This window comes from Lotus japonicus, chromosome 6 (assembly GCF_012489685.1).
Source record: "Lotus japonicus ecotype B-129 chromosome 6, LjGifu_v1.2".
Lineage (NCBI taxonomy): Eukaryota > Viridiplantae > Streptophyta > Magnoliopsida > Fabales > Fabaceae > Lotus > Lotus japonicus.
Window position 1 is genome coordinate 1,391,214 of NC_080046.1, and position 71,397 is coordinate 1,462,610.

Consider the following 71,397-nt stretch of genomic DNA (forward strand, 5'->3'; position numbering starts at 1 on the left):
ATCATCATCATCTTCATATTCTCTCTAGAAAAAGAAGAGGAAGAAAAAGAAGAAACATTATCTTTCAGCAACCCTGGCTAATCCTTGGTGGACTGGTCATCAGGTTGGGTTGCCTGGGGTAGACCCTTCAGGCAACTCACCAAAACTTTCCATCAACGGAAGCGGCAGCCGAAGCATCGGTGGTGATGGCGAAGGGGGAAATAGCAACATCAGGGATGATGAAGATGAAGAGAGAGACGCCGGCGATGAACCGAGAGAAGGTGCAGTTGAGATTGGAAACCGTCGTCAAAGAGGGAGACCGCCAGGATCAAAGAACAAGCCAAAACCGCCCATCTTTGTCACCCGGGACAGCCCGAATTCTCTTCGGAGCCATGTGATGGAGGTGGCCGGAGGAGCTGATGTTGCTGAGAGCGTGGCGCAGTTCGCGAGGCGGCGCCAGCGCGGGGTTTGCGTTCTTAGCGGGAGTGGCGCTGTGGCCAATGTTACCCTACGTCAGCCTGCGGCGCCGGGAGCTGTGGTGGCGCTTCATGGAAGGTTTGAGATCTTGTCCTTAACTGGGGCTTTTCTTCCTGGACCTGCTCCTCCAGGCTCCACAGGACTCACAGTGTACCTTGCTGGAGGACAGGGACAGGTTGTGGGAGGGAGTGTTGTTGGATCTTTAGTTGCTGCTGGACCTGTCATGGTGATTGCTGCTACTTTTGCCAATGCTACTTATGAGAGACTGCCCCTTGAGGAGGATGATGATGATGGTGGTGGTGGTAGCACTGTTCATGGAGGAGGAGGAGGAGGTGTTGGAGGTTCTCCTCCTGGAATTGGAAGCGGTGGTGGTGGGGCCCAGTTGCAGCAGCCTGGAGGACTGCCAGATCCATCTTCTTTGTATAATCTGCCACCAAATTTGCTGTCCAATGGAGGGCATGAACCTTTTCCTTGGTCTCATGGAATTAGGCCACCTTACTAAATGAATATATAACATGTTTGGATCAGCTTCCATCTTTTCTCAGAATAAATTCTGACACTCAGAAGCAACTTACAGAAGCTTCAGCCACTTATCAAAGCTTCTCTCTTGCAGATTTGATTTTGCCTTCAGAGTCCATTATAGAAGGTTTCCGTAATGTAGATCTTGTAGCTGTAGGTTGTGATGATATGTGTTGTCTTTCTGGTTTGGAAGAGAGTATTTGGAAATGAGAAAGGAGCTGCAGGGTTTTTTAGAGTATATAGAGTTGTGAAGGACTCATCATGTGATGATCATGAGAAGAAGAGGAAGCATGTTTAGTATTTGTTTATCTCAGTGTATAGGTATATGAATTAAGTACTTTCTGTGTCTTGTTTCTATTTTGCTTCTGTGCTTATAAATTTGGAATAAAAAAGATGGCGGTGGGCGTTTCTTTAATGGATTTCTGAATTGTTTAACAGTTGTAGTGTCCATGATGATCTAGTATTTTTTTTATCTTTTCAGTTTCTTTAATTTTTTTTTATTAATTATTATACTGATGCTCTTCATGACTATTTAATATGTGATTGGATCATTGATTAGACTTACGAGATGTGAAGAAGCTTGTGTTTTGTTTCTGTTTTTTTTTTTTTCTGGGGAAGAGCTGGGAATGAAATTAATTCTTGTCCTCAAAGATTGCACCTCAAAACACTGGATTTGCTAGCTTGTTCTTAAACATCACCACCTTGTACTTTCATTCTTAACTGTTTTTCTGCTGGGAAGTGAATCACTTCTAGGGTTGGTTTGGGAGACAGTACAGCCTTAAATATATATAGGATAAAGAATAAAGATTCATGTGTTTCATATGTATCATTTTGCGAACTAATTTACTAACAATTAACAACTAACATTGGCCTATAAAAAAAAACCTAGCTCTCTGTACTTAAAAATTCGTTTGTTAAGTCATACCAAACTGATTATTAGGGTTTGTTAATTTAAACTTGATTTGAATATGCACTTTGCTTGAGCCATTGTACATCCAGAAGTGAAAGCAAATACAGCTACCTTTCAGACAACCTTCTTCAAGGATTATCATATTTTTTTGTCCACTTTTAATTTGATGGATTCAGACTCACTTTCTGTTTGGTCTCATTGCATTCTACTATCTATTCCACTTAATCTCATTTTTTCCTAACATATTATTGTAAAATACTTTTTTTTAAAGCCAAATATGTATGAGTATCATTTGTCAATGTTTCAGTAAAAAGAGTAGATAAACATGAATGTTGTAGGTTTTCAGGATGAAAAGGGAGTTCAATGCATTTCTCTAAAGAATTTTTCTTCAAACTGCGACATTTCACTATCGTCACATTTGAAATGAAAATTTGAAAAGAAAATAATGGAAAAAGTTTTAGTGTTATCCTCTCACCTAGTTACCCGCATTATTGAAAAGGGGGAAGCTCTCACCCACGCGAACAAAAAGTGATAAAAACCCTAATGTCGATTCAACCTGATGACATACTTTTTTCTTTGAACAACAGAAATTCATTTATTGAATTGGAAAAATACTAGAAACACTAAGGGCCCGTTTGGTGGTCAGGATAGGATATGATATGTGAACAGGATATCAACAGGATAGGATAAGAGCAGGATAGACTCTTATCATATCCTGTGTTTGAGGTGCACATGATAAGAACATGATATGATAAGGAAAAATGTATCAGATTTATATTTGAATAAAAAATACATTTAAAATTGATCATTCTATTAAATTTAATTTCTTTACATTTTCATGAATAAGTCTATATTTTAAAATAAATAAAATTAATTTAAATTTTATTAATTAGCCTATTTTATTGTTTTGAAGATGCCCTATATGTTAAATAAAATTATGCAGTTAACCGATTGGTTTTCACTTAGTTGTGACACGTGATAATTAACAATAAAAGTTAACTAAATTAAGAATATTATTATTTCAAAAGTACTTTATATTTGAATTATAAATTATTATATAAGTAGATAAGTAGTTTTAAATAATAGGAGATGAAAATAAAAAATTAATCTATTACTATTAAAAAATCAATATTTGTAATCAATGTTTTTCACTTAGTTGTGACACGTGATAAACAATAAAAATTAACTAAATTAAAAATATTATTATTTCAAAAATACTTTATATTTAAATTATTATATAAGTAGATAAATAATTTTTAGATAATAGGATATGAAAATATTAAATTAGTCTATTATTATTAATAAATCAATATTTGTAAGTGAGTAGTATATTTTACTATTTATGAATAATAATTTTATTTATTTTTATTTTAGTTAAATTAATATTTTTATATTTATTAATTAATATTATTATAAATTATAAATTATATAATATTAAAATAAATTAATTTGGAGTTAGGATACTGAAAGAAAATAGGCTTAAATGCATTTTGTGCCCCTGATGTTTTAGGGGCGTGCAAATGACACCCCTCTTCTAATTTTGTCAACGTTTGTACCCTCAATATTTTGAGAAAGTATAGCGAATGCCCCTCCGTCAAATTGACGTTAAAAAACTAACGGAGGGGCTGATGTGGCTTTTTTTATTTTTCTTTTATTTCCTCAAATGACACGTCCTTAAATAAAAATCAGAAACTTGAAAGGGGGTGGGGGAGATTTGAACTCAGGACTTGAAAGTGGCAAAACACACACTTTACCAGTTAAGCTACACAAACAATTAGCAATGTTTATTCATCAAAATGTAATAAACATAAGGCAGTGGCTACGGTGCACAACCGATCAAATGGTGTACACATACACGAGCTAAAATAACCGTTAGATATAATAATTAAATAAATGAACGGCTGTGATGCATTACCGGGTACTAGCCATGTATGTTTCCCTTTAAATTGTTGTTTCCTCCTTCGGAATTAAATAAATTGCAAAAGAAGGCTCCTACATAATTGCTATAGTAGGCTCATGTGAAATTACAAATTTACCCTGTATTGTAACGGAACGGCCCCATCAAACAACCACCATTCTTTCCCTTCTTCGTTATTCGTTATCCCACTTGCAACTTAATTTGGGGGAGGTCGACATCAACCGATTTTGTGCCAAATATGAAAATCAATCAACCTAGATCATGATGCACGCTTGAACTCATGATGCATGAAGGAACCCATATCACCATTTGTGAACCAGCCCGGAATCAAAGACCCCGAGCTTGTTTCCTCTGGTTGGACCTCTCTGAAATGGGGTGAGGGTGAGCTCGAAATCAACCCAGATGGTTTTCCAGACATTCGTTTGAAGTGACGACACCCGATGCATGAGTCAATTTCGTTGGCTAGATCCTCTGGTTGGACCTCGCTGGACCTCGATGAAAATTCGTGAAAAAGGATGCAAGACATGGAAAGAGATGTTTGAAAACTTGACAAGAGGTTCGTATCCCATCTATGGTTGAAAACATGGCATTGCGATTTATGGTTTTTTGTCCTTGCCTAAATTTTCCCTTAACTAAATTTATTTTCCCTTAATTTGTGCATGATGAATGCAATGGAATGTGCCTAAATTTTGCCTTGGTTTGAGCATGATGAATGTAATTGAATGACTAATTGGTAGTATGAATCGCAAGATAAAGTCTTGTATGGGTTGTATGGGGTTGGTGTTGATGCAAGATAAATTTTCCCTTGTTTTCAATGCCTTTTATTGCAGTGTAGTTAAGTCAGTTTGTGAGAATCATGTGGTGCTTGATAGTGCTTGATGTAATGGTAAATTTTGGTCCATAAATCAGTTTTGTCGACCAAATCTGGTATTGAATTGATAATGTTTAGTTCTGATGGTCATATGTTGATGTTGTTGTCCAAATGTGAGAGTTCATGAGCTTAAATGTGAGAGATTGGCTTGCCAAAATTAGACTTCCTACTAATTCAATATTTTGCAAGTAATAAGAGCATGTGATTTGAAACCAAGAACCTCCTTTAATTAAAAGCATTGCAATAGCTAAGTACAGCCCCAATACAACAGCAAAAAGACCCTTTCCTACAAAATAAATGCCCAGATTACATGGATCCAAAAGACTGGGCATTATCTAATCTCATCAGCTCTTAATTGGACTAAATAAGAAAAGGGCCAAGAACACATTGGGCCACTTAGGACATAAAAGACAACACAAAGGCCAAGTACACATTGGGCCAACTAAATAAAAGACATAGACATAAACAAAACATAGGACCAACTACATAAAAGACAATCACATTTTTGTGTTGCAATAGGATTCAGCCTTCATCTGCAATTCTGCTCTGCACTGGTTGTGTAATCCTTGCAACAAGCCAATGCAAATCTTCATGCGAACTGAATCTTCATCAATCTACATCACATAGGCAAAACCAAATATAGTATAGTTTAGGGCAGGGCCATAGTTTAGTGACTATGGAGTATTTAGGAATAGATATTTTGGACTTAGAGAAGAAAGTTTTAATTACCTCTCCACATATGTGTGGATTGAAAAAATCTTCTATATCCATCCAATGAAGGACCCAAACTGCCGAGTTATAACTACAATGTAATTAAATTAAAATGGTCATGTTAATTCCCTCATGAAGAAAACTAATTGCAGGAAGGAAATATTGAAAGTGATATTTACTATCTTCCAGGTCCAGTATTGTTGATCCCATCAACAACTGAAATCTCCCATCCTTCCACTCCAAGAAGTTGAGTTAGGCTGTTTGATGTCATGTATTGAGTGAAAACAATCTGAGATATTGCTCCACACTAGGAAAACCAACAAAAATGTGGTTATGAATATGTAGTGTAAAGTGAAGTTAGTTCTACTCTAGTAGGGCCAACTTGAATAAAACTTCTTACCAATCCCCTGATAGTATTTTTTCTTGTCAAATCATTCATACTCATACAACCTGATTCCCAGAAGTAAACCATTTGGTCTGTGACAGAAATTACTGCCATGTACCAAAGACCACAACAACCCTCAATGGGAATGTAAACCTAATCACATTTATCATGGTTAGTGTTCCCATGTGTAATAAATTTTTGATTAAGCAAAAAAGTACTTTGATTGAGTGACATACATAGTGTAGATTATCAAATGCTGGCATCCAGTCTTTGAGGTATTTCTCAGTGAGTGTGATATGGCTTGTCCCTTTCATAACATCCACCTGGAAGATTACAAAGAAAAAAGGAATATTTAGGCTACTAATGAGTCTTTGAGGTATTTCTCAGTGAGTGTGCTAGGGTTTGCCCCTTTCAATGTTGTTACATTACTTACCACAAATGAGGGTGGAAAAGCCCACACTGTTGGTGTAGGTGTCAAGCTTTGGATCCAATTGATTTTCAAGGCCATGAACAGCACAATCTAAAAAACAATAGTGTTAGGCATCTAGCTCATGCATGCCATTATCTATTTAAGATTTATTCAATAATTATGAAAAAGATTTCTTGCCAATATCATAAGCTCATGGCATGCCTATTGTAGCAAACCCTTAAGTTACCTTTTTCTCCACTATGACACCTGGACACAATCGTTGAAAATCCTTACGTGTACCATAAGTCTCACCCATGAGGAATAGAACTTCGCTGTAAGTGTGAGTATTGTTCCAAAGTTAGAATCATTTTAATGTCCAATGTGAATTGTAATTTGGAAGCTTTTTTACCTTGGATCCAATGTATTTCTGAACACATAATCAGCAAGGTTTTCTTGGTCATTGTTCAAACCCATTTGTGTAGTTGGCATGAACAAATTTGTGAAGTTCTGTGAACAAAACACCATAAACATGGAATGTTAAATAATATCATAAAAATTAGGTGTTAAGTTAAGGTTTAGGTAATTCCAACACTTGTTTAACCTTAGGAGAACATGGTGACACACTTCTTAGTACATCACATGCAGGTTTCTTTCCCCTAGCAACATCCTTGTTTCTGCTACTTCCAGGTAGTTATTGATCAGGTTTTATGTCAGCATCTACAGATGAAGCTGACTCGATCTTAACCTTTTTGTTTCTATTATCAGTTGGTGAATGAGTGAATGACAACCTCCTTGCTTGAAGTGCAGCAGAGTTGACAACATTAACCTGTAGATATTCATTTCATGTCTATTATTTTACCTTCCAACACTGAAATAAAAAATATTCTAAGTCAAAATGAAAGTAACACATACAAGGGTTTGATGGGGCTTTGCACTTTGAACTCTGCGGAAAGCACTACCAACAACCTTCTTGGTTGTGAACTTTTCATGTAGGAAGGTCTTTTTAACATTTGGTAGTGAAATATGCATTCTGGACACATGGTTGTCAGCCAAGTTCACTCCTTCATCATAATGAGAAGCATCATCATCATCAGATGAAATGTCCATTATAACCTTCGTGAGCACAGGCGATGGTGGAATTTCCCTACTTTGTTTTGGGTGTTTAGGTGTTAATGTGGTTTTTTGTTTGATCCTTGAAGGAGGTGTAACATGCACCTCCTTTTTTTTGTTTCCAACCATATCAACTTTTGGGGTCATTTGGAATCTTGAGAATGCGTTGGATGTGTTGGATTCATGTAGAGTCAGAACCTGTTTCAAGTCCTTAGAAATAGCTAGGCATTGATCTTCCATAGCTTCCATACGACGCTCAATTCCCTACACAAAAGTGATATCGTATGGTTTAATAAACACATGGTGATAATTTTGATTGCAAAATAAAGATGTGGTTGCTATTGTAGACACACCCGGATGCATGTATTTTGATCACAGATTGCATTTAAAATCCCTTGGATGCCAAGACTTATTTCATTCCATCTCTTTTCCATTACCTAAAAAAGGGTTAAAAAGGCAAGGATGTTATGGTTGGTGAGATAGAGAAGAAGTGAGGAGTGGAAAATAGACATAGGGAATAGAAACATACCACCATCAAGTGGTCCCTTCGAGCATCGAATTGAATGCAGTCCCCCATTCCTTCTTGAAGATCTTGTCCCCTCTCACCATTCTGATTTGGACTGCTCATGTTAAACCAAACCAACCAAGTAGAGGTTCAGAGATTGAGTTAGTAAGTGAGAATGAGAATGAAGAGGTTAATGGTTAGTTGTGCCATCTACTTATACAAGAACATGTGGCATCCAATGCTTGTGTACTAAACCGTAGACAAGCAAGGATTTCTTGGTATGTTAACTAAGGCCAATGGTGAGTGAATGACAAAAGAAGTAGTATAGGTTAGAAGGCACGATACCATTTGTTTCTACTTTCATGCATGCATTTATTGCATGTAACCATGTATTTGACGTTGGGTTGATGCGTGGCCACCCTATCCCATTTGTACTAGGTAGATTCCAACCTTGTATGTTGTGTGGTTTCATGAATTAAAAAAAGGACCGGTCAATGTGAATTTGTTTGGTTCGACCTAAGACAAATATATAGGCAACAATACACCCTAGACCAAAAACTCAATTGAGTTACATTTAATCTTGTACTTATTTGAGTGACATTTTATAATCAAATCACCATTCACATTTGATTGAACCTTATTTATTTGTTAATGTAATTATGTTGTAGCTTTTTTTTCTAATGAGATTGTCTTTTCCACTAATTGTCTTTATCATGTCAACATGTGCTTAAACTCATTATTTGATTTTGTGTTAATGTTGTTTATAATAGGAGTAAGGGAGTAATGGAAAAATGTTGATTCATGATTACATCATGATGAGAAGGGTGTTCCATGAAGAACATAAGGATCATGCAAGGATCTTGACACCCAAAAATGGAACTAGGTTGACTTCAAGTATGAGTAAGAACAGGCAAAGATCATTCATTAATACTCATTGACAAAGTAGTTTGAGTTGAAGTTGTTAACTTCTTCAATCTTCCATCATTCCTCCGGCAATAAACACCAATGTTGCATTAATCATGAAATTAACTTACGACCAGTTCAATTTATAACTTCCCATTACTTTGACTTTCCATTTTGTCATTTTCTATGGAGGCAAGTTGTGGTTTCGAACGCTTGTTGTACCTTGGCATTTTTTATTACGAAAACCTTTTCAATAGTACAGTAGCAGACCTGAGCAGGTTGTTGATTGTGACAATACAAATTGTGGAAGCATTATGACAACTTTAGGTTCATAGGCATCGTTCCATCGTTCCTCACAAACTTTCACTATAACGGGTTATTTTGACAACCAAGGCAAAAAGCAAGGTTCAGATTATCTTCAAGTATTTTTTCCATTTGGTGATTCTTCTTATTCTCTCCAACACGTGAAGACCTGTATAAGCAAAGTATCTGCTGTAACCAATTGTGGGGTGAACGAAGTAGTTAGTTCCTCAAGTAATTAAGGTGAGGAATGAAGTTAGGGAAGTTAGTTCCTCTAGTTAGTTTGTCCAATTAGACCTTCAGACAAGTACTCCCTTATTAGTTGCATGATTAATGCAGATTAGTAATTAAGCCCCTCAATTAATTAAATAACCCTTTAAATTTGGGTGAGCTCTCACCTCCTCTATTGTCACCTCAACAGACCCAATTGTTCTTCATCTCCTTCTATTTCTTCCCCTCTTTCACTCAATCTCTTCCTCAACCATGAGAAGGCCATGTTCCTCTGGTTCATGTGCTTCTACGGGTACATACTCCATGCCTCCTGGAGGAATATGTGCGTGTGGTGAACTCATTGTGTACCTCACATCCCACACTAATAATAATCCAGGAAGACATTTCTAGAGATGCAGGAATTTCAAGGTAAAAAATTGTACATAATTTCAATTTCAGTCAATTTTAATTTGATTCCATTCATTGAAATCCTTCACTTTTCACAACAAAATACCTTGCACTTTTTTTTCAGACACCAAGGGACTGTGGATTCTTCTTGTGGGATGATGAAGTTGGACTAGGTTCAGCAAGACAAGGAGGTATTGATGCGTTGAAGACAGAATTGGAGGATTCGAAGAAGAAACTGGAAGAATTGAAGACAAAATTTGAGGATACAAATAGGAAACTTGAGGAAAGCAAGAACAAGATTAGCAAGCTTCAAAGGAAGCTTGATTGTGAGATGATGAATACGAATCTGGCCTTTTCCACCATTGTGGTTGTTGTGTTAGCTTGGGTAGTTAGTTTTTTCTTTATTTATGGTAAAATGTAACCAGAGAAGGGAACTTTGTTTCGGTAGGGTTTGGGAATCATGCAATGGCATCATGCAATGACAACTAATTAGAAATTTATAATCAAATTTGTTTGACACAATCTCAATTACTACTTCTTAATATCAAGTGTCTTTAACTTAATCCCAATTATTAATTCTGTCATGTACTTAATCCAATTGACTAACCGTGAGGATGAAGTGTTGTTGATATAAACTCAATGGCTAATTAGGCTTCCGTCATTAAGTAATCTTGAGGATCAAGTGCCTTTGACTTAATCTCCAACATAACCGTGAGGTTCAAGTACCTTTGGCTTAAACACCAACACTAATTAGGCTTCCGTCATTATTAATCTTGAGTTCAAGTACCTTTGACTTAAACACCAACACTAATTAGGCTTCCGTCATTATTAATCTTGAGGTCCAAGTGCCTTTGGCTTAATCTCCAACATAACCGTGAGGTTCAAGTACCTTTGACTTAAACACCAACACTAATTAGGCTTCCGTCATTATTAATCTTGAGTTCAAGTACCTTTGACTTAAACACCAACACTAATTAGGCTTCCGTCATTATTAATCTTGAGGTTCAAGTGCCTTTGGCTTAATCTCCAACACTAACCGTGAGGTTCAAGTACCTTTGACTTAATCTCCAACACTAATTAGGTTTCCGTCATTATTAATCTTGAGGTTCAAGTGCCTTTGACTTAATCTCCAACATAACCGTGAGGTTCAAGTACCTTTGACTTAATCTCCAACACTAACCGTGAGGTTCAAGTACCTTTGACTTAATCTCCAACACTAATTAGGCTTCCGTCATTATTAATCTTGAGGATCAAGTTCCTTTGGCTTAATCTCCAACATAACCGTGAGGTTCAAGTACCTTTGACTTAAACACCAACACTAATTAGGCTTCCGTCATTATTAATCTTGAGGTTCAAGTGCCTTTGACTTAATCTCCAACATAACCGTGAGGTTCAAGTACCTTTGACTTAATCTCCAACACTAACCGTGAGGTTAAAGTACCTTTGACTTAAACACCAACACTAATTAGGCTTCCGTCATTATTAATCTTGAGGTTCAAGTGCCTTTGGCTTAATCTCCAACACTAACCGTGAGGTTCAAGTACCTTTGACTTAATCTCCAACACTAATTAGGTTTCCGTCATTATTAATCTTGAGGTTCAAGTACCTTTGACTTAATCTCCAACACTAACCGTGAGGTTCAAGTACCTTTGACTTAATCTCCAGCACTAATTAGGCTTCCGTCATTATTAATCTTGAGGTTCAAGTGCCTTTGGCTTAATCTCCAACACTAACCGTGAGGTTCAAGTACCTTTGACTTAATCTCCAACACTAATTAGGTTTCCGTCATTATTAATCTTGAGGTTCAAGTGCCTTTGACTTAATCTCCAACATAACCGTGAGGTTCAAGTACCTTTGACTTAATCTCCAACACTAACCGTGAGGTTCAAGTACCTTTGACTTAATCTCCAACACTAATTAGGCTTCCGTCATTATTAATCTTGAGGATCAAGTGCCTTTGGCTTATTCTCCAACATAACCGTGAGGTTCAAGTACCTTTGACTTAAACACCAACACTAATTAGGCTTCCGTCATTATTAATCTTGAGGTTCAAGTGCCTTTGACTTAATCTCCAACATAACCGTGAGGTTCAAGTACCTTTGACTTAATCTCCAACACTAACCGTGAGGTTCAAGTACCTTTGACTTAAACACCAACACTAATTAGGCTTCCGTCATTATTAATCTTGAGGTTCAAGTGCCTTTGGCTTAATCTCCAACACTAACCGTGAGGTTCAAGTACCTTTGACTTAATCTCCAACACTAATTAGGTTTCCGTCATTATTAATCTTGAGGTTCAAGTGCCTTTGACTTAATCTCCAACATAACCGTGAGGTTCAAGTACCTTTGACTTAATCTCCAACACAAACCGTGAGGTTCAAGTACCTTTGACTTAATCTCCAACACTAATTAGGCTTCCGTCATTATTAATCTTGAGGTTCAAGTGCCTTTGGCTTAATCTCCAACACTAACCGTGAGGTTCAAGTACCTTTGACTTAATCTCCAACACTAATTAGGTTTCCGTCATTATTAATCTTGAGGTTCAAGTGCCTTTGACTTAATCTCCAACATAACCGTGAGGTTCAAGTACCTTTGACTTAATCTCTAACACTAACCGTGAGGTTCAAGTACCTTTGACTTAATCTCCAACACTAATTAGGCTTTCGTCATTATTAATCTTGAGGATCAAGTGCCTTTGGCTTAATCTCCAACATAACCGTGAGGTTCAAGTACCTTTGACTTAAACACCAACACTAATTAGGCTTCCGTCATTATTAATCTTGAGGTTCAAGTGCCTTTGACTTAGTCTCCAACATAACCGTGAGGTTCAAGTACCTTTGACTTAATCTCCAACACTAACTGTGAGGTTCAAGTACCTTTGACTTAAACACCAACACTAATTAGGCTTCCGTCATTATTACTCTTGAGGTTCAAGTGCCTTTGGCTTAATCTCCAACACTAACCGTGAGGTTCAAGTACCTTTGACTTAATCTCCAACACTAATTAGGTTTCCGTCATTATTAATCTTGAGGTTCAAGTGCCTTTAACTTAATCTCCAACATAACCATGAGGTTCAAGTACCTTTGACTTAATCTCCAACACTAACTGTGAGGTTCAAGTACCTTTGACTTAAACACCAACACTAATTAGGCTTCCGTCATTATTAATCTTGAGGTTCAAGTGCCTTTGGCTTAATCTCCAACACTAACCGTGAGGTTCAAGTACCTTTGACTTAATCTCCAACACTAATTAGGTTTCCGTCATTATTAATCTTGAGGTTCAAGTGCCTTTGACTTAATCTCCAACATAACCGTGAGGTTCAAGTACCTTTGACTTAATCTCCAACACTAACCGTGAGGTTCAAGTACCTTTGACTTAATCTCCAGCACTAATTAGGCTTCCGTCATTATTAATCTTGAGGTTCAAGTGCCTTTGGCTTAATCTCCAACACTAACCGTGAGGTTCAAGTACCTTTGTCTTAATCTCCAACACTAATTAGGTTTCCGTCATTATTAATCTTGAGGTTCAAGTGTCTTTGACTTAATCTCCAACATAACCGTGAGGTTCAAGTACCTTTGACTTAATCTCCAACACTAACCGTGAGGTTCAAGTACCTTTGACTTAATCTCCAACACTAATTAGGCTTCCGTCATTATTAATCTTGAGGATCAAGTGCCTTTGGCTTAATCTCCAACATAACCGTGAGGTTCAAGTACCTTTGACTTAAACACCAACACTAATTAGGCTTCCGTCATTATTAATCTTGAGGTTCAAGTGCCTTTGACTTAATCTCCAACATAACCGTGAGGTTCAAGTACCTTTGACTTAATCTCCAACACTAACCGTGAGGTTCAAGTACCTTTGACTCAAACACCAACACTAATTAGGCTTCCGTCATTATTAATCTTGAGGTTCAACTGCCTTTGGCTTAATCTCCAACACTAACCGTGAGGTTCAATTACCTTTGACTTAATCTCCAACACTAATTAGGTTTCCGTCATTATTAATCTTGAGGTTCAAGTGCCTTTGACTTAATCTCCAACATAACCGTGAGGTTCAAGTACCTTTGACTTAATCTCCAACACTAACCGTGAGGTTCAAGTACCTTTGACTTAATCTCCAGCACTAATTAGGCTTCCGTCATTATTAATCTTGAGGTTCAAGTGCCTTTGGCTTAATCTCCAACACTAACCGTGAGGTTCAAGTACCTTTGTCTTAATCTCCAACACTAATTAGGTTTCCGTCATTATTAATCTTGAGGTTCAAGTGTCTTTGACTTAATCTCCAACATAACCGTGAGGTTCAAGTACCTTTGACTTAATCTCCAACACTAACCGTGAGGTTCAAGTACCTTTGACTTAATCTCCAACACTAATTAGGCTTCCGTCATTATTAATCTTGAGGATCAAGTGCCTTTGGCTTAATCTCCAACATAACCGTGAGGTTCAAGTACCTTTGACTTAAACACCAACACTAATTAGGCTTCCGTCATTATTAATCTTGAGGTTCAAGTGCCTTTGACTTAATCTCCAACATAACCGTGAGGTTCAAGTACCTTTGACTTAATCTCCAACACTAACCGTGAGGTTCAAGTACCTTTGACTCAAACACCAACACTAATTAGGCTTCCGTCATTATTAATCTTGAGGTTCAACTGCCTTTGGCTTAATCTCCAACACTAACCGTGAGGTTCAAGTACCTTTGACTTAATCTCCAACACTAATTAGGTTTCCGTCATTATTAATCTTGAGGTTCAAGTGCCTTTGACTTAATCTCCAACATAACCGTGAGGTTCAAGTACCTTTGACTTAATCTCCAACACTAACCGTGAGGTTCAAGTACCTTTGACTTAATCTCCAACACTAATTAGGCTTCCGTCATTATTAATCTTGAGGTTCAAGTGCCTTTGGCTTAATCTCCAACACTAACCGTGAGGTTCAAGTACCTTTGACTTAATCTCCAACACTAATTAGGTTTCCGTCATTATTAATCTTGAGGTTCAAGTGCCTTTGACTTAATCTCCAACATAACCGTGAGGTTCAAGTACCTTTGACTTAATCTCCAACACTAACCGTGAGGTTCAAGTACCTTTGACTTAATCTCCAACACTAATTAGGCTTCCGTCATTATTAATCTTGAGGATCAAGTGCCTTTGGCTTAATCTCCAACATAACCGTGAGGTTCAAGTACCTTTGACTTAAACACCAACACTAATTAGGCTTCCGTCATTATTAATCTTGAGGTTCAAGTGCCTTTGACTTAATCTCCAACATAACCGTGAGGTTCAAGTACCTTTGACTTAATCTCCAACACTAACTGTGAGGTTCAAGTACCTTTGACTTAAACACCAACGCTAATTAGGCTTCCGTCATTATTAATCTTGAGGTTCAAGTGTCTTTGGCTTAATCTCCAACACTAACCGTGAGGTTCAAGTACCTTTGACTTAATCTCCAACACTAAATAGGTTTCCGTCATTATAAATCTTGGGGTTCAAGTGCCTTTGACTTAATCTCCAATATAACCGTGAGGTTCAAGTACCTTTGACTTAATCTCCAACACTAACCGTGAGGTTCAAGTACCTTTGACTTAAACACCAACACTAATTAGGCTTCCGTCATTATTAATCTTGAGGTTCAAGTGCCTTTGGCTTAATCTCCAACACTAACCGTGAGGTTCAAGTACCTTTGACTTAATCTCCAACACTAATTAGGTTTCCGTCGTTATTAATCTTGAGGTTCAAGTGCCTTTGACTTAATCTCCAACATAACCGTGAGGTTCAAGTACCTTTGACTTAATCTCCAACACTAACCGTGAGGTTCAAGTACCTTTGACTTAATCTCCAACACTAATTAGGCTTCCGTCATTATTAATCTTGAGGATCAAGTGCCTTTGGCTTAATCTCCAACATAATCGTGAGTTCAAGTACCTTTGACTTAAACACCAACACTAATTAGGCTTCCGTCATTATTAATCTTGAGGTTCAAGTGCCTTTGACTTAATCTCCAACATAACACTGAGGATCAAGTGCCTTTGGCTTAATCTCCAACATAACCGTGAGGTTCAAGTACCTTTGACTTAAACACCAACACTAATTAGGCTTCCGTCATTATTAATCTTGAGGTTCAAGTGCCTTTGACTTAATCTCCAACATAACCGTGAGGTTCAAGTACCTTTGACTTAATCTCCTACACTAACCGTGAGGTTCAAGTACCTTTGACTTAAACACCAACACTAATTAGGCTTCCGTCATTATTAATCTTGAGGATCAAGTGCCTTTGACTTAATCTCCAACATAACCGTGAGGTTCAAGTACCTTTGACTTAATCTCCAACACTAACCGTGAGGTTCAAGTACCTTTGACTTAATCTCCAACACTAATTAGGCTTCCGTCATTATGAATCTTGAGGTTCAAGTGCCTTTGGCTTAATCTCCAACACTAACCGTGAGGTTCAAGTACCTTTGACTTAATCTCCAACACTAATTAGGTTTCCGTCATTATTAATCTTGAGGTTCAAGTGCCTTTGACTTAATCTCCAACATAACCGTGAGGTTCAAGTACCTTTGACTTAATCTCCAACACTAACCGTGAGGTTCAAGTACCTTTGACTTAATCTCCAACACTAATTAGGCTTCCGTCATTATTAATCTTGAGGATCAAGTGCCTTTGGCTTAATCTCCAACATAACCGTGAGATTCAAGTACCTTTGACTTAAACACCAACACTAATTAGGCTTCCGTCATTATTAATCTTGAGGTTCAAGTGCCTTTGACTTAATCTCCAACATAACCGTGAGGTTCAAGTACCTTTGACTTAATCTCCAACACTAACTGTGAGGTTCAAGTACCTTTGACTTAAACACCAACGCTAATTAGGCTTCCGTCATTATTAATCTTGAGGTTCAAGTGTCTTTGGCTTAATCTCCAACACTAACCGTGAGGTTCAAGTACCTTGGACTTAATCTCCAACACTAAATAGGTTTCCGTCATTATTAATCTTGGGGTTCAAGTGCCTTTGACTTAATCTCCAATATAACCGTGAGGTTCAAGTACCTTTGACTTAATCTCCAACACTAACCGTGAGGTTCAAGTACCTTTGACTTAAACACCAACACTAATTAGGCTTCCGTCATTATTAATCTTGAGGTTCAAGTGCCTTTGGCTTAATCTCCAACACTAACCGTGAGGTTCAAGTACCTTTGACTTAATCTCCAACACTAATTAGGTTTCCGTCGTTATTAATCTTGAGGTTCAAGTGCCTTTGACTTAATCTCCAACATAACCGTGAGGTTCAAGTACCTTTGACTTAATCTCCAACACTAACCGTGAGGTTCAAGTACCTTTGACTTAATCTCCAACACTAATTAGGCTTCCGTCATTATTAATCTTGAGGATCAAGTGCCTTTGGCTTAATCTCCAACATAACCGTGAGGTTCAAGTACCTTTGACTTAAACACCAACACTAATTAGGCTTCCGTCATTATTAATCTTGAGGTTCAAGTGCCTTTGACTTAATCTCCAACATAACACTGAGGATCAAGTGCCTTTGGCTTAATCTCCAACATAACCGTGAGGTTCAAGTACCTTTGACTTAAACACCAACACTAATTAGGCTTCCGTCATTATTAATCTTGAGGTTCAAGTGCCTTTGACTTAATCTCCAACATAACCGTGAGGTTCAAGTACCTTTGACTTAATCTCCTACACTAACCGTGAGGTTCAAGTACCTTTGACTTAAACACCAACACTAATTATGCTTCCGTCATTATTAATCTTGAGGATCAAGTGCCTTTGACTTAATCTCCAACATAACCGTGAGGTTCAAGTACCTTTGACTTAATCTCCAACACTAATTAGGCTTCCGTCATTATTAATCTTGAGGTTCAAGTGCCTTTGACTTAATCTCCAACATAACCGTGAGGTTCAAGTACCTTTGACTTAATCTCCAACACTAATTAGGCTTCCGTCATTATTAATCTTGAGGTTCAAGTGCCTTTGGCTTAATCTCCAACACTAACCGTGAGGTTCAAGTACCTTTGACTTAATCTCCAACACTAATTAGGTTTCCGTCATTATTAATCTTGAGGTTCAAGTGCCTTTGACTTAATCTCCAACATAACCGTGAGGTTCAAGTACCTTTGACTTAATCTCCAACACTAACCGTGAGGTTCAAGTACCTTTGACTTAATCTCCAACACTAATTAGGCTTCCGTCATTATTAATCTTGAGGATCAAGTGCCTTTGGCTTAATCTCCAACATAACCGTGAGGTTCAAGTACCTTTGACTTAAACACCAACACTAATTAGGCTTCCGTCATTATTAATCTTGAGGTTCAAGTGCCTTTGACTTAATCTCCAACATAACCGTGAGGTTTAAGTACCTTTGACTTAATCTCCAACACTAACTGTGAGGTTCAAGTACCTTTGACTTAAACACCAACGCTAATTAGGCTTCCGTCATTATTAATCTTGAGGTTCAAGTGTCTTTGGCTTAATCTCCAACACTAACCGTGAGGTTCAAGTACCTTGGACTTAATCTCCAACACTAAATAGGTTTCCGTCATTATTAATCTTGGGGTTCAAGTGCCTTTGACTTAATCTCCAATATAACCGTGAGGTTCAAGTACCTTTGACTTAATCTCCAACACTAACCGTGAGGTTCAAGTACCTTTGACTTAAACACCAACACTAATTAGGCTTCCGTCATTATTAATCTTGAGGTTCAAGTGCCTTTGGCTTAATCTCCAACACTAACCGTGAGGTTCAAGTACCTTTGACTTAATCTCCAACACTAATTAGGTTTCCGTCGTTATTAATCTTGAGGTTCAAGTGCCTTTGACTTAATCTCCAACATAACCGTGAGGTTCAAGTACCTTTGACTTAATCTCCAACACTAACCGTGAGGTTCAAGTACCTTTGACTTAATCTCCAACACTAATTAGGCTTCCGTCATTATTAATCTTGAGGATCAAGTGCCTTTGGCTTAATCTCCAACATAACCGTGAGGTTCAAGTACCTTTGACTTAAACACCAACACTAATTAGGCTTCCGTCATTATTAATCTTGAGGTTCAAGTGCCTTTGACTTAATCTCCAACATAACACTGAGGATCAAGTGCCTTTGGCTTAATCTCCAACATAACCGTGAGGTTCAAGTACCTTTGACTTAAACACCAACACTAATTAGGCTTCCGTCATTATTAATCTTGAGGTTCAAGTGCCTTTGACTTAATCTCCAACATAACCGTGAGGTTCAAGTACCTTTGACTTAATCTCCTACACTAACCGTGAGGTTCAAGTACCTTTGACTTAAACACCAACACTAATTAGGCTTCCGTCATTATTAATCTTGAGGATCAAGTGCCTTTGACTTAATCTCCAACATAACCGTGAGGTTCAAGTACCTTTGACTTAATCTCCAACACTAATTAGGCTTCCGTCATTATTAATCTTGAGGTTCAAGTGCCTTTGACTTAATCTCCAACATAACCGTGAGGTTCAAGTACCTTTGACTTAATCTCCAACACTAACCGTGAGGTTCAAGTACCTTTGACTTAAACACCAACATTAATTAGGCTTCCGTCATTATTAATCTTGAGGTTCAAGTGCCTTTGGCTTAATCTCCAACTCTAACCGTGAGGTTCAAGTACCTTTGACTTAATCTCCAACAATAATTAGGTTTCTGTCATTATTAATCTTGAGGTTCAAGTGCCTTTGACTTAATCTCCAACATAACTGTGAGGTTCAAGTACCTTAGACTTAATCTCCAACACTAACCGTGAGGTTCAAGTACCTTTGACTTAATCTCCAACACTAATTAGGCTTCCGTCATTATTAATCTTGAGGATCAAGTGCCTTTGGCTTAATCTCCAACATAACCGTGAGGTTCAAGTACCTTTGACCTAAACACCAACACTAATTAGGCTTCCGTCATTATTAATCTTGAGGATCTAGTGCCTTCGGCTTAATCTCCAACATAACCGTGAGGTTCAAGACTAATTAGGGTTTGCAAGTCTGAATTTTCCTCTCCCTCCTTGTAATTTACTTTCAACTTTCCTCCAAATGATTTGTGAGAGTACTTTGAACTTATTTACTTTCAAGTTCCCTCCATCTGGATTTTCTATTTCCCTCCTTCCTGGATTTTATATTTCCCTCCATTTAATTTGTTTGACTTCAAATGCCCCACTAAGTTGCCCTCAAAAAACCATAACAAGACAAACACGGTTTCTCTCTTACCTACCCGTCAGTCAACAAATTTATGAGGGGTCCATGCTTTTCAGTATTCAATTGAAGAAGAATAGACAAGCCAATCCCATAAAGGGACTCCCACCATATATCCCCTTAAATCTGGACAAACCTTCTTCACCATGTCCTTCATTTTCTTTGTGTTTTGCAACCATGAAAAAGGCAGTCATCCCCTGTTAGGACTCCCACCACATATCCCCTCAATTTTGAACGATTTTGGAGATGTAGACCCTGGGATGTAAGTTACATTTCAGCAGAAAATTTTTTTTCTTGAAAAAAATAAAGTGCAAAGTCATGCCTAACTCGTTGTTTTGCAGTGTGATTAGTTAGAGCAGGTTCAATTACAAGCAGAAAAAGGCTGTCATCCCCTCTTAGTGTTCTTACTTGTCCTGCTTAATGATGAAAGTTTCCAAATTATTTATGATGTTTTTTTTAAAATTAATTATTTTTTTTGACACTGCAAATCCCTTAGTGTATCTGAATTACTCAAGGTTATTGTGGATTGGTCTAAATGGGTTTTAAGGTCTTAATGAAACCGTTTCATATATGCCTCTATTCCTTTGGGAAATCAATTTATTCATTACATCACCAGGGAATTTCTGAAAGACATTTGATGTGTGGTAACGTCTGGCAGCAACAGGTATGTCAAAGTCCAAATTATGGCACTCATATCAGTTTTTTTTCTTGACATAATTACTTTGAAAAGTCTCAAGGCTTGGTCTAAATCACCGCCCCTCACAGCCAATGTCCACTCACTAAACTGTATACACTGCTCTAATAGAGAATGGGTAGAGAGAGAGAGAGAGAGAGAGACAGAGAGAGAGAGACAGAGAGAGAGAGAGGGAGCAACACGAGGGTGGATGGGTAGAGGTGAGGAGAGCTCGACGGGCTGACCACTCAAAGGTGGTGAGGAACCATGCTACTCACACTGGTGATGGGGTTAGGAAGGGGGAGACGAGTAGACATCAGTTCAATGGGAGGATCACTTCGTTTTTCTTCACGCACTTCCCTGAAAGTTTTGGGGAGAAGGAGATGTGGGGGGTATTTCAAAGGTATGGTAGGGTGTGGGAGGTCTTCATTCCAAAAAAAAGGGATAAAGGGGGACGAAGGTTTGGATTTGTGAGGTTCCTTGATGTGAGGAATGCGGAGGGTCTGGAATGGGATTTAGGAGGCATCTTCATCGGCGCCATGCGAATTCAGGTGAATAGGCCACGCTACCCGGCGCTGCAGACGAATGCCACGAGACCAAGTCAAGAAAGGGTTGTGTCGAGAAAGCCAACGCACGAGGTGGTGAGCCATGTGACTCCTGTGGTTCGAGCAAAGGGTCATGCCAAACAGGCGTATGCACAAGTCCTGGCAAAAGCTTCGGAGTACAGGGAAGCGAGGAAGATTAAGAGGGAGAGACAGGGGTGGAGGGAGGTACGACGTGATGCAGGGCATGCACCCGGGGGGAACACTGTCCCAGAATGGGTGGATCCTGACGGCGAGGAGGGGTCAGATAAGAATACTTGGCTCTGAAAAAGCTTGGTAGGCAAGCTAAGGGACTTCAACTCTCTTCATGATATCCAAGAGGCATTCGTTTTGCATGGATTCAGTAGTATCAAAGCTAAACACATGGGTGACAATTTGATTCTGATGTCTGGAGAAGGTGTTGAGGATTTGGAAGAAACTCTGAGGGGTGATGAGGAGTGGGTATGCGACGTTTTTGAATCAGTACATAGATGGAGCCACACATTTATTCCCAGTCACAGATTGACCTGGGTTCGCTGTTATGGGCTTCCCTTAAATCTTTGTGGGCTGAAATGCTTCAATCATATTGTGCTCCAGGCGGGGGAGGTAGTGGCCATTGACAGAAGGACTGAAGCATTTGAAAAACTTGACTATGCTCGTTTTCAAGTAAGGACATGTGCTCTAGATCCGCTGGCGATTTTCAAGAAGGTAAGAATCAATGGGCTCGAATATGGGGTGCGGTTAGTGGAGGAGATTGGAGTTGAACTTCCAGAAAACATATGGGAACCAGAACCTCCATCATATGATGAAGAGGAGCTCTCAGATGAGCTGGAGGGGTGGTCCGGCGATGAGGAGGTAGTGGCGGCGGAGGATCGGTGGAAGATCGCTGAAAGTCCCATTAATGGCGGCGGCGAACTAGGGGGAGTCGTTTCGTCAAAGGATGTTAATGCGACGTTAATACAAAACGTAAGGGAAAGGAATGTTTTTGAAATCAGTGGAGGCAATCATGGGCAATCATTGGATGGGGCCCAATATTCGAGCCATGTGCGCACGAATGTGGGGAATGCTAGAGACTTAAATTTGGTGCACGTGATGGGTCAACGTTCCGCATGTGATGAGGCTGAACGGGGGGGGGGGGGGTGATAGGGATTTAACAAATATTAATGAACCCAGGTTGAGTGAGCAACATCGGGCTCAAAATGGTGTTGGATCTTTAGGCCCAACTACAAGTGGAATCGCTGGTGGGCCGTTGGGGCTTGGGGTTGCTCTTCAGTTTGATGGAGCAAGCAGAGCGGAGCCCAGTTTAACATTAGTGCAAACACAGAACCAAGCAGCACTAGTTTTACAAAATCAAACAGATAGAGCCTATCCTTATCAGGAAGAGGTGGCTCCACCAACACATGACCCTCGGGGAACCTGAATTAGAAGGCCAAGGTTGCAATCCAATGAATTGGAAAGTTGCGGATGAAGAATCCTCAAATTCAGGTAGCCGAGTTTCATCATCTCAAGCACCTCCCGCTGCTGTGGTTCGACGGAGGGTGCGGCAACAAATTCATTCCCTAAGTAATCCGATCGTGGTCCCTAATGGCGTTGGTATAGACAGCTCCGAATGGGTACAAAAATTACAGGATGAGGCATCATGTATTTGGCAGCTTGGTAAGGCTCTGGGCACGACATTTACAGGACCAGACATAGAGATGATTGAGAGGCTAGTTGAGCTTGAAAAAAGGGACAATAGAGGCTGGAACATTCATGTGAATCCAGCTTCCCATGGGGCAGAAAGCAGTCATCAATGAAGATCATATGCTTCAATGCTAGGGGGATCGCCAGTAGAGTGAAATGGCGAGCGATTAAAGAACTGGTTTGTCAGGAGAAGGCAGATATGTTGTTAGTTCAGGAAACAAAATTGCAAGATGTGGACAACAGGTTGTGTACCTCAATTTGGGGGGATGCTAATTGTGAGTGGAGATTTATTCCAGCTTCCAATAGGGCTGGCGGTATACTCAGTATATGGAGAAGTGGGGCGTTTCATCCTGAGGAGGTTCATGGGGGAGGTGGGTTTCTGGGCTTAGTGGGAGTATGGGAGAATCAGTCAGAGCGGTGTGCTATTGTAAATGTATATTCACCATGTTCTATTGAGGGAAAGCGTGTTTTGTGGAGGGAATTGCTGCCGTGGAAAGCTGGCAGTAATGTTAGAGCTTGGTGTGTCGCCAGGGACTTCAATGTTGTTAGATGTGTGGAGGAAAGGAAAGGCATAGGTCTTGACTCTGCAGGTGGGAGGAGGGAAATGGTGGAATTTAATGAGTTTATTGAGGGAATGGAGGTTGTGGATATTCCCCTAAATGGCCGCAAATATACATGGTATAGGCCGAATGGATCCGCAATGAGTAGATTGGATCGGTTTCTGCTGAGTCATGATTGGGTGGATTTGTGGCCTCACTGTACACAAGTGGCCCTGAATAGAAGTATTTCAGATCATTGCCCTCTGGTTCTGAGAAATACCAATCAAAACTGGGGCCCAAAACCATTTAGGGTCCTTAATTGTTGGATGCAGCATCCAAAGTTTGTGGATTTTGTTACAGGTACATGGAAGGAGCAACACTTTCAGGGAAGGGCAGCATATGTACTGAAGGAAAGACTGAAAGCGTTGAGGGGGAGCTTGAAGAGATGGAACTTGGAAGCGTTTGGCAATGTCAGCGAGAAGAAAAGGAGCTGGTAAATTTGTTCAATGAGCTCGACTTGAGAGCGGAAGATGAGGATCTTTCTGCAGCAGAGGTTAGACAACGGCAGACATTGTTGGCAGAGTTCTGGAAAATCTCTAAGATGAATGAGTCTCTTTTACAGCAAAAATCCAGAACCCGATGGATTAGGGAGGGTGACTCAAACTCAAAGTATTTCCACGCCTTGGTGAACTGGAGGAGGAAAACTAATAGCATTGTTGGCCTCACCATCGACGGTAATTGGTCTGAGGATCCGATTCGGATTAAGAAAGGTGTAAAAGACTTTTTTGAGGCCAGATTTTGAGGCTCACAAGCAGCAAGGTCGCAGCTGGATGGGGTGAACTTTGGGGTGTTGTCAGAGGATGATAATATGATGCTTTGTGACACATTTGACATAGATGAAATAAAAGAAGCAGTATGGGCGTGTGACAGTGATAAGAGTCCGGGGCCAGATGGATTCAATTTCCGATTCATAAAGAAGTTCTGGGATGTTTTGAAGATGGATATTCAGATGATGGTAGATGAATTCCATAAATTTGGGTCATGGCCTAAGGGTTGTAATGCATCTTTCATTACCTTAATTCCAAAGGTAAACACTCCATGTGGGTTGAATGACTTTAGGCCAATCTCCCTGATTGGTTGTGCTTACAAGATTATAACCAAGATGATGGCTAACCGGCTGAAAAGGGTTCTGTCCAAGCTTATTGACTGCAACCAATCTGCGTTTTTGGGGGGTAGAAACATGCTGGACAGCGTTGTGGTGGCAAATGAGGTGATTCACGACGTTAGGCGCAAGAAGAGGGCTACTCTAGTCTTCAAGGTGGATTTTGAAAAGGCATATGACTCAATTGATTGGGGATTTTTGGAATATATGATGAGAAGGATGATGTTCTGTGACCAGTGGATTAAATGGGTTAAGGGGTGTTTGTGCTCTGCTACTGTATCAATTTTGGTGAATGGCAGCCCAAGTGAGGAGTTTATTCCGGAGAAAGGTATTCGTCAGGGTGACCCTCTTGCACCATTCCTATTTTTAATTGTCGCAGAAGGTTTGAACGGCTTGGTAAAGAGGGCTGTGAGTGAGGGCAAGTTTCATGGAGTGAAAGTTGGAGAAAATCAGGAGGTGGACATCTCAATCCTTCAGTTCGCTGACGACACTCTATTGATGGGTGAGGCAACGGTTGGGAATGTGGTCACTCTGAAATGTATACTATGTTGCTTCGAATTAGCTTATGGACTGAAGATCAATTTTAAGAAGAGCAGTTGTGGAGGGATAGCGGTGGACAGCAATTTGTTGGCAAGTTTTGTTAATATGCTGAATTGCAGGCTCATGGACTTTCCGTTTACATATCTAGGTGTCCCAATTGGGGGAAATCCACGCAAAATTGCATTTTGGAATTCTGTTGTTTCTAAGATCAGGAGTAGGCTCGCTTCTTGGAAGTGGAAATCCCTATCATTCGGTGGACGAATCTGTCTGATCAAAAGCGTGTTGTCCGCCCTTCCATTATTCTATCTGTCTTTCTTCAGGATGCCTAAGGGGGTCGCAAGGTGTATCAAAAGAATCATGCGGAACTTTCTCTAGAGCGGCGTTGAGAACGGGTCCAAGGTAGCTTGGGTGGGTTGGGAAAGAATGTGTCTTCCTAAGGAGCTGGGTGGATTGAGGTTGAAGGAGTTGGAGAAATTCAATGTGGCATTGCTTGGGAAGTGGCGGTGGAGGCTGAATCAGGAGGGGGGGGAGCTTATGGTGTAGGCTTATCCGTGCTAAGTATAGCGATAGGTCTCGTGGTGGATCCCTTAGGTGTCCAACAACAGCTTCCGCCCGGTGGAAAGATCTTTGGTCGGTGTGTTTTGACACCCAAGAAACCTGCTGGTTTGATGAAGGAGCGCGGTTGAGGGTTGGGGATGGAGGAGCGTGTTTGTTTTGGAAGGACAGGTGGGTAGGGAATGCATCGTTGAGGCTGCAATTTCCTAAGTTGTTTCAGTTATCAATACAGAAAAACGGTAAAATATGTGACATGGGCCGGTGGCTTAATGGAAGGTGGGGTTGGGAGTTCATGTGGAGAAGAGGATTAAGTAGCAGGGAACAGGACCAGGTTCACGCTTTGCAACAGATGCTGATACCTATTAGTTTGCAGCAGGGTACTGGGGACAAGTGGAGATGGATTCATGAGGCTGATGGGGTTTATACGGTCAGCTCTGCATATGTGTACTTACTGGACCCAATTGCTGATATGGAAGAGTTGGTTTTCAAAAACGCGTGGTCAGGAATTGCTCCATCAAATGTGAGCGCCTTTGTGTGGAGGGTGTTACTTGACAGAGTACAAACCAAGGTCAATCTTCAACGCAGGAATATAATTAGTGGTGAGGAGGCTGTGAGATGTGATCTGTGTCATGATGCAGAGGAAAGTACACGTCATTTGTTTTTCTCTTGTAACCGTGTGGCACCTTTATGGAACTCGTGTTATAGGTGGATTGGCTTGGTGACAGTGTTACCTGAAGATAGACTCACACATATTATGCAGCATGATATTCCATTCCTTTCACAGAAGCAAAATGATTGCTGGAGGGCGGTTTGGAATTCTACAATTTGGTCAATTTGGATTGCTAGGAATGGTGTGTTGTTTCGTGATGAACAGTTTGATGATGCTTCTTTGTTTGAACTGATTCAGGTCAGGGCATGGCAATGGCTATCCTCAAAGGTGAGTGGATTTAGCTTTTCATTTTTTGAATGGTGTTCGAATCCGTTACTATGCTTGAAGGCTATTCATTAGTAGACAGGTGATGGTCTGGTTGGGTTTGCTGGTATCTTCGATGGTTGGAATAATGGGGTAGGGTAGTGTTGTGTTTGATTGGAATGATATAGTGTAAGTGATGCTCCTGGCGGTTCTGTGGGGGATTTGTGTGGGAGAAGAATTGGGTTTATGACATTGTTCATGGTTTTGTCCTTGTAATTTTCACATTACTTGTATATTGGGAAGAAGTACCCCTTGTGCTTCACATCAATATATATATTACATGGCTTATCAAAAAAAAAACTCACTAAACTGTCAATCTACTCCTAACCTATAGCCATAGTCATTCAAAGCGGTTCAACTTCCCATTTTCACCACATTTACTCCTTCTCCCAGGCAAAACCAGTTTTATATAAACCACACCTCAGCCTTGATTCTCCTTCATCATCTCTTCACTCCTCCTCCTCCTTTCACAACCAAAAACACCGTGGTCGAGGTCAAGCAGGAGATCATAGATCTCAGTTCTGATTCCGATGATGACATGAACATACCACCTGGTCCTGGCTTCAATAGAAAGATTACCTCAAGCCAAGCCTCTGGAAGACAAACCTTGGTTTGGTTCCTGCCTTTTGTACTATGATTCTGATGTGAATCTGTTTCTTTGTTTTCGATTTTTGCATTTTCTTTACAATTTTTTCATGTTTCTTTAAGTTATCTCACATGATTTCTCTATGTATGGCCAGCCTCTCAGGGCCTGGTTTGTGAAGAGGTACATGAAGAGGAGCATAGACAAGTGCATGTTGATAGCACCAAACGGGAAACGCTTTGGTTGCACACTGTGTTGGCACGTTGTTAATAAGAATCAATGTGCTGTTGGAAAGGGATGGTATGAAGTCGCCAAAACAATTGGATTACGAAAGGGCAGCGGATCCATTTCATGCCAACCCATGAATTGCATGTTTTCAGCTTCATGATCGCTCCCGTGTGAACTTGTGTTGGTGCCTATGTGTCTCGTCTATGTTGTGTAGTTGTGTTGTTTTTTTTTTGTTCTGTTGCTTCATCAATGTGTCTGTTGTTTGGAATCTGTTAATGAAATGGGCACCATGAATGGAAATGGAATGGAAGTAATCCTACTTTTTGTTAATTATTATTGTCTCCAAGACTTGTTTTTTTACTGTTGGTTCAACAATGTCTCTGTTGTGGCCTCTGTTGTTTCAATTTTCCAATGCTATGTTAATGAAATGGGCACCCATGAATGGAATGGAATGGAAGTAATCATGTGAAATGGCCACCCAAGGCTATTTCTTCAATTCAACTTTCTGAATTGGAATTGGGGTTGATATTTGAGTGAACCTTGTACTTTGATAAATTAACTGCATCTGCTTCATATGTTAGGCACACATATGTTATTGATTTGAAGCAGATGGAATCGAAGTAATCATGCCCTGAACCTCACAAAGAGAAACCTATATAAGTGTGCCCTACCTTCTTTCAAAACTTCATCTCAAACAATGTTAAAAACTACTGCCTTGTATGTTAAGCTACTAAAAGAAATTGTGGTCAGAAATCTTGATCCAAAAGGAACTATGCAATTCATGCATCTTGTGGATCCACAGGAACTAATCATTTCATGCACTTTGTGGTGAGGATTAAGCTACTAAAAGACATTTATCATAAGCATAGGCACCTGAAATAAACTACAACACAACATTCATAAATAAAGAAGTATCTCAGTGATAATTAAGAGTTACAACCCAAATAAAAACAAAAGTCTTCCATTCATTATGAACTCTGAAGTCTCCCATTCCATTCCTTTCATTCCAAGTCTTTTGATACACATTCCAACTCAAGTGGACTGCCACTGAAATCAACAAAAGAATTGAAAATAGGTTAGTCAACAAAGAAAGAAAAGCAAAATCCAGTATGTAAGCAAATTATGTAAATGCCAAAGGGCTTACCAACATTTCAATTACTCATCTTGATCCACAACACTACCCAACATTTGCATATGATTCTTCTTGGGTAGGCACAGTCTCCGCATCAGTATTTTTTGTCATCTGGCATGCTTTAGTTGTAGTCTTGCAAGTAGTTTTATTATGACCATATCGGTGACATTGTTAGCACTTCCTACTCCCTTTCCTCTTGTTGCCTTTGTTTTTGCCAGCTGCACTTGACGAACCTGGACAACCAGTACCTTTAGTCCTAACAACATTAGGATCTTTAAGGCCAATAAAGGAATTACCCAAATCATCAACTTCTTCATCACAGTCCTTGATTGCCCTTGACTTCAATTCTTGCACAGCTTTTGTCGCTCGATCTCTTTCATTACGAAAATCTTCAAACCTACGACAGGCAAATGAGGCTAATTCCCTGTATTGACTCATCAAGGCACCATACCTACTAATCAAGAAGGAATCCAAGTGTTTTGATCCTAACATTGCATTCTTGTCCACATCATCCTTTGCAAACTTTGTCCATCTCTGCAGGACTAGACATTTTGGCAATTCACAGACATCAAGATAAACAAGGACTGCAAGTACATGGTGACAAGGAAGACCCATGGATTCCATCCTTTTGCAAGCACATTGGAAAAAAAATGTTGACGGCTGAAATGAGACATGCCACTCACGTCCGGAACCACGATATTTTGAAACCAAAAATATATACTGGCTGGATGCTTCTTTGTAGCCTACAACAATGGAATCTCCTGACCTATGTAGTGCAGCATGATACATGGAGAATATCTCCCTTGTAAAGACATTGGCACCAGACCTCTCAAGATTTTGGAATTTAGTCTCCAACACAGCCTCACCATAAGATGAATTAAAGTCAGCCTCAATTTCTTTATACCTAATATGATTCATCAACCTGCATAAGTGTTGGATCAGCTCTGTTATATTACACCTTGAATTAACAAACTTCCCAATTTTGGAATGAAGACCCTCACAGCGGGATGTTGTGCGAAATCCAGCAAAAAAGTTGCCACGCATATGCGATGCAGCCCACATCCTCCTTTTTTCATACATTTCCTGAACCCATCCATTATCATGCAACTCAAACTTATCCACCATCTCTGTCCATTTTTTTTTCCATGTCCCTATGTCATAATACCCAGCAAGCATGCAATGGTTGAATGCAGCTGTAAATTCAAGATTATGCAAGTTTGAGGTTGCATTCCGACTCAAATGCCAAGCACAAAGCCTGTGATGGGATTGAGGTAGCACAAGCTTTATTGCTTTCTTCATTGGAATATCTCCATCTGTGATGACTGACGTAGGTGCCTTGTCTTTCATAACTTCCATTAGTCTTTGGAGTAACCAAACATACGCAGGTTCCTTTTCATCCCCAACAATTGCAGAAGCAAACACAATGATTTGTTGATGATGATTAACGCGGCAAAAAAACACCAGAGGACACCTATACTTGTTTTTACCGTACGTGGCATCAAAAGCAACCACATCACCAAATGCCTTGTAATCAATTTGGCTCATTCCATCACTCCAAAACAAGTGCTCCAATTTACCTTCACTATTCTCTTTGTACCGAAAAAAAAAGCTCGGGGTCAGATATTTGTAATTGTTTCAAGTACTTCAATGCGGCCACACCATCAGATTCATGTTCTGCCCTCTGTTTTCCTACTTGATTATAAATGGCTTTCTGTCTAAAACCAACATTCTCATAACCACCTGACTACATTGCAAAGGAACTAAAAATATCATGTGCACCTATACCAGCCATCCTCATGTTATTCATTTGAACAACATCAGACTCATTCATTTTCCTATAAGCAGGCAACATTCCACAAGATAGTCCATCCAAAAGTTCATGATTATGTGCAAATGCAAAAATAGTCACATACCAACGTCGAGTAACAATATGGATGTGGACTCTGAACTTGGCTTCACATCCTAGCCTTGTCTCATTTTTTGCCCGTCGCTTTCGGTCTTCCATGTTTAAGCAGCTGAGTCGACGTTTACCTTCCCTAGAGCACACAAAGGTCTGCTGCAATACTTCATTACTTGTTTTGCTCCGCAGAATACTGCTTCTACGAACTGAGAACCCATTCACCCTTCCATACCAAGTATAGAATAAATAAGCAATATTCAAGCTAATAAAGCTCAGCATCGAGACTTTTTCAGGACATAAATTCTTAAGATCAATCATTAGGATGTCATCTTCATTGTTGATATCTATTGTTGCATCAGTACCATCAACATGGGTTTCCTCTTCATACTCAAAGTCCACACTACACTCTTCTCCATTTTTATCTTCCACATTCAACTCATCCAAATCCTAAGACAAACAAAATTACAAAAGATAAGACAAACATACATGCATATCTATGGCACCCATTTCTATCTATAGCCATATGACACCTGCAATTTTTTCATGGATCAATATGTTAATTACCTCTGACATTTTATCAGCATCTTTCAACGACCCACTTTCTTCACTGTTTCCATTCAAGCATCCCGTGCCACCATAGCTGATCTCGGTTGAGTTTGTCATTCCTAATCAACAAACCTGGAAGCTCGAACGAGATGAGGATCAAAATCAACAATCGATTCAAGTAAATCAAACAAATAAATGGAGAATCCGATAAATGTAGGCAAAATTGAAAATGAAATACGATGAGGATGTACCCTGGAGATAGTGGACGAAGCTCAGATGCCTAGAGATAGAAGATGAAGCTCAGATCGGATGAAATGTGCGTGCCACAGGAAAGAGAAACTACAAGGCACAAGCTGAGGGAAAGCAACTTATGCAATTTTTTAAGTCAACCCTAATGGACCCGGTTTCTTTTAAAAACCCTGTTTTGCCATTTTGCAAATATTACAAATGTATTTTTTTATTAATAAAACTTTTTTTTACCGGTGGTAACCGGTCAACTCGCTCATGCACCCGTACACCACATGTGCCGGTGATGCACTGTAGCCTTTGCCAACATAAACCCAAATAGTTCCCACTATTTCATTCCCTTCATCTATTTGAGTCTCTCCATTTTCCTACGAATCAAACCGAAACAAGAAAGCAAATACAAAAAAACTATGATTAGCTAACTTTTTTTTTTGATAAGCCTATGATTAGCTAACTAGTTGAATGTGAATTCTGAAAGAACTTAACATTGCAAGTTTATCTCTAACTCTGAGTGTAAAATATCAAAATCGAAAGCATGATTGATTCGAACGAATTGAAAACAGAAACCATCAGAGAATTGCAACAAGTTGAAGCGTGATTTGATCTCTGTTCAAGAGAATGAGAGTTGAAATGCGAGGTACCTGTGCGGAGATTCAAACTGCAGAGAAGAAAAGGTTGCTGGTTGCTGGTTGCAGATTCAGAATGTGGAATTTGAAAGCAGCGATGTTTATTGCATATGAAAAATAATAACAATAGTACCAGCCAGTAATTTAACCTGAGTGAAGTCAAATTACAAAACTCAAAAGGGATTGATTTTGAACCAGAATACCCAAGCGGATACAGTGAAGAACCAGGGAACAACCTTCTCTTGAAGTGATCCTCCAAAGCTCCATCAATTTGTGCTTCTCTTCTCAGATCTGGAAACAAAATTCAGAAATCGAACTCAGAAACAAACCCAGAGATCCCATTTTTCTGCAAAATCAAACCTTCTCAAACAGACTTTTCATATATTCATCTCATCTTCATCCAGAACCCACCCCAATACCATCGAACCCACACCCAACCTCACCTCATCCCCGCCGCAACCCAGAACCACCCACACCAGCAAACCACAACTCACCTGAACCCCAAACCCACCACACCCAACCTCACTTCATCCCTACTGCAACCCACAACCGCAAATCGACCCTTGCCCCCATATTGGAAACCCAATCCCTAGCCTCACCGTCGCGCCGCTTTACTCCGCCGCCATTACCCAATCCCCACCACCGACCGTAGGCCACCACCGCATCCCACCCCACCCCCACCCCCACCCCAAAAACCAGAAACCCACTCACCTTCAACCACCACCGCAACCCACCCCACCCCACCCCTTTCCCGGAAACCCAATAAAGATGAAGAGAAGAGAGAGCAAATAATCAAGGTGATGGATCTCTATAAAATTGTCACTGGAGCATTAACCGGTCAAAATTGAGCAAAATGACTTAATTAGATTAAAAAACAAATTTAGGGACCCAATTTGATGCGAAAATTTTACAGGGGTCGTGTTTGATTCCCTTTACAATTTCAAGGACCAAAAGAGTATTTAAGCCAACATTAAATGATGTTTTTCCAAGAAATACCCTTACAAGACTAATAAAATGCATTTTAAAGGGTGAAATAGAAAAACAAATACTCCATCCGTTCCTAAATAACTGACACTTTAAGGTTGTTGCACAAGTATTAAGAAATAGTAATTAATGCTCTTGTTTTATTAAAATTACAGTCTAACTTCCTACTATACCCTTTATCTCTCATATTAATTCTAGCTTTTCAACTTATCTACCACCAATAAATGAAGGATACAATTGATAAAGTATAATTAATTCTCTCTTGAAATTTATAAAGTGGCAGATACTCCCTCCGTTCCAGAAAATTTGTAGTTTAAGGTTGTGGCACAAAGAGTAAGAAAACAATTATTGATAGTATAATTTGACTAGATTGCCCTTATTTAATTTTACTAGTATGATGTACAACTATTAAAGTATACTTTGATAGAGAAGAATGTAATTAATAGAGAAGAGTTGTGGTTGGTTAATATGAAAGGTGATAAGTGAGAGAAAATGTATTAAATGAGGGTATAGGTGGAAAAAATTAGCAAAAAATGCATTGGTTTTCTAAAACAACAAACATTTTTTGATATTGAAAAATAGTGCAAAACAACAAACTTTCTGGAACAGAGGGAGTAATTAGGAACAAAATTTAGCTAGAAATAGTGTCAGTTATTTAGGAACGGAGGGAGTAATACTTTCATGAAAATTAACAAAATTAATTACACTCTTTAATATGTGTTTCTTATCTCTCTAGACAGTTATATAGGAACCGAAGTAATATTATACAATATATATTTGTTTGCTTTAATTCAGTATTTTCACAATCGATGGATGTGATACTAATAATTCATCTTACATGATCAATGAGACTAATTTATGATCATGAGGGTCGACTCAAGGGTAAAACCACTCAAGCAAGGGCTTTAGGCCTCCAAATTTTTTTTTTTTACTAAGTAAAAAAGAACTCTAAATTTTTTTGTACTAAGTAAAAAAGGCCTCTAAAATTAAAGTTTGTTATAGTCCTCATTTAGGTAATAAGGTCTCACTTTAAAGTTTGTTTTAGGCCACATTTAGTATTGGGCCGATCCTGTTTATGATCAATTTTATGTGCCAAGTATCCGCACTAAGGGGTTTTAGATACTAGGTGAGTGCAAAATACTTCATTGTTGATGTTTTTAATTAGTTTGTTGTGGGGTAATAATTGAAGGAAGATGGTCTACAATCATGCAGTGCTGCTATAATTTTGTTATCAAAATTTTGTGACTGCATGGTGTCATTTAATTTGAGTCATTTATAAACTCATCATAACTGCAACTCTTTGAGATTCCAGCAGTACGCCTTGTGTTTTCTGGCAGGGTGTCATTTGAGTCCTTTGTAATTGATAACTATATTTCTTTCTTGTACTCGGGATTCAAGCACCTCTTGTGCTTGTTATTTGATTCCTCTTTGGCTAATAAAAAAAGAGTTTGATCAATGAGTTTTTTTATTCATTAGAGTTTAGAATTGAATGCACAATCACTTACTTAAACTTAAAAAGTAAAGTGCACAACTAATACACCAACCAATATTTAATAGTAGTATTATGATTGCTGCTTTTATCCTTCTTATCTATTTGAGCACATTAAAGGTCATTACTAGATAATAATATCGAGTGTAAACATGGGATGATGGATATAATTTTGGAGTGACATAGAAACCTCAATACAATGAACCCTGTTTTTTCCCATATTAGGCAATTCTGTCAACCTTTAAAGAAATCGAAGTGTCGCATTTTAAAGTAACATATACAGGATTAAGATCTTTTCTAATAGACATGATCCCTCAATCAGCCTAAAATTAAGTTAAAGCAAATAGCAAGAACTGTTCAATCCCGATTAGAAAAAAAAATTCCTATGATTGTCATAATCTAAATTTGGTCCCGAATTTGTAAGTTATCGGTCTGATAGTGTTTATTACTGATCTGGGAGAGATCAAGCTACCCGTTGACAAGGGGTAGGAGAGAGGGGATCTGGACGCGTTGAAGGACTCCAAGTAGGCAAGGTCCCGGGAGGGGCTCCTGCAAGACACTCCGATGCTAAAGTCAGTGAGAGAAGTTGTAAGAATGGTGAGTTTGGAGAGAATACGTTACCTTTTGATAGAAGAAGTGTTCCCTTTATATAGGAGAGGTAGAATTAGGGTTGGAGCCATGCAACGTCATGCATGGCTCGTACCTGGGGGCATGGATCACCGTTGGATTTCCTGCAGAGGAACAGTGATCCAACAGTTTGGGGCCCCTACGGATCTGCACCAGCCAACCTACCCCCTAGGGTAGTTGGCCTAGGTCAACCTCTATATAGTGGGCCCCGAGTTCCTTGTCCTCACCCTTGGTGGTGGGGCCCAGGAGCAGGGGGCTCTTAGACTCCCCCAAATCGTCCCTTGGCTGGGACGTTCCGTGGGGCCCAGCCCCGTCCTGGGTGCCCTGTCCGTCCTCGGTCAGAGTTCCCGGAACAGTAGCCCCCTAGCCCTGGTCGGCTGTTCCAGCGGAGCGAGGGCTAACGTGTCCTGTGCTGGTGGCGTCATGGAGGTCCTCGGGGTCGTTACATAGGGGTCAAAAATTTAAAACTTTATTCATTAATGGTGGGGGGCCGTTTGGCTGTTACATTTAGTGCCCCTAGAAAGGGGGTGTTACTCGCATGGCGTTGTAGCGGAGACGAACGGTTCCTAGGTCCCTGTCGAGACTCCCTCTCGCGGCCAGAAGGGGGGTCAGCTCGGCTTCGATTTCGTCCATCGTTCCCTTCCCTTCGCCCTTGCGTTCCGAGGCGGAAACTTCTAGGCCCCAAATTAGCATGCTAACCTCCAAGCGGCGTCGGTGTAATTCCCACATCTCCTCCGTCAGCTCCAAGAAGGTTAGCAACCCCGCCTTCAGTTGGGGGTCAAGATCCTCTGTCAGAAGCCTGCTGACTAGGGATCTGATCCTACCGGGGGCGGTGGCCTACGTTTGGTAGGAGTAGTATAGGTTGCAGTCTAGAGCCTCGCCCCTGAGTGCCCTTAGGTAAGCCTCCGTGGAGGTCATTCTGGCTTGAGGGGAATGTGGAGCCTGCAAAGGGGGAGTGGTTACCATTTATAATCGAAACATTCTTGGGTGGTAACGCTCATTAGCCTTTTCCCAGGCGTTTCTCTTGGGAAATAAAGGGGGCATTAAATGCAGAGGCCGGTGGTCAACGCGTGCCCTCCCTAGGTTGTATATACAGATTCTACCGACCAGGTAGGATTCCGACCGCGGTGGTTTGGCGTTAGGACGACCGGGTTTCATACCGAGTGGGTCGTTGCATGGTTTGAATCTGAGAAATCAAGAAGACGCGGGAAAAGGGAACGGTGTGGGGATTTGGGCCCACTGCAATTAATGTACCTGACTCTTGAGATGGTACGTGTCGTTTCCGAGTGGGTCGCGTCGCTTCGCGACTCCTCTCCCACGTGCCTCTGGAGGCGTGTGTCGCTTCGCCGTCACTGCCTCCTTTCTGACGTGGCAGGGTCTGATTGGACGATGCCCCTTGGTTTCCCCAAACGTCATGATTAGGGAAACTAGGGCTGTCAAAACGTCACGTCTCCCTCCTCATTTTCTATAAAAGAGAGAGGAGGGGGATTCATTTGCACTTTCGCATCTCTGAATCTTCCCAAAGCTCTCCCCTTTTCTTTCCGTCAGGTACCGGTGTTTCACGGTGGTGTTTTCTTTTGCACGGTGGTCGTCCGGTAGCTTTTCCAGTTTTTTCTCGTAAGTCCTTGCTTCACTTGCTTTTCCTTCTTAAGTCTTTCTTTTATTTTTCCCTTTTCTAGTAGAAAGGGTGGCCTGCTCTTGGGGGAGTTGGGAGCTTCCCCTCCCCTTGTGGCCCCCTCTTGCGGCGGAGGAGATTCTTTCTGAGGGTCTGCGCCGCCGCACGATCGCGCTGTCCTGCCTAGGGCAAAGATGGACCCCGGGTGGGTCCTTCTTTGAGCCGATTCAAACGAACTAGGTGTTGATACGGCGTTCTCCCTTGTGCAGGTGTCGTTATGGGGAAGTCTACCCAGAAGAAGAAAGGCAAGGCTGCAGATGAGGCCCCCGGGGGGGGGGGGGGGGGGGTTTAACCTCTAGGCCCCGGTCAGGGGCGCCCAAGAGTAAGAAGATCGATCGGGAGAAATTTCCTCATCTAAAGGGGGACGAGGCCGTGTATGACAAGTGGTGTCGCACCATTCTCGATCTCCCGTCGGAGTACGCCCACGAGAATGAAGATTACTTCTGGAGTCAGCGTTTTATGTCGCAGACCCAGATCGGCCCCGGTCACATGGTGTATTCGCCGAGCAAGACGGAGCGGCTACCCCACACCCCGCCGTTTGGGGTGTACATGCATATCTACACCATGAAGAAGGTGAGGGTGAGGATGCCCCTCACGGATTTTCAATGTGACGTTCTTCGCCATATGGCGGTCGCGCCGTCGCAGCTTCATCCCGGCGCTTGGGGTTTCGTGCGTGCTTACGAGGTCGCTTGCGTCTTGTTCGGCCGGAAGCCGTCGATTCCGCTCTTTTTTCATTTATTCGATGTGGCCCACACTCAAGGACATGGTGGGCACGGGATTGTGACCCTGAGGTCGGGTAAGGATCTCCAGATCTTCCATCCGTTCGCCGAGTCCTACCGGGATTTTAAAGATCAATTCTTCCGGGTGGCGCCTACCACTCCGCCCCCTTACTGGTGGTTCGAGAGGGCCCCGAACGGCGCCAGTCGCGCCCGGTTCCCGCTGACCTGGAACGCCAAGCACTACGACGTAAAGATCAGTGCTTTCGGTTTCGAGGCCGGGGCCTTGTCGGAGGTTGACTTGGCCTTCAAAAATCTCTTGGTGGCCGCTATACGGAAAGAAGTAAGGGGTAATCCACCCAAAGAGTTCTGTATTCGGCCGTTGCGCTGTTACGATCTTTGTACTTATAGTGTTCGGAGGAACGCTTGCTTATTGCGCGCGAGAGGTAAGGCGTTTTTGTTACTATGTCTAAAGTGATGCATGCCCTTTCGTCTGACTAACTTTCTCCTTGCAATTCCTATGCAGGTGCTAAGATGGAGATCAACGCCGCTTTGGTTGCCGCACTTCAGGTTCCAGTCGACGAGGTCGAGACCGACAGCGAAGAGGAGCAGGAAGTCCTTCGGGACGAGGGAGATGGTCTTGGTGACCAGGGGCAATCGGCGGACGGGACCAACCCAACTGGGGCCGGTCAGAGCGGCCCGGTTAATGGAGAGGAGACAACCGATCCCGGGACGGGGCCCCAGGGAGGTTGGGTGAGTCCTGAACGTCAGCAGGAGGGCTCCCTTGTGGGGGAAAAGGGCCGCTCAGAGCGCCAAGTTAAGAGAAAACACCATTCTTCGGGCGGGGAGAGCCGCTCTCCTGAACGAGTGACCCCGATTGCCCAAGTTCGTCCCCCAAAGTCGATTTCCATATGGAGTCGCGAGGCGGTGGACACGGATGATCATAATGACCAGATCGACACTTTGGTGTACAATGAGCATGACCAGTCGTTCTTGGGCGAGAAAGAGCCCTACAATCTCCTGAACTATGCTCTGAAGGCGGTGCTTCAGACTGCCTCCGTTATTCGTCATGTACAGCAGGGGCCAGTGCTCGACGTGGAAGAAGTCAAGGAGCAGGTGAACGAAGCCGAGCGTAAGTTCGCTAAGGCGGAGAAGGAGTTGGCTGACTCCCAGAAACTGGTTCAAGAGCTGACCGCTGCCAAAGTGAAGCTACAAGGGGAGGTTCATGAGGTGACGGCCACGGCCAAGAAGTTCGCGGAGAAGTTGGAGTTGAGCGAGAAAGACAACGACGGGCTGCGAAGCCGGGCAGAGAAAGCTGAGCAGGCACTGAAAGATGAGAAAGCTACTCGAGCGGGAGAACTCAAGGAGATGGAGGCTCTGAAGACAAGGAATACTGAGCTCCAGAAGAAAGTTGCCGATCTGGGGGCAGAGAGAAAGAAGATGAGGTCGAATCTGAAGGAGATTCACAAGGCTTCTTTTGACAATGCTTTGGCTCAGCTTGAGGTGGTCCATCCGGGACTGGATGTGGGCCCTCTTCACTATCGGAAGGTTGTGTTGGGGGGCAAGATCGGGACTTTGGACGACCAGAAGCAGTTTACTCCGACCTTCCCAGCCGAGCCAGCTCCTTGAAGTTCCTGTCTTTAATTGTAATTTGACATGTTTAATGATTGTCCTGCGTTTGTATAAACTTGTGGGTTTCTCCTTTTTTAATTTTCGTTATGTGTTTGTAAAGACGCGTTGTTTCTATTCTTCGTCGTGTTTGTAAGAACTTGTCTGTTTGCTATTTTGAATTTCGAATAGTGTTCCTACTTCTTTACTCGGCTCCCCGAACAGGATGCTTTAATCATTACGCTCCCGGTGGGTCTTTGTGCCCTATGGGTCTTTAACAATTTCGTGCCCGGCGGGTCTTGGTGCCCTATGGGTCTTTTATTATTTCGTGCCCGGCGGGTCTTGGTGCCCTATGGGTCTTTTATTATTTCGTGCCCGGCGGGTCTTTTTTGTTTGTCGATACGGTCGCATGTCTTTGTCGGTTCAGATAATTCGAATTCAACATAAAAAACAACTTCATTTCTGCGCTTAGAGCTCGTGGTTCTAGTCGTGTACAAACTTGGATGAGGTGGGTGTGTACCCTTGATTACAGAGGACTAAATTAAAGGAAAGTGTAGAAACAGATAGCGGGTGCCTGGTCGGTCACGCCCTAACTATAGTATCTTCTTAGATTGGCTGCGTTCCAGGTGCGAGGGATCTCCTTTCCGGCTAGAGTTTCAGCTTGTATGCTCCCGTGCCGGTTGCTTCGACCACCCTGTAAGGGCCTTCCCAGTTGGCCGCTAGCTTTCCCCGTTCGGATGATCGTGCTCCGATGCTGGCATTTCGGAGGACCAAGTCCCCCACGGCAAAGGAGCGGAGAACTACTTTCCTATTGTAGCGAATGGCTGCCTGCTGCTTCGCGATTAACTCTCTGCAGTTGGCAACTGCCCTTCTTTCAGCCAGGAGGTCGAGGTCTTCCCCTATGAGTTGGTCGTTCTGGTTGGGGTCGAACCCAGTCGTTCGAGCGCTCGGCTCTCCTATTTCGGCCGGAATCACTGCTTCTGTGCCAAAGGTGAGGCGGTAGGGGCTCTCCCCCGTAGTCGAGTGCGGAGTAGTGCGGTATGCCCACAGGACGTGGTAGAGTTGTTCGGCCCAATCGCCCTTGGCGCTCCCCAACCTCTTCCGGAGGCCTCGGAGTATGACCCTATTGGCCGACTCTGCCTGCCCGTTTGTTTGGGGGTGCTCGACGGAGGTGAACCGCTGCTTGATGTGTAGCCCGTCCAAGAGGTCCCTAAACCCTTTAGAGGTAAACTGGGTTTCGTTGTCTGTGACCAGGATTCCAGGGACTCCGAACCTACTGATGACGTTCTTGTAGAAGAAACGTTGCACTCGAGCTGAGGTAATTGTTGCTAGCGGCTCGGCCTCGATCCACTTGGTGTAGTAATCCACTGCTACCACCAAGTACTTGAGTTGGCCGGGTGCAGTGTCGAACGGCCCCAATAAATCCATGCCCCACTAGTGGAAAGGCCAAGGACTGACTAGAGATGAAAGACGGGCGGGGGGAGCGTTGTGTAGATCAGCGTGCCTCTGGCAGGGGTCACATTGCTTAACATGTTCTGCAGCGTCTTTCTCTAGGGTTGGCCAGTAATAGCCGGCTCGGAGTACTTTTCGGGCAAGTGAACGCCCGCCCGGATGGTGGCCGCAGCTGCCTTCGTGGATTTCCGCCAAGACATAGGCTGCTCTGTCCTTGGGCAAGCATTTGAGGAGGGGGGTGGAGAACCCCCGCTTGAAGAGGTCATCGTTAACTATGGTGTACCAAGAGGCGCACCTTACCAACTTCTTGGCTTCAGCCTTCTCTTCGGGCAGCCATCCAGATCTGAGATACTTGATGATCGGGGACCTCCAGTCTTCCTCGGTACCGATCGGCATCACAACTTGCCCCGATGGACGATCAGGGTCAGCTACATAAGGGAGGGTCAGAGTCCCTTGAATGACTGTTCCATTCAGGCCAGGTTTTCCAGTGCTGGCCAGTTTGGCCAGGGTGTTCGCGCGATCATTTTGGGCTCTGGGGACGTGGCGGAACTCCACCTTGGTGAAGGTCGAAGCCAGTCGCTTCAAATGGGCCAAGTATTGCTCCAGGATGGGATCCTTAGCTTGAGCTTCTCCGTTTGCCTGTGAGACGACCAGAAGTGAGTCGCAGCAGACAAGTATCTCCTTAGCTCCCAGGTCTCGAGCCGTGACTAGTCCCGCAATGAAGGCCTCGTACTCGGCCTGGTTGTTTGTGGTTGGGAAGTTAAAGCGGAGGGATTGTTCGACCACCATCCCTGTGCTACTCTGCAAGACGATCCCAGCTCCACCACCCCCCTTGTTACTCGAGCCATCTACGTTGACTACCCATGTGGTCTCGGCAGGGGGCTCTTCCTCATTAGTGAGTTCTACCAAGTAGTCTGCTAGGACCTGTGCTTTAATGGCTCTCCTGGGCTCGTAGCGGATGTCGTGTTCGGAGAGTTCGATGGACCAGCTAACCATCCGGCCGGCTAGGTCGGGCTTATGAAGTACTTGTCGGACCGGTTGGTCGGTTCGCACAACGATGCGGTGAGCTTGGAAGTAACTTGATAACCCGGATTTAGTAGTGTTTTTAGGGTCATTTCTTTGTAGGTTTTGAGTCTTTTCCTTGTGTCTCATGTAGTGTTTCATGCATTCTCATGCATTTTTTCCTTTCTTTGTGTTTTTACTTTGTTTTGGTAATTTCATAGTCTTATAGGGACTTTTCGTGCATTTTAAGTAAGTTTAGGACTTGCATAATTTTCCTATTTTATTTGAGGGGTCTTTTGTGCTAATAATCTCTTGGAGTTCCTAGATATTTTTCCTTGCTTTGTTCCTAAGTAATCAGGTCTGAAACTGCTGAAGAGAGAAGGTCAAAAGGCTTGGAAAATTGAAGGGAGGCTTAAAGGGGAGTTAAGAAGAAGGTCAAGAGGCTTTCTAGCATGTCGAGAGCGCTCAGGCGCTCGTGTTGAGCGCCGAGCGCCTAAGCGCTAATTGGATCGTTGTGTACACCATGCTAGAGAGTAATTGGCGCCTGAGCGCTCCTGTTGAGCGCCTAGGCGCCAATTACCTTCCAGAGGCTCAGTTTCAGCATGGAATTGGCGCTCAGGCGCTCTGAATTGGCGCCTGAGCGCTAGGAACAGCCCAGACTCGTGATTTTTGCTTATAAATAGGATTCTAGTCATTTTCTCTTGTATCTTTTGATACTTTGTAAAATTCAGAGGTAGAGGATCATCTAGGAGAGTGAGAGAGGGCTTCCAAGCTTGTAGTTCAGGCTCTTGCCATGCTTGGCTAATCTCTCTTCTTATGCTTTGGTTTTCATGTAAGACTTTTCATCTTTAAGTTATAATCTTAAGTTCTTTCCCACATGTTCTTCTTCTTTCCTTGAATCCCATTTTCTGAACATCAATCTAAGATTGTATGCATGCTTGCTTTTTGCTTTTCTATAATCAGAACGGAAGTTTGTTATCGATTAGGGAACCGATTTGGGATTACCCCTTCTATGCTTGCTACTAGGAATAGAGGAAGGGTTGGGGTTTGATGGCCTGAATTTGCATGATCTAAAACCTCATATAAATGACTAAGTACACAAGGAATTGGGCTTAGCTTTTAGTATGAGAGAATTGCTTATGTGAGGAATCAATAAGTGAGTAACTAGGCTATATCATCAAGGAGAGATCCATGAGAACATGTGCATAGAATGATGTGCTTAAATTGACTAGTTGAACAAGAATCCAAAGCATGTTATTTTCTGAATTGTCTTTTTATTTTCCTTTTTCCTTATTACTACTTCAACATATCTCTTATTCAATAAAACCAACCTTCAAACTCAAAGCTTAAACTGAATTTAGTCACTCACAATCCCTGTGGTTCGATATTTAAAACCGGGTGGATTCGTACACTTGCGAATTGACCAACAAGTTTTTGGCGCCGTTGCCGGGGATTGTTTGTGATTTTTTTGTTTGAGTTACGAGTTTGAGGTAAAGTCTACCTAAGACTCAAACTTAGGGCTGAATGGGAGACAACCCATGTTTCTTTTTTCTGTTTTACGTTTTGTTTCTTTTGTTTTTTTTTCAGGAAATAAAAAGGATACAATGGAGCTGGAGCGGTGGCAATTAGCACTTGAGCACCTTGTTTTCCAGCATTTGAAAGACCAAAGGAGAACACTTGGAAGCACTCAATCACTTGGAAGGAGGTTCTTTTCTTACTCTCAGTTTTAGTTCATGCATTTTTGCATATTTTTCTTTTGTAGATTTTTGTTTTTGTTTATCCCTTTTTATCATGCATATAGTCTTTTAAACCTTGGTCATTACGTTCTTATACTCAAATGATATGTTCCCAAGTTTTGCTCTCTCACATGATGCCTGTTTTGAAAATGTTTTTAAGTGGATACTTTGTGCTTTCTTTTGGGGAGTGATTGTATGTTTGGGAAAGAGAGGGAGAGACTTCGATCTTCTATGTGTTGTCTTGATGATAGAGTTGAAGTGAGTCCACAAGGGTCCATCTTTGACCCTTCACTATATAATTTCCCTGGAGGATCCTGACTCACTTGCACTTCTTGGTTTTGTGTTTCATTTCTCTCACCCTTGAGAGTAGCTCTATGAGACTTGCATCTTTGAGATTGGTAGGTTTTCTTGGACTTCAAAATTTGTTTTATAACATCTTTGTCCCTAGTTGACCCTTTTGAGCCTTATGGAGAATTCTTTGTTACCAATGTTATTTGGGCTGGATGATGGGTTGGATACAATATGGAGTTGTGGTTCTTAAATCTTAATGGAGCTTGTCTATGAAAAATGCAACTGTCTCTTGCCCCAAAGAAAAAATTGAAAAAAATTCAAAAGATGAATTTCATGGCCGGATGGAGTTCCAAAAAAAGTCAAAAGAAAAAAAATGAACTCCATGGAATGGGTGGAGTTCCAAAAAAAAAAAGAAAAAATTCTGAAACAAAAGGGGGTTGAGAGACTTGTGTGCTAAGTATCAATTGCTTTAAGCTTCGGCTTTCATGAAGGGCCACACTCAAATTTTGTGCAGCTTTAGTCTTCCTTAGGGACCACCTACCTTGTGCTTTACCTAGCCAACATTACAACCCTTTGATGTCTCATTGAATAATGCATTGTCAACTTTAGTTGCTCTTGAGTGAATGATTCTCAGAACCTATGAACTTGCTTGTGTGCTCAGTGCACTAAACAATTGTCTCATGCTAGGATGTTAGTTCAAAATGCTTCTCATAGTGGACTCTAATTCTTCTTTATCTAAGAGTAGCATGAAGTTGATTGTTGAATTTTTCTCTTGGAACTAACTGCATTTACTTGATCCCCCGGTTTTCTAAAAATGTATCCCTCTTTTGGCATGTGTGTTGGGAGTAATTCTTTGTGCTTGAGGGCAAGCTAATTTTAGTGACGCTCGAGGGCGAGCTGTCGTTGAGTATAGTGGTGTGATGACCCGGATTTAGTAGTGTTTTTAGGGTCATTTCTTGGTAGGTTTTGAGTCTTTTCCTTGTGTCTCATGTAGTGTTTCATGCATTCTCATGCATTTTTGCCTTTCTTTGTGTTTTTACTTTGTTTTGGTAATTTCATAGTCTTATAGGGACTTTTCTTGCATTTTAAGTAAGTTTAGGACTTGCATAATTTTCCTATTTTATTTGAGGGGTCTTTTGTGCTAATAATCTCTTGGAGTGCCTAGATATTTTTCCTTGCTTTGTTCCTAAGTAATCAGGTCTGAAACTGCTGAAGAAAGAAGATCAAAAGGCTTGGAAAATTGAAGGGAGGCTTAAAGGGGAGTTAAGAAGAAGGTCAAGAGGCTTTCTAGCATGTCGAGAGCGCTCAGGCGCTCAACATGTGTTGAGCGCCTAAGCGCTAATTGGATCGTTGTGTACACCATGCTAGAGAGTAATTGGCGCCTGAGCGCTCCTGTTGAGCGCCTAGGCGCCAATTATCTTCCAGAGGCTCAGTTTCAGCATGGAATTGGCGCTCAGGCGCTCTGAATTGGCGCCTGAGCGCTAGGAACAGCCCAGACTCGTGATTTTTGCTTATAAATAGGATTCTAGTCATTTTCTCTTGTATCTTTTGATACTTTGTAAAATTCAGAGGTAGAGGATCATCTAGGAGAGTGAGAGAGGGCTTCCAAGCTTGTAATTCAGGTTCTTAGCCAAGCATGGCATGGCTAATCTCTCTTCTTATGCTTTGGTTTCCATGTAAGACTTTTCATCTTTAAGTTATAATCTTAAGTTCTTTCCCACATGTTCTTCTTCTTTCCTTGAATCCCATTTTCTGAACATCAATCTAAGCTTGTATGCATGCTTGCTTTTTGCTTTTCTATAATCAGAACGGAAGTTTGTTATCGATTAGGGAACCGATTTGGGATTACCCCTTCTATGCTTGCTACTAGGAATAGAGGAAGGGTTGGGGTTTGATGACCTGAATTTGCATGATCTAAAACCTCATATAAATGACTAAGTACACAAGGAATTGGGCTTAGCTTTTAGTATGAGAGAATTGCTTATGTGAGGAATCAATAAGTGAGTAACTAGGCTATATCATCAAGGAGAGATCCATGAGAACATGTGCATAGAATGATGTGCTTAAATTGACTAGTTGAACAAGAATCCAAAGCATGTTATTTTCTGAATTGTCTTTTTATTTTCCTTTTTCCTTATTACTACTTCAACATATCTCTTATTCAATAAAACCAACCTTCAAACTCAAAGCTTAAACTGAATTTAGTCACTCACAATCCCTGTGGTTCGATATTTAAAACCGGGTGGATTCGTACACTTGCGAATTGACCAACATACCTCCTCAGTCGCCGCGCCGTGGTCAGTAGGGTCAGCGCTACTTTTTCCAGCATCTTATACCTGAGCTCCGCACCCTTCAATGAACGGCTGACAAAATAGACTGGTAGTTGGACTCCCTCCTCTTCTCTGATCAGGACAGAGCTTACTGCCTTTTCCCGTACGGCTAAGTACAGGTATAGCGTCTCCCCTGGTCTAGGACTGGTCAGAATTGGGGGAGAGGACAGGATCTCCTTCAGCTGAGTAAATGCCGCGTCGGCCTCCGCCGACCACTCAAAAGTTGCTCCCTTTTTCAGGAGGGTGTAAAAAGGCAAGGCCCGGAGAGCGGCCTTTGGCAGGAAGCGGCCGATCGCGGCCATGCGACCAGCCAGCTGTTGGACTTCTTTGACCGTGCGCGGGCTCTTCATATTCATGATCGCCTGACATTTGTCAGGGTTCAGTTCGATGCCGCGGTTGGTGAGCATGTATCCCAGAAACTTCCCGCTACGAACGCCAAAAGTACACTTGTCGGGGTTGAGGCGCATGTTGTGCTTCTTTAACTGCTCGAAAACGACTGCGAGGTCAGCTGCGTGGTCTCCTCCCTTCGGGGTTTTGACTATGATATCATCGATGTAGACCTCGACCGATTTTCCCATCAGGTCCCCGAAGATTCGGGTCATCAGCCTTTGGTAGGTCGCTACTGCGTTCTTAAGGCCGAAAGGCAGCATAGTGTAACAGTAAGTGCCCCGGTCAGTGATGAAAGCAGTTTTCTCCTCGTCGTCCCTATGCATGGGAATTTGGTTGTAGCCCGAATAGGCATCCATAAGATAGAGGTATTCGTACCCAGAGGAGTTGTCTACCAGTGCATCAATGCTTGGTAGGGGAAAGGGGTCTTTAGGGCATGCCTTGTTGAGGTCAGTGTAGTCGACGCACATGCGCCACTTCCCGTTTGCCTTCTTGACCAGGACTACATTGGAGAGCCAAGTAGTGTACTTGACCTCCCGAATGATCTTGGCTTGAAGCAACTCTGCAGTCTGTTGCTGGATCACTTATTGTTTCTCGGCGCTCATTTGCCTTTTCTTCTGAGCGACAGGTTTGAATTTCCGGTCGACGGAAAGTTTGTGGCTGCAGAATGCGGGGTCGATGCCGGGCATATCTGCCGACGACCAGGCAAACAGTTTCCCATTGGACAGTAGCAGTTTCTCCATCCGTTTGGAGAGCTCTCGGGGAAGGCCACGAGCTATGTTGGTGGTGTTCTCCGGAAGGGGACCGACCTGGATAGGGCGAGTCTCCCCGTCAGGTTTGAGGCGCTGATCGTCTCTAGACTGGTCCACGCGGGGGTCGAGGTCGGTCACGAGACTGGTGTGTTGAACGTGAAAGTTGCCCTGCTGGTCGTGCGCTGTGGACTTCTTTCTCTTCCTTTCCTCCCTGGCCAGTCTGCAGCTGGAGTTGTAGCAGCTCCTTGCCATTTCTAGGTTGCCGCGTACTGGTACCGCCCTTCCTGCCCAGGGGTACTTAAGCATTAGGTGGTGGGTGGATATGATCGCCCTGAAAGTGTTGAGGCTTGGCCTGCCAAGAATGGCGTTGTACGTCGTTGGACATTCCACCACCAGAAAGCGAGCTTTTATAGTCCTGCAAATTCTGTGATCTCCCAAGGAGAGGCAAGTATCAAAATATCCTAAGGGTAGAACTCTGTCCCCTGTGAACCCGACCAAATCATGGTTGTAGGGGAGCAGGTCCTTCACCGATAGCCCTAAGCTCTTGTAAGCATCGTAAAACATAATGTCAGCGGAACTACCTTTATCGATGAGTGTCCTTCGGATCTTACCGTTGCCGATCAGGGCTTCAATGACGATGGGGTCATCTTCTTCGCCGGTGTCCTCGCCGTAATCGTCCTCCGTGAAGGTAATGGCCACCTTCTGCCTTGGGGGGTGGAGGGACCCTGGTCGGGGCCTTCCAGCCGCGGACATGATGACGCGGGTACTCTTTTTCCGGCTGTTGTTGGTGGGTCCGCCTGCGGCCCATCCTCCTGCTATTGAACCGACGCTGACTAGATTGCTTCCATGTTGTCTCCTGACTTCATCCCGGCCGTGGCGGTCGGGGCTTCTTCTCCGTTCTCGGCTTCGTCCGCGACGCTCGGGGGTCTGGCGACGCTTGGGGCTTTGGCGACGCGGTGGAGTCCTGTCTCGACGATCTGCCGATCGGCGTTTGGGAGGAGTCTGGTCTCGGTGTCTTGGGGGGGTCGGTGTCCGCCTTGGGGGTGGCGAGCGCGGGCGCTGGAGGGCCCCCGTCGACACAGCTACATACCTGGACAGCCTTCCTGCTCTGATTAGTTCCTCCACCTTGTCCTTGAGGTTCAGGCACTCGTCAGTGTTGTGTCCCGGGCTGTCGTGGAACTCACAGAATCTCTTGGAATCCAGCTTGTCCCCTCTCGTCAGGAGTGGGGGGGGGACGGTCTCTGAGGTCGGTGGAGGCTTTCTCCCTCAGGATACGTGAGAGGGAGGAGTTCAGTGGGGTATAACTATCATACTTCTTCCGCTTCGACTTCCGTTCGTCCTGACCCTTCCGTTGGGACTCCCGGGTCGAAGGCTGGTCCTTATGTTCCTTCATCTTCGGCGGTCCTTTGATCGCGAGTGTCTGACTCGCGGCTCTTAGGGTCGCAGCATCCTCCATGTTTATGAATTTCTCTGCTCGAGCTAGAAATTCCTCTAGCGTGTTGGCTGGCTTGCCGTCTAGCGAGGTCAGGAATGGTCCTGGTGCAAGAGTTGCGGTAGCCAGGACCAACCTAGTGTCGGGGAGAAGACCGGTGATATCACCGGCCTCTTTGTTGAACCGATTGAGAAATGCCTTCAGAGACTCCTTCTCTTTCTGCTTAACCAAAGCCAAAGTTTGCGCGGTCTTCGGTATGCTGCGCACCGAGGAGTACTGGGCTAAAAAGCAGGACACGACCCCGTTCCAGTCGTGCAGTGAGTTGCTCGGTAAGTTCTGGAACCAGTTCATGGGTCCTTTTCCAAGGCTCATGGGGAAGCATCGGCAGTATAAAGGGTCGCTGGCCCCAGCATACTGCATCGCGCCCACGAAGAAGTTCACGTGTTCCTGCGGGTCGGTGTCTCCCTCGTAGAGCTTCACTTTGGGCCGTGCCCACCCCTGAGGGAAAGGAAACGCCATAATCTCAGGGGATAGAGGACCTCCGATCGGCGCTGGATAGGTGACCAGCGCGTTGTTGGACCTGGGGCGGTTGTGCGTCCTGTCCCGAGTCGGGGAGGGGCTCCTGCGCCTAGAGGGGCTCCGGCGGGGAGAGTAGCGTTTCCGTGGCGTATGGCTGGCCACCCGCTCAGCCGCGGGTGCCCTGCGGCGTGCTTCCTGGTAGTAGGGGGTTGGATCGGGCCCCCGTTCGTCTCCTCTTCCTGGGAAAACGCGGGCAGGGGGCGCGATTGAGTTTCCTGCTCCTCAAGTTGTCGCAGGCGTGCTCGGAGCATGTGAATCTCCTCTTGAGCGTCTCGAATCCTCATACTATGGGCCTGCTCTCGCCCTGCCCCATTGTCCTCTTCCATTGCCCGGATGCGACCTCCAAGCGGCAGAGTGCCTCATGGGCCGCATGCAGGGTAATGGCCGCGGGTTCCGGCGAGCAGGGGGGCTGTGGCTGAGGAGTCGGGGGAGGAGGGTGTTGGGGAGAAGGAGGAGGGGTTCTGCGATCCGTTGTTTCATTGACAGTCTCCTCATGGCCCTCAGGAGTTGGTACAGGACGGCGTGAAGTCTGACGTGTCTCTACCATAGCTTGCTAGTTGATGACTTGAGGCGACGGCACGCGGTGTTGGGAAGAGTTTTACCAGATCCCCACAGACGGCGCCAATTGATCTGGGAGAGATCAAGCTACCCGTTGACAAGGGGTAGGAGAGAGGGGATCTGGACGCGTTGAAGGACTCCAAGTAGGCAAGGTCCCGGGAGGGGCTCCTGCAAGACACTCCGATGCTAAAGTCAGTGAGAGAAGTTGTAAGAATGGTGAGTTTGGAGAGAATACGTTACATTTTGATAGAAGAAGTGTTCCCTTTATATAGGAGAGGTAGAATTAGGGTTGGAGCCATGCAACGTCATGCATGGCTCGTACCTGGGGGCATGGATCACCGTTGGATTTCCTGCAGAGGAACAATGATCCAACGGTTTGGGGCCCCTACGGATCTGCACCAGCTAACCTACCCCCTAGGGTAGTTGGCCTAGGTCAACCTCTATATAGTGGGCCCCGGGTTCCTTGTCCTCACCCTTGGTGGTGGGGCCCAGGAGCAGGGGGCTCTTAGACTCCCCCAAATCGTCCCTTGGCTGGGACGTTCCGTGGGGCCCAACCCCGTCCTGGGTGCCCTGTCCGTCCTCGGTCAGGGTTCCCGGAACAATTACTTACTACCTCCTCTGTTCCTTATTAATTGTTCACTTTGAAGAAAAAAAAATTGTTCCTATATATTTTTCCACTTATCATTTCAAGAAAGTATTAATTAAATGATGTTTTTCCAAATAATACCCTTGTGTGAGTAATAAATGAAGAAATATAAAAATTCATCCCATAGGGTAAAATAGGAAAACAACTAATACTTTTCTCAAAATTAACAACATTAATTGAGCTCCTTAATATATGTGTTTATTATTGTTGAAAATTTGAGTGTATTTCAAAAGTTCAAAACATATTTTGCATGTGCTTATTATCCACCATGAGTACATGAATGTCACCGTCTAACCTAGATTATATCACCCTTGTATTTTGTGTTGCCACCCTCTTATTAAGACTTGCAGCCCATTATTTATTTCTGTCACCCAACATTAATATCCCTCACTATCTTGTTATTATCAAAGCCATGGCCTATAAATACTAAGTCTATTTCTCATATGATAAAACACATATCAGCAACATTTCATCACCTTACTCTCCCCTCTACTTCCTCTACTTCTTAGGCATAATGAAAGTTAATCTCGCTAGTTCTGTCACCCGATTTATCGGAAGAGGTTGTTTAATCCTGGGGAGTGTTTAGGATAATACCCGTGTAAGACCAAGATTTGGTTCTGCGTACATCTCTAAGTTTTGATGATAACAAATATATATTTTAAGTATGAATAACTTTGATACTCTAACATTTGTCTTTCGTGTATTTGACAAACAGGTTCTGATTCTGATTGTAAAGGGTTTTCATCAGAAGTCAAAGACCAAAGTGTTGACCACCAAACCGCTTCTGCACTCACTACGTTCTGATGAACGGTAGTCTAATGCTTCAGACGTTCTGAAGATTAAAGCTCTGATGTGAGCTCTGAAGAATAAAGTGCTGAAGACTCTGAAAACCAGAAGTTCTGAAGTGAACCGGTCCAGAAGCTGAAGACTTGAAGCTCTGAAGATCCAAGCATCCTCGTGACTCTGACTAGAAGCTTCACAAGTTCACATTTGAAGCGCGCCTCTGAAGATCAGAAGTCAACTATAAAGGACAAAAGGTCACTGTCAAATAGTACAATTGCAGTGTACTATTCTGACCAGTCTACCTACGATGATCAACCTTGTACGTTATGGAAATTCCATAAATACCCTCCAATGAATAGAATCTCACAACGGAAATATCACTTTGTGCTTGAAGTATTTAAAAGGCTGAAGAAAGGAAGAAAAAAAAATACACTGCATTGCAATACAACTCTCATTCAAGCGATAATCTCTTAGCAATCTTTTTCTTCATTGTTCCTACTTTGTTTACACTCTGCTTGTTTAAAAGCAAATCTCTTGTAAACACAACTTTCAAACTCTAGATTGTATTTCTTTAAGGGACCGGTTAGGTCAGCAACTGATAGCAATTCCGCAAGTGTACGGATTGAACGCAGTAATACAAAAGATTGTCGACCACAGAGGTAGTTGTTTGTTGATTTGATCTTGGAGATTAATGTTTGGAATGGAAAAGAAAAAAATATATATAGTTTAAAGTTTGTTGTGATGAAAGCAATTGTAACTAAAGCGTAAACACGAATCTAGTAAAACTTATGAGAGAACAGTACCCTGGGTCAAGTTTCACCTAACTGAGTTATGTTACTCACAATCTAATTCATATATGAACTCTTAGAAACATTTCTATGGTGATGTAGCCTTTACCTTTACTTGTTAATACCTTAATCAAGTAAATCATTCAATTTCAGTTGCTAAGCGTAATGCCTTAGTACTTAGTCAATTCAATTGAAGAATGAAGCTTGTATGTTCAGGCCAACACAATAAGTTCTCACCCTTATACCTAAGTGATAGCAAATAAATCAATCTAATCTCAAGTCCCTTAATCCTTACCAACTACCGTTGTGCAAGAAGAAAGCCAAACACTTGCATGCATTCAAGAGAGTATTGAAATAGAGAAAAGATACGTAGAAAGGAAACTTTATTCATATAAGAAGTTCATAACATAACTTAAACTAGGATCCACAACCCCCAAGGTACAAAGTTAAACTAGCCAAACATGGATAGGGAATTCATAATGCAAATTAAAAGAACAAAAACCTGAAACAAGAGTACTAAGAAGCCTCCCACAAGCTCCAAGAACCTAAACCTCTAAGTTTTGTTCAAAAAGTTACAAGATCCCTAAAAGAAAAAACAAAAGCCCTATTTATAGAGTTTCCAGCGGTCATCCACGCACATGCGTGGACACGCACATGCGTGGGCAAAAACGCAAAAAACGCAGCATCAGGTCAGGCCACGGCGCATGTGCGTGGATCAGGCGGCGCACATGCGTGGCCATCAGGTTTTTCCAACAGTACTTACACGCATGTGCGTGGGATACAAGGCGCACTTGCGTGACTCATCTGGTTTTTCTTCAATTTTGTAACTCCCACTTCTCCTATCATCATGACTCTAACTTAGCTTTCAACCATCATCATTAGCCATCAAAAACCTATCAATCCTAAAAAGAATCTCAAGAAACTATCAAAACAACAATGTAACTCATGGGAACATGTCATTAATCATGATAATTCATCATCCCTTCATTCAATTCAGCAAATAAAACCCCCAATGTACAATCAACACTCATGAATTCAAAAGACTTCAACTCAAAACTGACCAGAGGAATTACTCTCTAACTATACTAATAAAAATACCAAATAAATTGATTAAAAACACATAAACTAATGTAGATGCAATTATGAATTAAAAAGGGGCTCAACTTGACTTAAAACTCAATAAAGGACTCAGAAAAGGAAAAGAAAGAAACAAGAAGGACTCGAAAAACATAGAATAAACCTCGGGTCATCACACCACTATACTCAACGGCAGCTTGTCCTGAAGCGTAAACTCAAGGTTGCTTGTCCTCAAGCACAGAACAAATCACCCCTTCTTCAGCTGCTCAAGCTTTTTAACACAAACACATCTCAAAATAGAGAGAGGTCAGTTGAAAACATGCTAAAGATGAAAGAAGAGTAAAAATCAGCAAGAAGTAGAATACAAGAGTCCACCACAATTTCTCACCATGTAAGCACTCACCTCACCACTTTGGTGCTCTTACATACAAACATAATGCATCAACTCTAGTAATCAATCAAATCAAGGTTAATTTAAGCAATGACAAGCACATGATAGAGACTTCACCAGGTTGTAACTTTGGCTAAGGTGCAATGCAAGGTAGGATATAGAACAAAAGGGGAAATACAAAGGGCTTGTAACAGACTAGTGAGTGATCTTTATCAAACTTTAAGACTTAAGCATACTTCACAAACCACAAGGACTTCTTCTTTCTTTCTTTGATTTTCATCTTCTTTTCAGCATTTCTTTTTCTTTTTTTTCTTTTGTTTAAGGAACATGCCTTTTTGTTTGACAATTTCCAGCACATATTAAGAAGGAAGTCTCTTTTCATTTCTTTTTTCCTGCTCAATCCAAACAAAGATCACTCAACAATTTTAGATTTATCAAAACTTAGGACCAAGAAAATATTCATTTAGGGTCAACTTGGGCAACTAAGGGAACATTGATAATCCAAACTCTGAAAGCCAAGAAAGGTTCCTACTAGTCTCTTCAAGTAACAAGCATCACAAAGAGTTAACCGATATGCATTTCAAAACAGAATCAAGCATGTGCAAGCATGTTAGGAATGAACATTGAAACTCTCAGCACTCAACAAAAAAATAGGGTATTGAAGTGAAACTCTTAGGTGAACTCAAGTAAACATATTCAAGCTAACCTCACTTCCAATCACAGTAGCATGCGACAAAGACCACAAGGAGCAACATAGATGGTATCAACAACTTTTAATAAGAAGCAGCTAAATCAAGATGAAACCACTTAAGCAAGTTCAGCATAGCAGTAAGAAACCCAAGGAAATTCATACTGACTCAAACGTAAAAAGAAAAACATGCAAAATACTTGATGCACTAACTACCTAAAAAGAAAAAGAAAACGATTTATTTTTATTTTTATAAAAGAACACAAAATTAAAGCAAACTCAAATTAAAGAAAAGCAAACCTGGACTTGGGTTGTCTCCCAAAAAGCTCAATTTTTAAAGTCTTTGATAGACTACCCCGGACTCAAAGTTCTATCCATGGTTTATAGCAAGTTGCATTAGATCCTTTAGATCATGCAAATTTTGACACAACTGCATCATCATATTACATGCATTTCCAGATATCATGGCAACATCAATCAAATTAAGAATAGAGGGTTTAAGAAAATTCTCACTGATTTGTTTCCATTTGGTGTTGAGAAAATTCCACCTTCTTACTTGTTCATTGCCATGCTTTTCATTGATCCACAAGTCCTTGAGATTGATACTAAGACTGCTAATACTTGGAGTTTCCTCCTCATCTTTCTGCATTTTGTCTCCAAAGACAAAATCCTCTATGGATACATCATGAACATCACCACATTCAATCACATTTTCCATTTGTTCACCCATTGTATTATCACTTTCTGTCTCAAGAACATTGGTGAAGTCTCCTTTTGGGGACTCTTCTTCACTTTGTGGCTCCTCACTTTTCTCCACAATGTCACTTTCATGGATAGTAAGTGATTGCTCTCCCTCCTCCAAAGCTTGAGGGCAGAAATATTCTGGGACCCCTTCAGATATGGTTTTGGCTATATGTTCCAACTGAGTCTCCAAATTCATGATGGAAGCTTCTTGATTCCTTAAGCTGGTTTTGGTTTCATTCATGAAACTCTGATTAGTAAGTACCAAATCAGCCACCATCTCTTCCAAGCTCTTCTTTCCACTCCCATGATATTGATGAGGTTGTTCTTGATGAAATGGTTGATGTTCAAGATCTCTATAATATTTTTGATTTGGGGAATCTCATGGATTGAAGTTGTCATCACCTTCCCTTAAGACATTAGGTTGTCCTTCTCATCCTTGGTCATAGTATTAACGTGGGACATATCCATGGAATCCACTCAAATAAAAAACATCCATTGAACCCTGTAAAAATTACTTTCACACACAAGTTAGTAGCACTGATTCAATGAAGCAATCATAATAACATTTCCAAACAATAAAACTCAGGAATCAATCAACAAAACAAAATTATCCCCGGCAACGGCGCCAAAAACTTGATAGCAATTCCGCAAGTGTACGGATTGATCGAAGTAATACAAAAGATTGTCGAACCACATAAATAATTGTTTGTTGATTTGATCTTGGACATTAATGTTTGGAATGGAAAAGAAAAAAAAAATATAGTTTAAAGTTTGTTGTGATGAAAGCAATTGTCACAAAAGCATAAACACAAATCCAGTAAAACTTATGAGATAACAGTACCTTGGTCAAGTTTCACCTAATTGAGTTATGTTACTCACAATCTAATTCATATATGAACTCTTAGAAAAATTTCTATGGTGATGTAGCCTTTACCTTTACTTGTTAATACCTTAATTAAGTAAATCATTCAATTTCAGTTGCTAAGCCTAATGCCTTAGTACCTAGTCAATTCAATTGAAGAATGAAGCTTGTATGTTCAGGCCAACACAATAAGTTCTCACCCTTATACCTAAGTAATAGCAAACAAATCAATCTAATCCCAAGTCCCTTAATCCTTACCAACTACCGTTGTGCAAGAAGAAAGTCAAACACTTGCATGCATTCAAGAGAGTATTGAAACAGAGAAAAGATACATATAAAGGAAACTTTATTCATATAAGAAACTCAGAAGTTCATAACATAACTTAAACCAGGATCCACAATCCCCAAGGTACAAAGTTAAACTAGCCAAGCATGGCTAGGGACTTCATAATGCAAATTAAAAGAACAAAAACCTGAAACAAGAGTAGCAAGAAGCCTTCCACAAGCTCCAAGAACCTAAACCTCTAAGTTTTGTTCAAAAAGTTACAAGATAACTAAAAGAAATAACAAAAGCCGTATTTATAGAGTTTCCAGTGGTCATCCACGCATGTGCGTGGCCTTCTCCACGCACATGCGTGAGAAAAAAACGCTCAAAACACAAAAATCGCAGCATCAGGTCAGGCCACGACGCATGTGCGTGGATCAGGCGGCGCACATGCGTGGCCATCAGGTTTTTTCAACAGTACCTCCACGCATGTGCCTGGGATACATGGCGCACATGCGTGGCTCATCTGGTTTTTCTTCAATTTTGTAACTCCCACTTCTCCTATCATCATGGCTCTAACTTAGCTTTCAATCATCATCATTAGCCATCAAAAACTTATCAAATCTGAAAAGAATCTCAAGAAACCATCAAAACAACAATGTAACTCATGTGAAATGTCATTAATCATGATAATTCATCATCCCTTCATTGAATTCAGCAAATAAAACCCCCAATGTGCAATCAACACTCATGAATTCAAAGGACTTCAGCTCAAAACTGACCATAGGAATTAATCTCTAACTATACTAATAAAAAGACCAAATAAATTGATTAAAACAACCTAAACTAATGCAAATGCAATTATGAATTAAAAAGGGACTCAACTTGACTTAAAACTCAATAAAGGACTCAAAAAGGAAAAGAAAGAAACAAGAAGGACTCGAAAAACATAGAATAAACCTCGGGTCATCAGCAGCCTTGAGAAGACTAAGACTTGTGTGTCTTTGGGTTTGCTGGTTCTTAGGATTGTTAGTCACTGAGCAAGGTGTGCTTGTGCATTTGTAACAACCTTTGATCAGTGGATTACCTTCATTCGACGAAGGAAGAAATCACCTTAACGGGTGGACTGGATTAGCTTGAGGATTTGTTCAAGTGAATCAGGATAAAATCCTTGTGTGTTTCTCTCTTTACTCTTTACTCTTCTACCTTTGAAACCGAGAGTTTTACGAGAACCTCAAAAGAAAGCATTTTTACTTCAAAACCCTATTCAAACCCCCTTTTCTAGTGTTTTTCATACCTTCAATCCGAATAAAAGGGCAGCAAATTGATTTTCACGACTCAGCTTATTTTATTGCAGGTTCTGTTTTGTGAACGTGTATTGTTCGTGTTGTTGTTGTTTCTGTTCCACCAAGGTTACTGTTGCGTTCGGTGTTCGCGTTGTTTATCCCCAATTTTTTCAACAATTATCTCTTTGGACCGTTAAATAGAAACATATGTAGTACAACATAAAATGATAAGCTCAATCTCACTAGTGATGAGGTACTACACATTAATTGTGAGAATAAAGATTATTTAGTATGGTAATATCACTAATTATAAATATCAATTCAACAATTATGTAATATTTGCACTTTATTCTCTTTAAGTTTGTTACAATCCTACGTACATATACACAATAAGAGAGACACACTTTAGATGCATATTAAAATAACACGCAAAATAGGAATTGCATTTTACTACTCAAATAATATATGATTTGGAAGTTCCAGTTATTTTATCCAATGACTAAGTAAATAGTTAGTTTCAAAGGATGATTAATTGTCTCAGCAATCGAAAGGTTTGATGTTTGTGCAAGAAAGTAAACAAAGCAATAAAAATAGGTGGAGAGTTCAAAGATAGAGAAGTCTCAAGGGTACAGTAGTAACTGAAATAGATTCCCTAATTTATATATTCAATCTACGGTTCCTATGAAAGCCAACTATACCGGTTAAGCAATTAACTCACTGTTAAGTTATTGTTAATTGCCCTAATTTAATGCACTACCCAAAAGCAATTGTCATGCAAACGTATCAAACAAATAGGCATGAAGCATTATAGAGGCTACCTAAGAAATATTTCATTATTTAAGCATAGGGCTAGTTGTAAGGATATGAAGCTAATCCTAAAACCTCCTACCCGACTTGAACCTTAAAATCGACCTAAAAACCAACAATTGACCTTAAACTCATCTTGAACCCTAAAATGGGCCATAAACACTAAAATCGACCCAAAACCCTAAAATCAGACATAAACCCTAAAATTGGCCGAAAATCCAAAAATCAACCCTCAATCTTACCTGAAGCCTAAAATCGGCATAAATCCAAAAACCAAAACTAAACCAAACTTGAACCCTAAAATCGACCGGAAAACCTAAAATCGGCCCCAAACGTCTAATATTGACCCTAAATTTGACATGAATCCTAAAGTCGTCAGAAAAATCTAAAATTGACCATAAACCCTCAAATTAATGATCCAAAACCTAAAACCGGGTTTTCAGCTGAATTTAGGGTTCTTAGCCGATTTTAGGCATTTCGGCCGATTTTAAGGTTCAAGTCAAGTTTAGTGTTAATTTTAGGGTTTTTAGAATAATTTTAGGTTTTAGGGTTGTTTTTAGGCTTTTTGGGAAATTTTAGGTTTTTCAGCCAAATTTAAGGTTCAAGTTATGTTCAGTGTCATTTTAGGATTTTTGGCCGATTTTATATTTCCGACCGATTTCAGGGTCCAGGGTCCAGGTCAGGTTTAAGGTTGATTTTTGGGTTTTCATCCCAATTTAAGATTTAAGTTGGGTTTAATTTTGATTTTAGGTTTTTCGGCCGATTTTAGGGTTCAAGTATGGTTGTTGGTAAATTTTAGGGTTTTGGGTTGACTTTAGTGTTTATGACCGATTTTAGGGTTCAAGTCGAGTTTAGGGTCAACTTTAGGTTTTTCGGTCGATTTAAAGGTTCAAGTCGGGTTTAGTGTTGATTTTAGAATTTTCGATCGATTTTAAGGTTCAAGTCAGGTTTAATGTCGATTTTAGGGTTTTGGGTCGATTTTAGGTTTTTCGGCCGATTTTAGGGTTTTTGGCCGATTTTACGTTTTTGATCGATTTTATGGTTCAAGCCGGGTTTAGCATCGATTTTATGGTTCAAGCCGGGTTTAGCATCAATTTTATGGTTCAAGACTCATATTCTATGGTTTTGAGACGAGCGAGTGAGAGGCGAGGGATTTTCACAATTCCATCCAATTTGAGGTGATTATAATAACCTCATATTTCATTGATTGAAATACTTCATTTAAATGCTAGTTATTTGAGAATTTCATATATTAAATACTCAAACAAGGTATTTTATTATGAAGGATTTTAAATACTCTCGAAAATTACATTCCCCTTAAATATTACTCGATCCAAACACAACTTAATGTATATCCTAGCATGCGCATCCTCTCATCTTCTTCTCGAGCCCTCCTAGCTTCATTCTTAGCACGAAGTTTTGCCTCAATTTCAGCTTGGAGCTCATCTCCAAATCCTCTGGAGTTCATCCATGGCTGCATGTACCATTCTTCTTTCTTTTGCAAGAAGGGAATAAAATGTACGGTATATCAAAAAATAATGAAGATTAACAATGTCTCGCATACACTCAAAACTAGGATCAGAAGCACCAACACACCATAAAATTAAAAAAAATGTTTTGAGCAATAAAAATTAGCTTACACTGATATAAACAAAGGCACAATCTCTGATAGTGGCACTAAAAACTCGATAACTTCTACGCAAGTATACTTAATTCTTACGTAGCAGGAAAAGATCGAACACATGAACTGTGGTTGTTTATTACCAATGTTCAGTAATTCGATTACTAAAAGAACGATTAAAGTGTTTTTTTTTTGCAAATTCAATATTGCAGAATGAAAATAGAAAACAAATTAAATAGTTATTAAAAAACAATGAGTAAAACATACTAGGGATTTGATTTCGTTAACTACTCTCTATGTTTTAATGCACTCAAATTATATATAGGAATTCAATTCAATTCATATATGGTGTTTTCCTTATTTATTCACTTACAAATCCCTTAGTCAAGTAAACCTATTAATTAAATAGTGATATCTAATCCCTTAGTACCTAGTCATATTCTATCAAATATGAAGCACAATAATCTGGCAAACAAGGTTAGCCAAACATGGCTACCACAGACATAATTAAAGATGAAAAGCTTAGAAAAATATGTTTACAAGCCCTAACAAAGCTTAAAAGTCTTCTCCTAGCCATTTCGTTTAGTTCCACAATGTATAAGATCTCTAAAAAAACTAAATCGTCATTCTTAAATGCTAAAACTCGAAAAGTTCCGAGTTTTGTTCGTTGAAACTGGTGTGACCGCACCACAAGACCAGTGCGGTCGCACCCAACTTTCCAACATTGGGCTCCTATTGTAAAATGGCTTGTGCGAGTTCGTGCACTGTTGGATTTGGATGGAATTTTAAAATGTTAGTCATAACACATAGAACTTCAATTTGAATTGTCACATAGTGCAACACCAACCCTTCAACGAAACCTATAAATCGGCTAACCACGAAAAAAAACATTAAAATACCTAATAAAAGCTAGAAAATCCTAAGATGAACTTAAAAAATTACAAGGCTTAATAGCTCTTTTGGTCCCTCACTTATCACGATATTACATTTTTGGTCCCAAAAAAAAATTAGCACTTTTGGTCCTCCACATTGCTTAATTTTTTGCAAAAATGATCCCTAATAGTAGAGCTGGGCGAATTGGCCCGCGCCCGCGGGCCGGCCTGCTTAACCCGCAGCCCGCGCGGGCTGTGGCCCGGTGTTTGGTTGCCCGTTTAAAAGCGGGCCTACGCGGTCTAGCCCGCTCAACCCGCGAGTTCAAGCGGGTTGAACCGCGGTTTTGCGGGCTGGACCACATTACAAAAGTTTAAGACACCAAAAGACAAAAGTCCAACCCATTCCTCTCTCTAAAATCTGATTGCATTCCTAAATTAACAAACCCTAAATTACTTTGGTTCCTCTCTCTCTCAAAAACATGTACGCTCCCTCTCTTCCTCAAGTCTCAGCGCCAGCAGCCACTCGCCCACCGCGCCACGCCGCCGCGCCGCCGCGCCACCGCACCTCTCGCCGCATCAACCAGGTTTGCTCCTCCTCTCTTATCTCTTTCCCCTTGTCTACCTAAAGCCTATAATTTCAACGTTATGTATTGTTTGGTACTTTAATAACACAGCACACAATTGGTTTCATTTACAATACACAAAGATTTCCTTGTGTAAGATTGCACAAACCTAATTTTATCTGCTAGTGTAGGTTTTCAACAGGTAACTTGTTTTTACACTTTTGGCCCACATTTACTAAAAATTCTAAGTATGATCCCAAGCAACATTTCAGATAATTCGATGTTTATCCTAAAGTTTTCAAATTTTGATTATGATCCTCCACCACATTCAGGCTCTCCAAGTTCTGAATCCTTATCCTATTCACTCATCGCCTTTCTCTGAGAATCACCGCCATCAACGGGTCGCACCGCTTCCTATACGACAACCTTCTCTGCACCGCAGTGAAGTCGCAACTGACCCCGGAGTCACCGGAACTCCCAGCTTGGGTCAAGTTCTCCGACAACCCACCCCCTCTCGATTCAAACGCCGACTCTGTAATCCCTTCCCTCGTTCACTGGGTCGATGCCCACATCCTCGATGTCAAAACCAAATTCGCAACTCAAGCATTCAAACAAAATTGTTTCGATTTTTGCTTGTATTTGAGCATGATGGGGATTTATTTTTGGTGATTGTTGGGTTTGGTTTCTGATTTGGCTTCAAAACTGAGAGGCTGGGTTGTGGTTTAAGTTTCTGCTATGGTTGGTTGTGGGAGGCGTGGAGGGAGATTGAGAGGGAGAGAAGGGTGGAAGGGGGTTGGGGTTGCTGGGTATCTTGTTTGGGATGGATGTTTGGGTTTGGATGAATTTCAGGGGAAGGGGAATTTGCCTATTGCAATTGTTATGGGAATTGCAGCGCTTGCTGGCTTGTATTTCGATATGAACAACATATACTAGGCTCAATGTACAGTTGCTGGCCCCTTTATCATATGCCTGAAACATGGAGTTTAATTTCTCTGTTTTATTTTTTCGTTTTGTTCTTTCTGTTTAGCAGTCATAATGGCCAACGATCCAATAAATAAATGGTACCATTAATTTGAGAGAGAAGATTGCTTTTGTTTAGCAATGTAATTATAACTTAAAGAATTTTCCTTTCTATTAATGGTGGCAGTACATTTCTATAAAAAAAAAGGGATGAATATCTGTCTGAAATGTGATTTTGGGATTTGAATGATTTTCTGAGGGAATTTCTGGGGAAGTGATGAATATCTTTTTGGACAGGTGATCAACTTTCGAGGAAGGGATGAATTTCTGGTTGAAATACGATTATGGGTTCATTTTGTAGAAATTATAATAGATATGGGTCAAAGTAGAGTTTATAGAAAATGTGGGCCAAAAGTGTAAAAAAAAAGAATGACCTACTGAACCTACAATAGCATGTAAAAGTAGGTTTATGCAACCTTGCACAAAGAAATCTTTGTGTACAGTAAATGAACCCCACACAATTAGCCTTACTTTCTGCTAGTGTTTTGTATAATTATGATTGTATCTTCAATCGTGTTTTTATTTATTTATTATTTTACCTATTACTGCAATGAAAAAATGAAAATTTGATATCTTGTGTTGCTTACATTCTTTCTGTTTTGCTCTGGTTACTTGTAACTTAGTTTAGAACTCAACTTTTCCATTGCTTAGTTTTGAACCGTCTGGTTACTCAAATATTTTTAATTTAGTTTTAAATTGCATTTTTATTATTTTTTAATTTGGCTTGTGGCCCGCGGGCCAGCCCGCTTATCCGCGGGGGCGGACCAGCGTAATAGAGGCCCGTTTAAATGCGGGCCTACGCGGGGCGGTCTAACCGCATACCCAGCTCTACCTAATAGGGACTAAAATGGTAAAAGTGTGCAAATGTGAGGGACTATTTTGCTAATTTTTTTCTAGAGGGACCAAAAGTGCAAAATTGTGATAAGTGAGGGACCAAAAGAGCTATTAAGCCAAAAAGACAAAAAATCATGAAATACGATTAAAGTGCCTTTAAATAACTAAAATACCTAATTTACCTAATAAAACAAAGAGAAATTAGAAAGAAAACTCATTCAGAATCACGGGTCAACAATAACTCATCATCGAATTTGCATTGTGGCAGGCAGGCAGCCAATATAAGCGCCAGTCAAGGCTGACGCTACATTCATTTAAAAATAGTATTTTGAAATTTAGTTAATTACCGATCGTATTATGGATTCGACCTGTCGTATCGACACAAAAAAAAGGACCATATATTCCTTCATCTTATCAAATGTTTAGTGTCGGTTTATGACGACCGTTATGACTGATTACCTTGTTGTTGCTAGAGTCATATGAGTCCTCTAACATGCCATTCCCTCTCACGCAAGAGCTTTTTTGAGCTTGCTCAATTGGACTTGAAGCATGGAGCAAGCACAGACCCAATTATACAATGTGCTAAAATTCATTTTTTAATAGAAGAATTGAGGGCAGAAATCTAGACGGTTTAATCATAGCGGCTCTTGATGTCGCAATAGATATGAGTGAAAGAAGGATGAGGAGACGACGTGTGTGATTCAACCTAGCTTCTAGAGACCCTACTGATGGACGACGGTTGCTGGCAACCCGACTCCGAGTACTGGCCTGCCGAAGCAGAGGTCGGACGTGTAATTATGCACGGAGGAGGCGACGAAACGTGGAGGTGAGTTGTTGCGCGTGGAGGTGTTTGGCGACGCGCACAGTGGTGGTTGTTTACGGTGAGTAATCACAAACAAAATGAAGTTCCAAAGTTTAAGAAACTCAACATCGAAATAGTGATGACAAAAGTCAATGATTGAATCTCCTCTGATACCATGTAAAATCTCTAATATCATGGTATCAGAGCAGATTCGATCATTGACTTGTGTGAAGAAGAGAAGAGGAAACGGAATGCACAAAGAATTACATAGTGGATGATTGACTTTATTAAAAGATAAGATACTTACACATATAGTAATGGATAAACTCATAATCATAATTAAATAAGAGAACAATGAAATAAATCCATCTAAAAAATAATCCAAACTGCCTTAATTACTTTAATATAATACTCATATATTATAAGATACTATAAAATATGATAAAAAAATTCTGAGATAATGAGATATCTTTTTAATATTCTAATAGGCACGGTTAGTCTAATAAATAAAAAATCACCTAGTCTTAGTCGAAAATGTACATGATTGAAGTTTATCAAAACTTACATTTTGTTTGGTAGAGAAAAGAGAGATAGAAAAGAGAGTAGAGAAGATAGAAGATAAGTAGAGAGAAATAGATAAGAAGTATAGTAAATTTAATATGTTGTTTGATATGATAAAAAGAGAAGAGAGAATGAAGTGTAAAGTAGCTTTTTAGTGTAAAGGACAATTTTATCCTATTAATATATATTAAAATATAGTGGTAGATAAATCTCATTTAAGCTAGTTAAGGACAAAATGGTAAAAAAAAAGAATGAAAGAGATGCAACTTGCTTTTCTCCTCAAATATGAGAGATTGCTAAAAGGTGTGGATAATCTCTCTCTCTCTCACCAAGCAGGTACCAAACCAATAATGTTTGGTGCCCCATCCATTTCCACCTCCACCTCTTTTAGATGTGAAGAGAAATGAGAAATACTCCCTTCGGTCCTATTTATAAGCAACAAAAAAAAATTCACATAGTTTAAGAAATTTAGTTAAACTAGATAAAATGCTTTAAATATGTCTTAAATCAAAATAAACTTCCAAAATTACCCTTTGTTATTAGTGTTGGAAAATGGGAAAGAGAAAGAATAATTAATGAGACACTTTTTACAAGTTAGAATTAATAAGGGCATCATTGGAAAAAAATAATTAATATAGCTCAAACTTTCATTTGGTTCTTATAAAAAGGACCAAAATTTTTCTTCTCTTTCATGCTTATAAATATGACCGGAGGGAGTACAAGTGATATGACATGTGATGTGACAGAAAATGCAGAGAGAATTAAAAAAAATGTGTGGAAAAAAGATAGAAGAGATAGCGAGGTGTGAGTATATCATTACTCGGTACCAAACTGTTGAGAAGAAAAAGGGCACAACTTGATTCAGACAGTACGATAGAGCGAGAAAGCACGAATAAACCACACAGAAACTTTGTTCACGCAGTTCGGCCAATTGAGCCTACCTCTGCGGCTATAGAGTAGCTATAGCTCTCTTTATTGATTCTCAATAATCAATTGTGTTTACAATAGCAATTTCTCTCAACTCTCTAATTGTGTCACACATCTGCAATAGCATTTTCTCTCAACTGTCCAATTGCTGTGTACCCTCGCACACCGCTAAATTGCAGCGCACTTGCACACCGCCCAATTGCGGCGCACTCCGCACACACCTGGTGCACACTAGCACATGGCACACTTTTATTGTTAGAGATCTTATCTATTTATAGGACACTACTAACTCTAGTATTACAAGATAAGATAATCTAAACATCTTATCTAAACCCATTAGATAAGATAGAGTCTTATCTTAACCCATAAGATAAGATAGAGTCTTATCTAAACCAATAAGATAAAATCCCTCTAACCCAATATCACAATCCCCTTAAATCAAATTCAAATAACTGATAAGATAATGAGTCAATCCCAACAATCTCCACCTTGGCGAATTCTCGAACCCTCGTGAAGATCAACTGCTCAGCTTCTGAATCCTTATTTCCGGGACTGTGTTCTCCATTAAATCAAATCCTAATAAACTGAATATTTGGCCTCAAAATAAAATCTGTGGGCCCCAGATTTTCCTAATGAGCCAATTCCCAACAATCTCCACCTTGGCGAATTCCAAACTCCCTTGTGATGATCTGTTGCTTCAGTTTCTTGAATTCGATTTTCGGGATTGGTGGTGACTGGCTTGGTCAACATGTCCGCTGCACTCTGGCACTCGAACTCCACCTTACTCAACACCTTGTTCTGTGTCTGTTAGATCCGTCAGTTTCTCCTCTCGCTGACTTCTGCAATCCCCATGGCCTTTATCAGCAGCGGAAGATATCCAACCTCGCACCGCCGTTAGCTCCACCGTGAGAAACGGAACACTCCACCTGACTACACCGTCAATGGATACTTTCGGCACACCAGCCTCGGTCCCGCGAACCTGGCTCTGATACAAATTGATGAGAAAAAAAAAGGGCACAACTTGATTCAGACAGTACGATAGAGCGAGAAAGCACGAATAAACCACACAGAAACTTTGTTCACGCAATTCGGCCAATTGAGCCTACCTCTGCGGCTATAGAGTAGCTATAGCTCCCTTTATTGATTCTCAATAATCAATTGTGTTTACAATAGCAATTTCTCTCAACTGTCTAATTGTGTCACACATCTGCAATAGCAGTTTCTCTCAACTGTCCAATTGCTGTGTACCCTCGCACACCGCTAAATTGCAGCGCACTTGCACACCGCCCAATTGCGGCGCACTCCGCACACACCTGGTGCACACTAGCACATGGCACACTTTTATTGTTAGAGATCTTATCTATTTATAGGACACTACTAACTCTAGTATTACAAGATAAGATAATCTAAACATCTTATCTAAACCCATTAGATAAGATAGAGTCTTATCTTAACCCATAAGATAAGATAGAGTCTTATCTAAACCAATAAGATAAAATCCCTCTAACCCAATATCACAATCCCCTTAAATCAAATTCAAATAACTGATAAGATAATGAGTCAATCCCAACACAAACACACGGAAGTTATCTCCATCACGCGGATCTCTCTCCTTGGACAATCTCTCTTCACTATACTTCTGCGTTACCAAACACAGTGTTAGTGCTCAAAGGATCTGAGGCATATCAGCTTGTAGGACCCATCTTCACGTGGAATCACGTGTCATAGTTTCTAATCCTTGATTATTTAGCTTAAAAATTGTTAACAACTTGAATGCAACATTCCAAAGCTAAAGTCGAAATGTGGACGGGGTCATCTCTTTATCCAATAATTACAAACTCTATCAGTATTATAGTCTACCACATGAATGGCCATTATAAAACAAATATATTCTCCTCAAGCAATCAACTAGTAATTTATTGAAAGGAATCCACTAAGCTTGCATTAATGAAATGTAGACCACCCATTAAACCATCTTTTTATGCAAATTAAAGTGAGTTTTAGAATTAAATAACTTGTTATGGTGGGGTAGATTCAAACATCTCCCGGAAAATGTTGGCTTTACTCTCAATCCATATTTCCAGTTGATTTTTGTCATGGATTACACATCTCTTTTGCCCAATGAAATTCTGTTTAACCTAATTTTCACAGAGCTCAATTAGCTCCAAATAGTATTTTCCTAAAGGCAAATATTTTCTATAGAAGTTTTGATTAATCTTTGTTAGATGGTGTCAACAAAAGGGTGTACGTTGTTAATTGAATGTGGCTCCACATGTTTATCAAATTCTCAAGCGGTCTTTGCTATGCCTTCATTATGTTGGAGACTTTTCACGTGGCAATCGTCGTATTCTCCTCTCTACTTATAAATCATGTTGTCCAAAATATCAAAGCTAGGGTGGAAGTTCATGCATCTTTTAACATCCCATTATGCCGAAAGTTGAAAATTATATATCTACAGACATTTTGAAGTGAAATATAATTTAATACTGTTTTTAATCTGAAAACAATATACTGGTTTATTGGTAAGTAAATTAAATTGTTATTAAGATGTGAACACAAGTTCGAATCTTAAAAAAGACATTTGTTGGAGGGATATGCAATCGTCAACGAAAAAAAATTAACAAGCAAATTTATGTATATTTCCCTGCTATCTGATTTATATCTAGACACTCCTTGAAATTTTGTGACAGGAACAAAGTGAGATAGCTAGGCCAACAAATTGCCAGCTTCAAATGTAGAACATGGATATGGAGTGCATGTTTTGCTTTTGGAACATTGTGCTGGAGCTTTTAAATGCCATATCCATCATCATCATTTCCCCTTTTTTGGCTTTATTTATCTTGCTTAATAATATATTTTTGGGGTTGTGATTTCCTTAATTTTTAATTTTATTATCTATACCACACCATGTGTCAGCAGTCGGGTACATAATTACTTTATCCAATCTGATTTTAAAAAAATACTAGAATAAAGAGAAAAAACACAAGCAATGAGATATGGGAGTTAAACACATAATTTATGGTTAATGGTGTCAATAATATTCAAGTTGGCAGTTAATCAATTTATTGTTGGAAAATAGTATTGTTATTAGAGACTTCATCCATGAGACATCAAATCTGCACCCATAAATTGTGACGGTTTAGAGTTAGTAATAAAAAGTCATACAATACTCTCCCGTTCAAGAAAGATTGTTATTTTAGACTTTCTTTCAATATTTTAAAATGTTTGTTGTTTTAGAAAGTCAATACAATTTTTGCTAATTTTTTCCATCATACCCTCATTTAATAAAAAATTTCTCATTTATCACCTCTCATATCAACCAATTATAACTCTTTTCTATTAACTACATTCGTCTCTATCTAAGTAGAATTTAATTGTTGCACATAGTACTAGTGAAATTAAATAAGGATACCGTAATAACATTATACTATCAATATTAATTGTCATTTCTTAATCTTTGTGCCACAATCTTAAACAACAATTTTTATGAAACGGAGGGAGTAAGTCATTTGTTTTTTTTTTTTGGTTACCGTAAGAGTCAATTTACAAATAGCCCGACCTTTTAATGCTTATTGTCATCCCCAAAATGCATTTTTCTTTTAAACCACATTTATTTTTCATTGAACCAATCATGTTTAAGTTATGTTTAAGTTGGGATAATTACTTGCTTGACAAAGTTTTCCCTACACATGGTTAAATACTTAAATATATATATTCACATTTGAAACCCGCTTTATTTGAGTTTTGCATTGAACGGCGATTTAGTTTAAAAAATACAAACATAGACCAAGAAAAGTCCTGTGTTCCGTCGCATAAATCATATTCAGTACGTAGTGTATGACTTCATCATTGTATCAATTCTTTATCTACCACTATAATAGTTAAAAAAAGATGTGACTATCAGCTACTTACTACATAGCTTATAAAATCATCCTAACAAATATAAAAATATTGAATGACGTCTCGCTTGATTTATTCAAGCCACGCGAGAGTTTTTGGTGATATTTTCTTCATGTCCGTGTTAGGCAATTTCACTCATGACTTGATAAAAATTTGGTTAGGGTAAAATATGTTTAGTCTTTTAAATTAGTGAATTATTAATTTTAATCTCTTTTTAAGGTTTTCGTTGCCTTAAGATAATGTGTTACTGATTTTGATCGTCCGCCCATTTTTATGGTAGCTTAAATCGCTACTAGCACATTTTGTGGCAGTTTTTGTGCAATAATGATAATTTTCAAACCGCCACAAAATATGTTAGTAGCGGTAATGGATGGAATCAAAATTAATAATTCAATATTTTATGATGACCAAATCAACCAAAAAGTTAAAGAGAGGCCAAAGCCAACAATTTATTATTTTAGGATATTTAACCCTTTATGAAAAACCTCAAAAAAAAATTTGGCGTAAAGACCACAAATTGAATGTGATAATGTCTATATCTACACAAACAAAAGGCTGTTGTTGTGTTTTGCCTATACACAAACAGTCTATTTCCCAGCCTTTTTCGAACATTCTAAAGAAAAGTTCACGATTTTTTTTTTCAAGAAAAGCCCATCTAGTATGGTTGAAATCCAAGTCCAAGATCTAATTTTAGTAAATCCACAACTCGAGTAAAATCAACCTTTGTTACGACCAAAAACAAATTATTAAGAGTTAAAGCAAAATAGACCCCTTAGGCTAGTGGAAAAATCATTCCTTGGAGTTGCTTCCTTTTCCCTCATTTAGAATTCTCTCTTGGGAAAATCATTTGATCCACAGGCCTCTTCTCTCTCTCTCTCTCTCTATCTCGCGACTCTCTCTCTCTTCTCTCTGGAAAAAAACTCAAACCTTCTTCTTGAAAATCAAATGGTAAGGAGCACTTTTTGAAGAACGAGGTTCGTGGTTGACTTGAAGATCTTCATCACGTTCTTGCTTTTGTTGATTATCTTCTTGTGTTTTTTATAAGAGGTACTTGTTCAATCTTCCCTAAAGTGTTAATCCTTCTTAGAGTTGTTTCTAGGGTTTGATCTTCAAAAACAAGAAATTCTCTCTCCATTTTGTTAGAAGGCGTGACTTAGAAGCATGATTAGGGTTAGGAGTTTGTTTTTTGAAATATAGTTATTTTCTTACTCATTATAAGTTGTTAGTGATGAATGAAATTTATATATATATATATCATAAATTTTTAAACAAGAGTTTGAATTAATTAAATAGGGATATTATGGTAAGAAGAGTAGTGGCAAGCGCAAAGAGAAACAAACAATCCCATAAACAAAGAGGCTCGCACGATCTGGATGTTGAGCGTTCCATTGTTGAGACACCGATATCATAGTCTTTGTCTTCGTCCTATACTCAGCAAGATGGATGCCATGAAGACAAACTACATAAAATACTTCTCAAGGACCGAACACAACAGAGAAAGGAAATGTGAAAACAAAAACATCAAGGATGATCGAAGGCGCACAACGACGAACGAACATAAAACAACATGACCACAGACGTGCTGGAAGGAGGGACTGCATGAACCTGCTCGCCCTCGCAACCAGGGACGGACCCACGTTGGAAGGGATGGGGTCAAATGCCTCCACGTCATTTTCACTTTTGTTGCATACCATACTGTTTTTTCTTGGTCAACTTCCATACTTTACTATGTAAAATACTACAATGCCCCCACCTACTTAATGAGTGCCCCCATACTTTTACAGTTTTACCTTTTGTGCCATTAAAGATGAACTTTTGTTACGTCTGATCCACATTTTGCTTTAGTTTTCCATTGAACAAAACTAATGTCCAAGGAATCATAATCATCACAATAGATACTGTGGTTCTAGATTGTTTTTTTTGGTATTTGCCTTTGATATTTTCATTTTGTCTTTTTTTGTTTTGTTATGTGTTTGTTTTTCACATATTCTATATATCTACTGCCGCTTAATAAAATTTTACTATGTGAAATTCTGAAACTTAATTGAAAGTCACTTTATGTACATATTTTAAATTTTATAGGGGTAGGTTTTTTTTTATGCTTTTATACAGTTAGGAGTGGGAAATTAATTATGGTTATGTGATTTTAATTGATCAAAACTCTTAGTCCCTAGAATAGTGTCTTATTATGTCCTTCATCAATTAAATATAAGCTATAAATGTCATATCTATGCAATTTTTTATTTAATGTGTCACAATTTCATTGTTTGGGATAAAAAAAAGACACAATTTAAAAACTAAGTATCACTTAATCCAATTTTAACTAGACTAGTGTTGAGAATGAAAAATTTGTGCAATGTTTTCAAAATATGAAAACTCATAATGAAAATAATTATGATGTTTATTCAAACTTCTATTTGTTATATTTTTACTTAAAATTTATATGTACATATTGCCCCCACAACATGAAATTCCTGGATCCGTCACTGCTCGCAACCATCATTGGAGCCTAGACTGCCATGAGAAGCTTCTTCCGTGGCTGGA

The 71,397-nt window shown here is 40.6% G+C and overlaps 7 protein-coding genes and 1 long non-coding RNA gene across 8 annotated transcripts in view; 5 read left to right on the plus strand and 3 right to left on the minus strand.

The window, feature by feature from the left end:
- Positions 1-1,390, plus strand: part of LOC130722831 (AT-hook motif nuclear-localized protein 20) — a 2,556-nt gene extending 1,166 nt beyond the window's left edge. Inside the window, exon 2 of the mRNA XM_057573677.1 lies at positions 29-1,390. Coding sequence (XP_057429660.1) covers positions 29-958 — 930 coding nt within the window. The 3' untranslated portion in view covers positions 959-1,390. The remainder of the gene's footprint in view (positions 1-28) is intronic.
- A 19,497-nt stretch (positions 1,391-20,887) lies between these two features.
- LOC130722837 (uncharacterized) lies at positions 20,888-21,373 on the plus strand. The gene has a single exon (XM_057573685.1). The coding sequence runs from the start codon at positions 20,888-20,890 to the stop codon at positions 21,371-21,373; it is 486 nt and encodes a 161-aa protein (XP_057429668.1).
- A 1,504-nt stretch (positions 21,374-22,877) lies between these two features.
- On the plus strand, positions 22,878-24,109 carry LOC130722842 (uncharacterized). The gene is made up of 2 exons (XM_057573691.1): positions 22,878-23,446; positions 23,668-24,109. Exons 1-2 carry the CDS (start codon positions 22,878-22,880, stop codon positions 24,107-24,109), a joined length of 1,011 nt encoding a protein of 336 aa, XP_057429674.1.
- Positions 24,110-24,175: 66 nt separating this feature from the next.
- LOC130722843 (uncharacterized) lies at positions 24,176-27,972 on the plus strand. Its single transcript, XM_057573692.1, has 4 exons — positions 24,176-25,223; positions 25,684-26,501; positions 27,278-27,420; positions 27,930-27,972. The coding sequence occupies exons 1-4, from the start codon at positions 24,176-24,178 to the stop codon at positions 27,970-27,972; spliced, it is 2,052 nt and encodes a 683-aa protein (XP_057429675.1).
- A 679-nt stretch (positions 27,973-28,651) lies between these two features.
- LOC130722844 (protein FAR1-RELATED SEQUENCE 7-like) lies at positions 28,652-30,025 on the minus strand. Its single transcript, XM_057573693.1, has one exon. The coding sequence runs from the start codon at positions 30,023-30,025 to the stop codon at positions 28,652-28,654; it is 1,374 nt and encodes a 457-aa protein (XP_057429676.1).
- Positions 30,026-30,224: 199 nt separating this feature from the next.
- Positions 30,225-31,043, minus strand: LOC130722845 (protein FAR1-RELATED SEQUENCE 11-like). Its single transcript, XM_057573694.1, has 2 exons — positions 30,945-31,043; positions 30,225-30,827 (listed from the first exon to the last, which is right to left on the minus strand). Exons 1-2 carry the CDS (start codon positions 31,041-31,043, stop codon positions 30,225-30,227), a joined length of 702 nt encoding a protein of 233 aa, XP_057429677.1.
- Positions 31,044-48,027: 16,984 nt separating this feature from the next.
- On the minus strand, positions 48,028-48,798 carry LOC130722849 (uncharacterized). The gene has a single exon (XM_057573703.1). The coding sequence runs from the start codon at positions 48,796-48,798 to the stop codon at positions 48,028-48,030; it is 771 nt and encodes a 256-aa protein (XP_057429686.1).
- A 20,691-nt stretch (positions 48,799-69,489) lies between these two features.
- LOC130723633 (uncharacterized) lies at positions 69,490-70,766 on the plus strand. Its single transcript, XR_009014313.1, has 2 exons — positions 69,490-69,900; positions 70,147-70,766. It is a non-coding gene; the product is annotated as an uncharacterized LOC130723633 (long non-coding RNA).
- Positions 70,767-71,397: the final 631 nt, after the last annotated feature.

Coding starts and splice junctions, on each gene's coding strand:
- LOC130722837 (XM_057573685.1), top strand. CDS start 20,888: ATGTGGGGGGTATTTCAAAGGTATGGTAGGGTGTGGGAGGTCTTCATT.
- LOC130722845 (XM_057573694.1), bottom strand. CDS start 31,043: ATGACAAACTCAACCGAGATCAGCTATGGTGGCACGGGATGCTTGAAT. Junction 30,828..30,944: donor ATGCTGATAAAATGTCAGAG/GTAATTAACATA, acceptor TGTTTGTCTTAG/GATTTGGATGAGTTGAATGT.
- LOC130722842 (XM_057573691.1), top strand. CDS start 22,878: ATGAAGATCATATGCTTCAATGCTAGGGGGATCGCCAGTAGAGTGAAA. Junction 23,447..23,667: donor AATGGCCGCAAATATACATG/GTATAGGCCGAA, acceptor ATTTTGTTACAG/GTACATGGAAGGAGCAACAC.
- LOC130722844 (XM_057573693.1), bottom strand. CDS start 30,025: ATGAGCCAAATTGATTACAAGGCATTTGGTGATGTGGTTGCTTTTGAT.
- LOC130722843 (XM_057573692.1), top strand. CDS start 24,176: ATGATGCTTTGTGACACATTTGACATAGATGAAATAAAAGAAGCAGTA. Junction 25,224..25,683: donor TGTTGTTTCTAAGATCAGGA/GTAGGCTCGCTT, acceptor GGTTTGATGAAG/GAGCGCGGTTGAGGGTTGGG. Junction 26,502..27,277: donor GGCAATGGCTATCCTCAAAG/GTGAGTGGATTT, acceptor ATGTATGGCCAG/CCTCTCAGGGCCTGGTTTGT.
- LOC130722849 (XM_057573703.1), bottom strand. CDS start 48,798: ATGGCGTTTCCTTTCCCTCAGGGGTGGGCACGGCCCAAAGTGAAGCTC.